Consider the following 72089-nt stretch of genomic DNA (forward strand, 5'->3'; position numbering starts at 1 on the left):
CCCTCGCCCACTGCCCCAGGTCTTCACCACCCTATTGTCTGTGTCCATGGGTTATGCACATATGCATACAAATTCTTTGGTTGATCTCCTCCCACCCACCCACCCCTGCCTTCCCTCTAAGTTTGTTCGTTAGATTCCACATATGAGTGAGATCATGTGATACTTACCTTTCTCTGACTGGCTTATTTTGCTTAGCATAATACTCTCCAGGTCAGCATTTAACTCGATCGAAGAGATGAAAATGTGAAAGCTAGCACTGAGCTCTAGAATTTTATTGTAGGCCAGGCCGAATGTGATTGTGATTTACAATCACAGATTGTAAAACACATCCTAACATCAAGATGTTAAACTGTGAAAAAAAAATGTGTCTTCAAATTGATGAAGTATGGTAATTTTGAATTAATAACTTTTAAGAGTGACCTGTCATTTTATCTGAATAATTTAGAGACATGTCGGTCTGTGATTTATAAATTAATAATAATTAATTAGTTAATATTTATTCCTAAGAGCAGCACTAAGCTTATTTAATGCATCTAAATTAAATTCGTTGAATTTAAGAGTAACTGTGTGGGGACTGAAGTATCCCATTGATTAATTCAACCAGGCTACTACTACAGAGTTTACTAATATCTAAGTGATTTAATCTATTGAACTACTTATTCCCAAGACAGAGTGTACCTAGCTCTCCATAACAAGCACTCAGCACTTTATCTTATGTAAGGCATTACTTATTCAGTGCAATGAATAATAGTTATTGCTAATAGTTACCTAACTTGCCTCTTAAGTTAAGTAACTATTAGCTTCCCCATTTATTACTAGACAACAAGGGCACAAAGAAGTTAGTGAATTGTGGGGCCAGGACTCAAACTCATGTGTCTGGCCCAAGAGTCCCAAGTCTGAGCTTTTAACGAATGTTATACTCCTTAAAAGTGAAGTTATTTTGGCTATAGTTCTGGTTCTCAAAAAAATCCCATAGCTGATTAAAAAAATAATCCCCTAAAAGTTTCCAGATCATAAAAGCACATAATGAGGATGGGGGGAAACCACAACTCTGAATTTAAACAAACAAACCAATTTTGTTGGTCAAGGTCTTGAGTATGAGTGAAACCAGCTGAAGAAAATGTGAGCCAATCAGTCTTTATCAAGCCTTACTAACAAATGCCCTTGGCAAACAAACATAATCAGAACAAAAATTACTTTCCAGTACCACTGAAAGGAAAAAATGTTGGCAGGGACTATGGAAATGTGGTGACTAGTAATTATTCAGTTGAAGGGGAAATATAAACTGGGACTCACATAGACTTCAGATGCCAAACAAAACTATTACAATGAAATTCTAGGAGACCAAATGTAAACCAAAACTGTCCAGTTTCCCCACTATTGTATATACACACAAAGGTGAAACTGAATCACCACTGAGCACAAAGCAAGTGATGACACCAGCTATTTCTCAGATTGAAATCTTAATAAAAATGAAACTGAGTTTGTTAAAGATCAATTGTCTAAAGTAGATGCATTTTTCTCTTGTTAGAGAATTTAAATAGTAGATTCTCCCTTTCCCAAAATTCAGAGCATAAAGGTATATGTTGGTTAAATATAAATGAATCTTAGACTTCTGAAGACTTTTACTAAGAAATGCAACGCATAAAATGCCAAACAGGCAATTTTACTTGTCATGAAAGGATGCAGTTATATTGCAGAGAGAATTTAGTTTCCCATGAGTTAAATGGCTTTCCACATCATTGTTTGAGTCATCAGGGGTCTAAGAAAATTGAAAGCAAAGTGCAGATAATGACCACCAAATAAACATGAAAAAATAAATGAATAGAAAAACAAAATTTGGAATGATGATATAAATAAAAAACCAAAGATCTTATTTTAACAAATTGTTTAAACTAAGACATACCTTATTCACATATATTGGTGGTGCTTTTGAAAAATTCCTGCATCATTAGGAAAAAAATTAAAACAAAAAATCATAAGATAGTGAAAGACAATCTATTCTGGTTGGAAGACAAAACTACAAATTTTATTTGTATTTCAAAAATATTTAATGCTCAAAAGGTACAAACTTTCAGTTATGAGTCCTGGGGATATAACGTACAGCATAATAACTATAGTTATCAATGCTGTGTTGTATATTTGAAGTTGCTAAGAGAGTAAATCTTAAAAGTTATCATCACTAGAAAAAATATTTTGTAACTATGCTTGTAATGGATGTTAACTAACCTTAATGGGGTAATCATTTTACAATATATACATATATCAAATAATCATCTTGTATACCTAAAACTAATATAATGTTATATGTCAATTATATCCCAATTAAAATAGTTTTTCTGAAAATTAGAACTTTAGTACTAAAATTAAAAAATATTATGTTATCATATGTATATACATACTAGAGGCCCAATGCACGAAATTCGTGCACGGGGAGGGGGGGGTGTCCCTCAGCCTGGCCTGCACCCTCTCATAATCCGGGACCCCTCAGGGGATGTCTGACTGCCGGTTTAGGCCCGCACAGGGATTGGGCCTAAACCGGCAGTCGGACATCCCTCTCGCAATCTGGGACCACTGGCTCCTAACTGCCTCTGCCTGCCTGCCTCATCGTCCCTAACCACTCGCCTGCCTGTCTGATCGCCCCTATTCACTTGCCTGCCTGCCTGATCGCCCCTAACCACTTTCCTGCCTGCCTGATCACCCTTAACTGCTTGCCTGCCTACCTGATCACCCCTAACTGCCTCTGCCTGCCTGCCTGATCACCCCTAACTGCCTCTCCCTGCCTGCCTGATTGCTCTTAACCACTTGTCTGCCTGCCTGATCGCCCCTAACCCCTCACAGGGGGGCAGGCCGGCCAGGGTGAGGGGCCCCGGTTGTTCCAGTCTCTGGTCATTCTGGTTGTTCCATCATTTCGGTCGCTGGGCTTTTATTATATAGTATTATGTATCCTATTCAAATCTAAAAAATTAAGACGTCCCTTATTAACTTTTGAACCCTGGATTGGCCCAGGAGCCCTCATTTTGTCAGCATGTCAGGGTTTTGGGCCCCCCTGCCAGAAAGATGAGTTCCAGTCTGTGATGGTTAATTTTAGTAGCAAGTTGGCTGGTCAAGATGCCAGATATTTGGTCAAACACTATTCTGCATGTTTCTGTGAAGATGTTTTTTTGCCAAGATTAACATTCAAATTTGTGTCCTTTCAGTAAAGTAGATTACCCTCCATAAAGTGAGTAGGCCTCATCCAATCCATCAAAATTCTTACTAGGAACAAATTAGTAAGGAACCTCTACCCATACAGAGCAAAAGGGAATTCTGCTAGCTGATGTCCTTTGGACTCAAACTGCATCATTTCCCTGGGTCTCTTGCCTGAAAGAACTACCTTGTGGAGTTTGGATATACCAAGCCTACACAATGGTGTGAGTTAAACCCACATATATTATATGTATTTTTCTTAGGTAAATCATTTTAAGCTGACAGTTGTTTTTTAAATTTCGATCTCTACTCTATAGTCTATGGTTGTTTTCTTAATTCTTACAATACCAAATCTAATGTCCTGTGCTTAATTTTTAAGGCTCCTTCTATCAATGTAATTGACTGTCCCACTACTCATTAAATTTATTCTCAACTCCAGGCATGTTCATCTCCTTCCTAGTTCTATGTTTGTTTTTCTTTTCCCTTTCTCTATAACTTTACCTACATGTTTAATTCCTGTGTCCCTCATCCTTCAAATTCCATCAAAAGTTTAAAGTCTACTTGTCATCTTATCTTCTCCAAGAGGCCTTTTCTTCCAAGTTGTTTTAGTTGCTCTTCATCACCTCTATTTTTATAGCTCTTGGATTATAATAATTTTCATTCTTTTCATTTTTAAAAAATATTTATTGTTGAAAGTATTACATATGTCCCCGTTTACCCCCATTGACTCCTTCTAGCCCTCTCCCTCGCCTTAGGCCTTCACCACCCTATTGTCTGTGTCCATGGCTTATGTCATTCTTAATTATAAATGGATTTTTTTTATTGTTGTTCCTGGTCTTATCTTGCATTTTTGATGAAAGCTCTTTGAGAAAAATGAAAAATGTATTCTGTTTATGCCCTATGCACTATCTCCTTCCTATAACTCCTTCTCCAATAAGTTTGTAGATGCTTTTTAATAACTTGATTAACAAGGGACTTGATAAATTACTGAACTAGGTAACTGTATATTATCAGTTAACTGTATATTACTAGGTAAGTATATATTACCTTTGGGAAGTAAAAGTAATTTTTTAACAGGGTCGGAAGTTGACAAAAAAGGCCAGTTTACCCAACTCTAACCTCAGCAAAAGATTTGCATTCCAAATAGAAACATTGAGCTTTAGCAAGGCCAGCGTAGCTCAGTGGTTGAGGTTCAATCTATGAACCAGGAGATTACAGTTTGATTCCCAGACAGGGCACATGCCCCAGGTTGCGGGCTCAATGCCCAGTGTGCAGGAGCCAGCTGATCATTGATTCTCTTTCATCATTGATGTTTCTATCTCTCTCTCTCCCTCCACCTTCCTCTATGAAATCAATAATTAAAAAAAAAGATAAGAAACAAGAAAAAAACATTGAGCTTAAAGAAAAAGATTGCTATTTCAAAAACTGTAGTATAGTTTTTGGTTTTCATGATTTTCATAATGGTCAAAGTGATCAAGTGATTGTGCCAGCAGGGATTGTGGCATTCTTCACTCAGGTTGTTTAATATTTATTATTCAGACCCCCTGGACATCACATAACTCAAACCCTATTCCTCTTACTTCTCAGTTTATAAGTTCAAATTACTCCAACATTTCCAATCACTAGTTCCTTGTAAACAATTAGCTTTTATTTTCTGGTGCTGATGTGACCTCCCCCACCCCATTTTCATATTTTGCTTTAATAGCGTTGGGGAAGGAAATGTTTCTTTTTCCTCTACTCATCTTAGATTCATTGACCAGGGCCCTGCAAACAAGACTGACAAAAAGCAGATTAACAAGGGAAAAACAAACAAGTTTATGAGCAGGTGCATTGCACATATATAGAAGTACTCAGAGACGAGGAACTCAAAGCAGTGGCTAGAAACTGGGCTTATCCATTTTTTGTAGAGAAGTGAGAAGACAAAGAAAAAAGACTGAGTTTCTAGGTTGGCAAATTGTGGGAAGATAAATGTATGGGGAACTTTATGGAAGAGAAGGGGTAGTTAGTAGAGTTTGTTAGGTGCTGCCTCTGGGTTGAGAAGGGTCTAAGTTATCTCCAGTGATTAACTTCATCAGTCTTTTCTGGGGAAGAGAGATGTGGGGATACCCTTAAAACCTATGTCCTGCTTTTAGGCAAATGGGGGAGGGCAAAGAGCTTTTCTCATATCTGCTTTATCTCAATTGCCTTCAGCTCAAAAGAATCCATATGCCAAAGTGGCATACTTTGGGGTGGCATAGTTTGCTATCCTTCATTAGGAAGTCACATCAGTTGGCGTCTTCAGCAAATTCTTTTTTTTTTTTCATGCAGCAGAAGGCCTCTGACTTCTAAGACCTTTACAAGAAAGCTAAAGTCAGATTTTTTTTCTCCACTGGTTTTCCCCTAAGAATTACATTTAAATATTTTGGGGGGTACTTTTTTCTGGCTCTGCTCAAATGTTTAGACCTTAGTGATCATTTTAAAATTGTATTTTGTTTTGTTAGGATGTCATGCTTGCTTCCTTTTGATTTTCTTTATCCTAGCACTGCTTATTGATTCTACCCGTTCTCATTGATACACCTGGTGAACCCATGCTGATTCAAGACATGTCCTGTTCTTATTCCACTTGGAGGTATCAGACCTGCATTTTGTGCTCTGGAACATGTAAAAGCACAATGAAAGGTCTTAAGAGAATATTAGCAGTACTCACAAGCCCAGCTCCGGAGCCTGAATCCCTGGGTTGAAATCGTTGTTCTCTGTGACTGTAAGCTGGTTTTTGTATTTGGGTTTTGACAACTGAAAAGTAAAACTCCGTTCATAGACTGCTTGAAAGGATTAAACAGGTTAAAATATAAGATGTGTGTCTGACACATAGTAAATGCTATGTAAATGCTTATTATTATACAGCTTTAAATTCAGTTCTATGTTTTTCCTTAATGTACTCTAAGTTTTTCCTGAATCTTGACCTGTATCTCGCACATTCTGTGTGCTGACAGTTAGTTAAATAAAAGCACAGCTTTATTAAGAAAGAGCAACATCTATGGCACTAATTGAAAGCATTTTAGAATCCTGCAATGTCAGTAGTTACTAGAGAAACTTTCTTTAATTACCACAAGTATTTTCTTTCTCATCCAAGTTTAGGAATGAAACCTCCAGTTGCAGAAATCTAACTTCCTTATACAGATGTGTTTCCCCCTAAACTGTTCCTTGTGAGTGAAGTTATGGGATCCTACCTTTCCCCACCTCTGCTTCAGGTCAGCACTTAGTTTATGTCTAGATGTCCAACATCAGGTTGCTAGACTAGCTGTACATTTCACTAACAGGGTGTATTCCAGAGACTTCCTACAGGGACACATTAGCTAATGAGTTTTCTGTGAGACCCTTTAATAACTCTGCTGCACCTCTGAGTGTCTTTAAATATATTTTCATTATGAAAAATACTTTCTGTGCATTCTCTCACAGGATATAGGCAAAAATAGGCCTTTGAAGAACAAAAGTCTAAGGGAGAAACTTTCAAAATAAAAACAAGTTCTTAAGGAATACTGGGGAGAGTTCAATTCCATTACTTAAGTGTTGTTGTTTTTTTGTAGGACATACCACCGCCAAGATATGAAATAACCAGGACTACTACAGAGGTGATGATAAACTTTTCCAGTAATAGCCACAAATAATATCATTTCCTTCCAAACCAAACTTTGCAATATTTTTAAAGGGAGGCCTGGTAACACTGCAATATCTAGAAGAAAATAAAAAGGGAGGGAGGCATCCTCCCTAGCGACTGATTACACCCTAGAGACCAGAAAAGAGTGAAAGCTATCAGCATAGGCAGTTCAAGGTGAGATGTTTCAGATGTGGAAGGAATGTTGGGGTGTCTGGTGAAGGAAACACACTAAAAGAGTGATATGTTATTGGACCTTTAAAAAGTAATGTATCTTCTTACGTTCTTTTGGCTAAAATAAGAAAGACAACGTATAAAAGAATAAAAAGATGTTAATTCAAGATGATAATCTGGGATTAGAATCACGAGACATTTTCAAGGTGAAAAGTATGAAAACAGTTGCTTTTACACTAAAACTAAACATTCTTGCAATGCAAGAGTGCACGTCAACAGAACTGATAACATTTATGTTCTTATATTAATTGGCATTTTTGAATTATTTTATGCTGATTTCTGCTTCCAAAGTGCAGTTAAAATAATGATATCGAACTCAGCTTTGAACATTTGAAGTCTTATCATCAATAAGTGATAGTTAAACTTTCCAAAGGCTTTGTATCCACGTTATTTGGGGGGGCGGGGGGGGGGGGGGATTTAGCTTTGACGACCAGGCAAAAAGGATTGTTCAGATGAGGTGAAATAGACTCTGAGGAATGATTCTTTTCCCCCAGTGTAATGACTGACTTCTGCTGCTGCTAAGATGATATAACATTGGTCCCGCTTCCTAATGTCCCCGCTGGGTGGGGCTGACGCAGTGGGATTCTTGGCTCCACATTCACTGCGGAGGGCGTTTTCATGCTCAGTGAGCAGGTGTCTCTTGATGGTCAGGACAATGGTGACAGCAATGGTGACAGTTATTGGAGGCACAGAGAGGCAGCCTGGGTTTCCTCTGTCAGCCCCCCACTCTCAGGCCACAAGACTCGCTAAGAAACCCCATGCAGATGACAGCAAAAAAAGGGGCAGAAATCTGAGCTTTGCCATTTTTTAATATTGAGAACTCTAATTGGCTTCATATGACTACAATAAGCTTTTGAATTTGTACCATTATTTTAATGTAACAAACACCACACACACACACACACACACACTCAAATTAGTGATTATATTGTAATGATATTATTAATTTATAAATAAAGGAATTAATTAAAATGAAGTAGGCCAAGACAAGACACTGCCAGATAAGAAAACAGAATAAAAAATAAATGAGATGGAGTGAAACTAAAGTTATAAAGAAAAGTTTTTAAGTAAATGAATTCAGTAGTAAACTGTTAGTTTCACTTATAAACAATATTCAGGTTAGCCTTAGGCTTCAAATGATCACAACTATGTAAATGCAGGCCTTGCTTTTTATATTCCTAGTAGTAAAATTTTTCTATGAATTTTCAGAAAAACTTCATAGAATTGTTTATAAATTCTGCCCAGTCGCTTCATGTAATTGTATTATCCTATAATGAGGGCTTGTTGAAATATATTTTAAATTTGCATTCATGCATTTAGTTTATTTATTTATTATTGATTTTTATTGAGATATAATTAACATATAACATTATAGTTTCAGATGTACATAAGCCTATATAATAAAGAGGTCCTATGCAAATTGATCATCACTCCAACACACAAATGGCCGCCCCCATGTGGACACAAGATGGCCGGCAGGGGAGGGCAGTTGTGGGGGACAAGCCCTGCAGGGGAGGGAAGTTGGGGGAAACCAGACCTGCAGGGGAGGGAAGTTGGGGGGGACCAGACCTGCAGGGGAGGGCAGTTGGGGGAAACCAGGCTTGCAGGGGAGGGCAGTTAGGGGCAACCAGGCTGGCAAGGGAGGGCAGTTAGGGGTGACTGGGTCAGCAGGGGAGGGCTGTTAGGGGTGACTAGGCTGGCAGGGAAGGGCAGTTAGGCATCGATCAGGCTGGCAGGGGAGTGGTTAGGGGGTGATCAGGCTGGCAGCTGGAAGCGGTTAGGGGCAATTAGGCAGGCAGGCAGGCAAGCAAGCGGTTGGGAGCCAGCAGTCCTGATTGTGAGAGGGATGTCTGGCTGCCCATTTAGGCCCAATCCCACTGGGCAGCCGGACATCCCTCTAGGGGTCCCAGATTGGAGAGGGTGCAGGCCTGGCTGAGGAACACACCGCCCTCTCCCCCTCCCCCCATGCATGAATTTCATGCACCAGGACTCTAGTAACTTAATATTTGTATATCTTGTGAAATGATCACCACAATGAGTCTAGTTAACATCTAACACCATACATAGTTACACAATTTTGTTTTCTTATGATGAGAATCATGTGTTTATTTTAGAACTGAAGGACCAATGCACAGGATCAAGAGGAAAACGAGAGGGTATCCTTTCCAGCTTTCAATAGACCAAACAGCTGACAAACAAATGGGAAAAAGAAGAATTTACCACAGAGTCACACATTCCTTCCAGCTGTGAAGTCACATAAGATGTAGCTTCTTCTAATTATAGTTGCATTTGTCCCTTCATAATCAAGTCTTCAACTTCTACGCACAACACAGGAGAACAAGTTTGTTCATGAGGCCATAGTGGAATTCACTGACATTAACAGAAGAAGATATGAACCAAGTCCAAAGAAAAGTACAAAAAAGAAGTAGAAATTACACATGAAGAACTGGAATATGGTTGGAATCCAATGAGAACTGGCTCAAAATTTTTACCCATCCATATACAATGATTTTTGCAGATGTTAGTTAATGGTTTCACTTCTGCATCTTTCACAAGTCCTGGAATTCATCAGATCTGGAAGCAAACATTTCAGCAGTTTCCAGAGAATTGCTGGCCTCCCATTTCCAGGAAGTTATGGAAGTCTCAGGAGGAATCCTGCCCTTGTAATAGTTACGGTCCACTATGCAAATTCTGAAGAGTTGTATTAGGGTTGACAGCAGTTATTAATTATTTGTCGCCCACCAAGTACTGGATGCTATTAAGCACTTTACATATGTCATGCCATGTATGTCTTACAATGACCTTTTTAAAAAGATGTAACTATCCCCATTTCAAATGAGAACTCTTAAGCTCAGTTAACTTATTTCAAGGTCACATGACCAGTAAGTGGCAGAGCTAGGGCTGAAATCCAGGTCTTAAAGACCATATTCTTTACTCTGAGAAGATCAGACATATAAAATTACCAAATGTTTTAAAATTAACCTTTAGTTGATTGAGAGGTAAGCAGATATCTGGAAAAAAACTCCTCGTTATCATTATTGTGACCAATGATTGGCATCATTTTAAATTAAGTGATTCATAGTACCATATTAAGATCTATGGGCAAGAACAACATAGAAACCATGTCTATCAACTGCTTCAAATCCTCACTCAGAAGTTATAAGAAGACAAATTTGGACGGGAAAAGGCACAGTGAAGATTCTCAGCAAAGATGCAGAGTTCTCTGTAGACTTTCATGTGGGTTGAAATCTTTTGCCCTATTTGTGAAGACACTTTTGTTTTAAAGTGATTTTTCCCCCTGCTTTTAGTTCATCATCACCAACATCATCATCATCTGCTGAATAGTCCCTTAGAGTAGACAAAATGCTTTAATATATATTATTCTACTTAATCCTCATAAGATCCCCATAAAAATTACTATTATATTTTTAGAGATGAAGAAACCAAAACTCAGAGATTAAAAATTTTTACAGCTGGCAAACAATATGCAACTCAAACTCACATTTTTTGACTGTTATTCAACCATTTGGTCCTATAATTGACATGCACTATCATGTCATTTGTCCCAAATGACAAAATCTTGGGACTGACTTTATTCACACTAAAGTGTGTTTCGAATTATCTAAAACTTCCTTTGAACACCTTAGTAGAAGAGTATATAACCAGATCAATGCCAGTAACACCTAAAAATCTAAGTAGAATAGAAATGGTTTTAATAGACGTTTATTGCTTGGGTTCAACATACTATTCTAATCTATTTGCACAATCCTAAAGTGGCAGACTGTTGACAATATTCTACTCTTAAGTTTTTCTTTATATATTTTTCATCAATACAGTTTTCCCAATTCTTCACCTTTGGTAATAAACGAAGAAAATATGTTCTTTTAGGCCCAGAAGCAAAGACTATAAAGGTTATGGGCAAAAAATTACATTGTCAGAGTGATCCAAACCTTACATAGGCCCAGTAAACATTTTCAGTTTCTGGGCCCATGTAGGCTTTTTTCAAAGAAAGTCAAACCCTGTTTATAACTCAAAAGGCTTCCTTTACTCTGATAATAACTTGGTGTCAGACTCATAAAACATAGAGCTGTCAAGTGTTAACATTTTGTGGAGAGGGGTCAAATTAGCATTTCCTCCTGAGAATTTTCCCTAGCTTTTCCTGTTACTGTCTCTGGCATTCAAAGAAAGGCAGGTCTGTTTGTTATTCCTCAGGCCTGGATGAGAAAAACTCAGCTCTGTTGCTCTCAAAAGATGGTAACATTTCTCAATGACAAAAGGAAAGGGAGATGAAAATTACCAACTTGGGCAAGATTTAATTTTTCCAGTCTGTGTTGGCCTATTACATACTTTACAACAAATCTTAGAAGGTTGTAAAACACCATTAGTAGAATTTATCAATTTCAGTTTCCATGAAATTCTATTTATAGTTATAGGATTTCATCGTTTTGATTCAAACATTTATTGAGCATTGACTCTGTAAAAGTCTCTGTGGGAGGTAAAAAGATGACATTCAATCATGTTCCTCTGGTAAAGTCTTCTCTACATGTACCTCAAGACCATGTGAGGTGATCAACCTATGTGTTTCAATGGTAGCCAATATTTACCTTGATTATAGCAGTCATTCCAAAAATATTCACTGAAGGTCTTCTAAGTACAGGTAACATGGTAGGTCTTGAGCTCTGAGCAAGGTAAGAGCTGAAATTTAAACAGAAAAGACATAAATTAAAATGATAATGGCCAACTCTACTGAACAAAAGGGGAAGGTATAAACTCAGGGAAAGATAGGAATTAGGAGTCCAAGTGGTAGGAAATTGTGGACAATCTCTTCTACCCTAAAATTGAATATCTCTAGGCCTTTGCATTTTGACTCAAGATTTAAAGACCTTCAAGGGAGAATCCAATTGGCTCAGCTTGAGTCATGGGCCTACCACCTGACTAGAGGCACTTGGATAGATGATCTTGGCGCACATCAATGAAATGAGAATGTGTCACCAAATCAAGAGGAACAAATGCAGATAACCATAGCCCAACAAATATACACTGTGCATGACAACACTACACAAAAATCTTTTATGTTGTAGAGGAGGAAAAATAACTTTACGTCTACCCTTCTAAGTTCTTCTGGCTGGTCTAATAATCAAATTGGCATGAGACAGATTAACAGGAGAAAAGAACCAATTTTTTTACATATGTACATATGAGAGTGCCCTAAGAATATGGATTCCAAAGACAATATGGGCAGTTGAGGTTTAAATGTTGTTCTGGACTAAGGAGAGGAGGGCAGAGGTGGGGCATTTCAAAGAGAAAGTAAAGGTAGGTGAGAAAGAGCAAACTTCTGTAAACAAATTCTTGATGGTACATCCAGAAACAATGACACACAGAGGGAAGTCTTAACAGACTTTGCAGGTTCCTCTCTGTCTGCCACACTCAGTTCACTTATGATACTACTAGCTCCCTTTCTTTAAGCAGGTTTTTCTCTTTAAATTCGTTTAGGCAGGTAAAGCGGGAGGTTCAAAGGTTCTTGAGTCTTTTGTTTTCTTAAAAAATAACCTGCTTAAAGTAATCAATATCTCTGGAACTTAAAAGGGAAATCTTACGTTGAATTTTCTCTAGAAGGAGTAACTCCTTCTGCTACCCAGTTCCTTTTATTTATCCCTGGCCTTCATTCAGGAAGAATCTGGAAATAAATGCTCACAATCCATTGCTGATATGTTGTAATAAATAAGGTAAACTAAGAATGGGTGAGCCACAGAATTCTTAAGCAAAAAAACACTTTGGCTCTGTGGTGATCTAAGGGTTCATTTGTTTTTATCTGTGCACCTGTGCTGAATTATGGATTTTTTCTAAGGAAATACTTTTCCTTATAATCCAGAAAAGTGAAGTCCTTGCCTTAGAGTTGTCATTCTTGTAGGCACAATGATAGCCACATTACTTAACAGCTTTAAGCCTCAATTTTCCCACTTATAAAACAGGAACTGGACCCATCTAAACTAAATGCTCTCTTCTGGACTAAGTACGTATGGCATTCAGATATATGGGTCCTTGCTTTTCCTTCAAAAGCCTTAACTTTTGGTCAGTTTAGCCCAAGGAAAAAAAAAATGAAAATAAGTCAATATAAACTCTGGTGTTACCTTCTTTTCCTTTCACTCTCTATTTTTGTTTTTTCCCCCCTTCTTGTTTCTATATGCCCATTTCCACATTTCCCTTCTTCCCCTTCGTGGGCTAAATAGTGTGAAAAGTGAACTGACAAATTTTTTCACTTGAGAATGTAAACATTGTATCCCTAGTCCCACTTTTATGCAAGTCACTCAAATTTCATTGTAAATGCAGCCATATTTTCCAGGGTCCGTAATGGTGATTTGGGTTTCTTTCTTTCTTTTTTTAAAATATATTTTTATTGATTTCAGAGAAGAAGGGAGAGGGAGAGAGAGATAGAAACATCACTGATGAGATAGAACCATTGATCAGCTGCCTCCTGCACGCCCCCTACTGGGGATTGAGCCTGCAATCCAGGCATGTGCCCTTGACCGGAATCAAACAGGGAACCCTTCAGTCTGCAGGCCAACGCTCTATCTACTGAGCCAAACCAGCTAGGGCGATTTGGATTTCAATTAAGAGAAAATGGACTCCTCAGTATAGGCTGGTGAATCTGATGATCTCAAGATTTGGATAGCTTGCCTCTCTCAGCTCTGAGGATTCAGCCATTAATTCCTCAGCGAGAAGGGATATTCCAGAACTGTTCACATCATGAAACACAAACCACATCTGATTAGGTGATGCACCATAAATTCTTGACTCCAGAGGCAAATCAAGATTTCAGACAGTATTTTAGTTATCATTTTATGACTCTTAGAAATTTTTCCTTTTTTTGTAAATTCATATGTAAGTGATTTTTTAAAATTCCTAAGTGGATTCTGGTTGTCCCTAGACATTTTCTATTCCTTATCTTTCTGTCTTGAGAAAGAATGGCAAATTCCTGCTCCTCTATCCTGAAAATACCCCTCAGGTCTTTATTTCTCACTTACTCTCCTATCACTGAGTAGCTGATTAGGTTTATACATTTAATACCATGAGCCTGACATCTACAGTAATACCACTTTCCAAGGGAGCTCTGGGAATCTCTGGTGATCAATAGAATTTTCCCAAATTGGTATTTTATAATATTTACGATACCTGATAACAAATTTTGATTGAATGGTATCTCTAGCTTCACTTAGTGAATTTTTAAAAAAATTGCCTGCTTAAATACACTGGCTCCCAATATCTGTACTAAATTGCCTTTGTTAGTAGCATAAGATTCTAACACATTTAGAAGGACCAAAAGCAATGCCATCATTAAAAAGTTCTCATGACCATCAATATTGTTCAGCCAGGCTTGGGAGAGGTATAAATGATAGTTACTGAGAAACTACGATTTTAAAAAAAGCTTCTTATATGGAAATGATTTCAAACTTTAAAAAGTAGAAAAACACTAAAATATTAAAAGGAAAGTGTATCCTTTTACCCAGATTCACCTATGGTTACCATTTTACCTCATTTAACTTATCATTTGTCATTTGTTCCCTCATTGAGTACCTATTCTTTTGCCATGGTCTTTACCTGCTTGCTATTTCTAATCCTCACCCTAACTTTATGCAATATTATTCATATTTTAGATACTGGAGAGCTAAGGCTTTTAGATATAAAGAGATAAAATGGTCATCTGTTATTTTTTGCCTCTTCTTCTCCTTGTATGTATATCCTAATTTTCCTTTGGAGAACTCTTTCTCTCCACCCATGTGGTTCAGATGGTTGGGCCCCCTCTGCTCTAGGGGTGGGTCCCTATTCCAGGCTTAGCATAGAGGGCAGTGGACCTCTGCCACAGAGTTCGGTTCAAGGATGGGAATATGACCCAACTCAGGCAAATTAAAACCAATGAGCATTAGCTTCAGAGCATTTTTCTGGAATAATTGGGAAAGCAATTCTCTTTCCCCGGTTAGGTTGTAGAATGTAACTTCGGAGTTGTTAGAGATCTTTTTTCCAAAGAGAGATGTTGTGAAATGGAGAATAAAGCCAACGGAGGCGAAAAGAGGACTGGCAGAAGGAGCCTTAGATTCCCAGAGTCAATATTTACCAGATAATGACTCAGTCATGTGAGCCAACAATTTCCTTTTTTGCTCAGACCAGGTTGATTTGGCATTCTGTCACTGTTACTATAAACATTCTGACTAATCAAGGAGTTATGCCCTTCTCCAAGTTTGCAAGACTAGTAAGTGTCAGGAGCTGGGATTTGAACTAAGTTTCATCTTACTTAGGTCAGACCCCTCTTTCAAGTAGAGAATATGCCCTTTTGTCCCTGAGAGGTGGAGAATAAGGAGGAGAGAATTGCATACACTCGACTTTTTAGAAAATCATATTTCAGTAAATCAGTTAGTTTTTTAACATGTCTGGCACTTATATCCTGGCAGAATACCACACTCAGTAATGTAGCAAGTGAAGAAGGAAGTAGAAATCATGGTTATAAATTAATGGAGAATAAAAGACATAAAAGTAATAAAAAGTAAAACAGGCCAGATGACAGATTGAGAAGTTTGATCATTTTGAAATGGATGAAAAATTTTGGTCTCAAAGAACAAGCAAAAGACCACATCATACCTGAAAATCATTATCCATTTCTGGTGTTTCCAACATTGTCCACAGGGTGACTGGACTCTCAGATCCTTTAGGCACATAACGCCAGAGTCATCTTCAGTTCTTTCTTGCCTCCGTCAGAAAGTCCATAAAAAAGTCCTGATGATTCTGTTTCTAGAACATTGTTGGTCTTTTATATTTCCACAAGCCTGGGGATTTTCAGATTAAGCCAAGACTCCTGTAATATAATTTGCTAAATTTCTTCTTTCAGGCAATGGAGACTTTGTCACTTAAGAGTGTACCAAACTGCCCTGACCGGTTTGGCTCAGTGGATAGAGCATCGGCCTGCAGACTGAAGGGCCCGAGGTTCAATTCTGATCAAGGGCAGGTACCTTGGCTGTGGGCACATCCCCAGTGGGGGTGGTTGGGTAGGGGAGGGGGAGTGGGGGGGGTGCAGGAGGTGGCTGGTTGATGTTTCTCACTCATCGATGTTTCTAACTCTATCGCTCTCCCTTCCACTCTGTAAAAAAAAATCAATAAAATATTAAAAAAAGAGTGTACCAAACTAGTAGTTTTTAAACTATGACCACCTATCCAGGAATAATAGAATTGATTTAGTAAGTCATTACCAGTATTTTTTTAAAAAAATGGAATAGAATAGAATAGTTACAAGAGTAGGTATTGTAATACACGATTTTCTTTTAGATAGCTATAGATAGGAGTTCTAATATAAATGTAGATATTAAAGTTGATGTGATGTGAATGGTGTGCACATGTGTATACTGAGTTGTCATTTAAAATATATTTCTTACAGTGGTTTATGAACAGAAAAGTATGAAAGCCAATGAACTAGACAGAATAGTAATCAGTAATCAATCAAAGAGAATAAATTAGCCAACTATGTAAATCATGCAAACATTTGCTACAAGGAATCACCATTATGAAATACAAACTTGCTTTTGCATTATCCTTGCTGGGAAAATTGTAGTGGATGCAAATTTTCGTAAGTTCTAACCACACAGATGGTATATCCGGTGAAATAATCCTTGTCACTGCTCTCTGAACATTGCTCCTCTTTTACTCACTTCCTCCAAGTGACAACACTACCTCCATTCAAAATCTTGTTCAGAACATACCTCCTCCACAAATCTGTGAGGAACTTGGCCTTGGAGAAAGTTAGCTAATACCACATTACAGTAAAATATTTTAAATTTATACTAGAAGAGTACATGCTTATTATGTAAAATTTAGAAAATTCAGAGAATAAAGAGGTGTAAGAAAAGAGAAAAAAAGGAAACCATTCATATTGATCCAGCAGTATCCATTAGTAACATTTGGTAGGTAGAAATCATTGCTAGGTGGCCACAGATAAATTTTCATTTCAAGATATTGAAAAGGAATGATAATTCCCCCCAAATTTTCCCTGTAAAAGCTTAAATAAACTATAACTAGTGTGGACACAAATCTTTTGTAGTTAAACAATAATTATTACTCCTGAGTTTTAAATATAAAAAGAACAGGAATTTAACCAAGATTACCCGTGATTAAAAGACATTTATGAGAATTGATGTGACTTACTAGTTTCATTAATAGTCTGTGCCAATTTTGTTTTGATTCAGAAAAGCTGATCAGAATGTCATAAAAATCTGATATACACAGTGGGTGAGCCTGATGAGAAAGGATTGAAAAACTGTGGAAACAAAACATGAGGGAAACATTAGACTGAATCCTTTAGAGGATTCCTGGATAAATCTGTAGCTCTAGTTTAAGTTTCTGTAGTCTTCCTCTCTCCATCTCTGACAATCATCTTTCTAAATAAATTAATGATAAAACTAGCAAAAATAAGAATGCTGCTGAAATCCTGATATATTTTCATTATTCTACTTGAACATCATGAGGAATAAATCTGAGGTTATGAATATGAAATTTCATGGCCTGGTTATGGTCTCATCTCCGTGCCTTGTCCCCACATTTCTGAGCCAGATTTGGAGTTCCCATTAATGTCAAATGGAGTTTTTGCCCTGAGGCAGGGAACTGATGGGTTTTAGGAACAGAATGAGGATTTGCTCCGCTGGGAAAGAGTAAAGGAAAAAAGAAGTTAGCTTTTGTTAAAGAAAGCAAAAAAGTCTGTCTAGAAGTTGGAGTAAAAAAAAACTTTTAAAGATATCTTTGTTACTTGATGTAGAAACCGAGGCAATGTTTGAAGTCAGCAGTTTTTATTCAGTTGCCTTTCAGAAACAGTAGTATCTGTGAACAGTCGGGTCCTGTGGTCTTTATGGTCTTTTCTGAAAGTCTTTTCTTATCAAGGGTGATGAAAACTTGTAATAGGAATTTAACAAAACACCCAGTGTTCAAGAAATTAGGATTCCGGCCTGGGCTTTCATAAGGGGGAAAAAGGAAAAAATGTTACTGCATATGTCAACAAATATAACCCTTAGAGAACTGGAAAATGACCAAAGAACCGGAAAGAAAATCACTTTATATTCCTCTAGGGAAGTTCTGTAGTAGATAAGGCAAAGCCAATTTTTGGTTGATTTTCTACCAAAACTAACAAAAGCCAAAAAAGACAAAAAAATCTTAGCCATCTTAGCCATAAAGGTTATTGCTCCCCTTGTTTTCTGTGGACTTGGAATGAGATGCATTGCATTTTATCTCAGGGAGGTCAATTGCCCTGGAAATCCCTGCTTGGCCAGCCTCTTCCATGGAAAGGGTGGAAGCAGCATCTGTTTAGCTGAACCATTTGAAATTGCTGGTAACAGGTAGTAGGCACCTTAGGTATGTCATTGTTTTGATCCCTCCAACTCTGTGTTGAGGTAGACACGACTATTCACAGGAAGCTGGTGAGAAAGGAGGTCAGAGGGGTCATAAAATTTGCCTAAAGTAGGGTCACTTGACTTGTCTATGTTGGAGTTGGTGTTCAAATGAGGTTTAACTCTGAAACCAGTGATGAGTTACGTTATCAGAAAACAAAGTTAGAAAGACATTTCTGAAATGTTTCTTGCAGGTCTAAAACTAACAGTGCTTCACTAAGTGTGTTAAGGTAGAAAGGGGATCTACTGTCTTTGGAAGCAAAATTGGGGGTCGGGGGGATGGCAGAAAGCTAAAAGTAGATCAAGATTAATTATTCCAATGAAGGACAGAGTCAGTTGTGTACAACAAGCCATGTCTCTGGGACAAAATAAAAGCAATAATTTTTATTCTTCATTAAGAATAAAGATATTCTTAATGAAGAATAGAAAGATGTAGTACATAAATGCAATGATACTTCAGAGTACAAAAGGAAATTTAGAAACTCAAGAGAATGCAGACTGTAGGTTTTTAAAATTTCAGAACCCTTTATTATAAACAGTGCTAAAACCTTTAACAGTGTCTACCAAATCATACACAAGTTATGATTCTAGAACGTTATTTTTGTTGGCTATATAAAATGAATGCATGAAATGAATATTCTGAGTTCACTGATCAATGTGCAGATGTACCCAATGTGCAGGTTATGCTTTTAGCAACTTCAAATGCCTGTTTGCTCTCTAAAGAACTAGAGGACTTCATTCAGTCAGTTGGTTTATCATGAGTGGTTGCTTCACTCTGAGATTTAGATAAATACACTGTAGAAAGACTTCATAAAAGGGTTTTAGGCTTGAGCTATAGGAGCTGAGCAGGTCTATTGAGGATAGGGCATTGTGGACATCACTCATTCATAGAGTTACCAGGCTGACTCAATGACATGTAACACACATACAAGATCAGTCTTAGTACTACTCTAAGCAAAAAGATGTATGTTGAATCCATACTATAGTGCCTGACATGGGTTAGTTGCTCAATACATGTTAGTTGTCTGATTTCTCAAGTTCCCACAGGTGGGAAAAAAAACACTGTTTTTTTTAATAAAGTAATCTATAATAATAAAAGCATAAAATGCTAATTAGACCGGACATCCTTCCCAACTACCTTCTGGAGGAAGCCTGGACTGCAAGGGAAGCCCAGGTTCTGGATGCCAGAAGGAAGCCGGTGCCGGCAGCTGGGGGAAGGAAGGCCTACTCTTGCACGAATTTCGTGCATCGGGCCTCTGGTAGTAATAATAAATTAAGTAGAAAGTAACAGTGATAATAAAGAGTAATAACTCAAATGTTAGGTAGAAAGTGATAATAATCATAAATAGTAATAACTCAAATTTGTTAAGAACACTTGACGGTCTTAAATTATTGCACTTGGTAAATGCCAAAAAATATTTTTTTTGCTGTTTTGTTTTTTTTTAATATTTTCTATCAAGGCTATGAAGACTGCCTCTCATCTCTTAAAGCCAAATTTAAGTGTAACCCATAATTCATTTCCCAGCTTCTTTCCCCATTGGCAAAAACAAAAAGTTGTGACATCTATATTTCTGCAAGATTCTGCCTTATTTCAATGAGTGAGGTCTGAGGTCACATTCAGTGTCTTCAACATGACAATATTTTGATAAATGCATATTAAGTTAAATGCTGTGAATCCAAATTGTAGTGACACCGTGACTACCACTTTTACCTTATCTTTGTCCAGGAGTCCAGGGAATGATGGCTTTCATCTGCTCGGCTAATTTCAGCCGGGAGCAGCACAGACTGCATTGAGGACAAGCAAAATAACCTGGAAAGAGCCAGTCCCAGAAACTCAGGCTGCACCAAGCTCTGTGGGATCTCAGGGAGAAGTTCCAAAGATTTCTAGGAAAATAAGATTATTTTCATTAAAACAGTTCAAAGTAGTCTGTATCCCTTTCCTACACTCGAGGATTTTCTTCCTGAATATATATATATATAAAAGCCTGAACGACCGAATGACCGGTCGACCAGTCACTATGACGTGTACTGACCACCACGGGGCAGGCACTCAATGCAGGAGCTGCCCACTGGTGGTCAGTGCGCTCCCACAGTGGGAGCACTGCTCAGCTGACCGTTGGGCGCCAGACACTGAGCTCATGGCTGGCGAGCCCAGCTGTGAGCCTCTCCTGCCTCTGCAGCAGTGCTACCAATTGGTAGCTGCAGGAGTAGCAGGGCCAGGATGAGCGGGAGCTGCGCGGCCCCTGGCCCAGGCTCAGGCTCCTCCTTGGCTGCCTGCTGCTTTGCACACTACTACATCCCTTGGGGGATGTCAGATTGCTGGTTTCGGCCCGTTTTCCACAGGCCAGGGGATAGGGCTGAAACCGGCAATCCAATATCCCCTGAGGGGTACCGGATTGTGAGAGGGTGCAAGCCAGACTGAGGGACCCCACTGGTGCATGAATCCATGCACCAGGCCTCTAGTAATATCATAATTAGAGAAAAATAGAAACTTGCATATTACAGAAAAACTCAGAAATAGAAGGTAACAGCAAGCTGTAATGCAATTCCACGAGTGGAAGATTAGAGAGGAATTTGCCAATCATATAGCTTGAAGACCTCCTACAAATGAATTCTAAGTTTCTGGTACTTCTTTTTTACCTTCAGTTTGTCAAATGTACTCATCCTGTGAAAACAATAACATAACCTACCCTTGCCAGTGTGGCTCAGTGGTTGAGCACTGACCTATGAACCAGGAGGTCATGGTTCGATTCCCGGTCAGGGCACATGCCTGGGTTGCTGGATTGATCCCCAGTGCGGGGCGTGCAAGAGGCAGCCAATCAATGATCTCTCATCATTGATGCTTCTCTTTCTCTCTCCCTCTCTGAAATTAATAAAAAACAAACAAACAACAAAAAAACCCACACACAAAACCTAAAATAATAACAATGGCAGGAATTTAAAATCTCATTATCAAGCTGGTAGGTCATAGATTGGAGGATAGGATAAAGCATTCCACATAAGTACCATCCTGAAGTAGGTATAGTCTTAGATACAAGTCAATAATACATAGATCAAGTAACTTAGAACGTTTTCATACAGTACATTTACCTATTGGTTTTAAGGGCAGCCCAAGGACATACATCTAAAGGAACTTGTTGAGGTTACACAATGATGGCTATGAATACAACCCCCTTCCCCAAATATGTAAATAGCCTCTGGAAAAAGAAAAGGCAACCATATGATGCTGCTTAAAACCTACTGAGATGTTATGTATATAGTAGGCATTTAATGCTTTTGAGCAAAGTTAGATGTGGGTGTTGATTATGCTTATATGCAAACCTCTTATAAGCAAAGTTATATGATTTTGAGTTTTGCTCAGTAGAGAATATATATACTTTTTCCAGATCAAAATATTTATTTCCATTTACTATATGGTCATTAATAATCCCACTACATTTAATGTTTATTTATTTATATTTTTGTTATTCCTCACCCAAAGATATTTTTCCATTGTTTTTTAGGGAGAATGGAAGAGAGAGGGAAACACAGAGGGAAACATCGATCGGTTGCCTCCTGCATGAGCCCTGACCAGGGCCCGGGCTGGGGAGGAGCCTGCAACCAAGGTACGTGCCCTTGACCAGAATGGAATCAGGGATCTTTGGTCTGTAGATGGATGCTCTATCCACTGAGCCGAACCGGCTAGGACCCCACTACATTTTAAACATATACATTGATTTACTAGGTGCAATATAAATAATGAGTTCCTTACTCTTATTTCCTTAAGGGATTCAAAATCTGAAATGCAATACTATTCTCTCTGCTCACCAAAAGAATAACTACATGCCCTCACTGGTTTGGCTCAGTGGAGAGAGCATCGGCCCACAGCCTGAAGGGTCTAGAGTTCTTTGATTCCGGTCAAGGGCACATACCTCGGTTGTGGGCTTGATTCCCACCCCAGTTGGGGCACGTGTGGGAGGCAACCAATTGATGTGTCTCTTTCACATTGTTTTTCTCTCTGTGTCTCTCATCCTCCCTTCCACTCTCTGTAAAAATCAGTGGGAAAATATCCTCGAGCAAGGATTAACAAACAAGCAAACAAGCAAACAAACAAACAAACAAACTCAAAAACCTTATAAAATAGTGTTAGTTATATAGGTTATAAACTTGGCCATGTATTATTGATTTTACAGAGTTAATCTTAAAGAACATAAAGCTAGCTTACAGTGTCCTAAAACATAAAGTTATTTGAGGAAATATTTTTGATGCCTTGAGTACAAATTGGCCCGAATTTTGAAATTCACAGAGCCCAGTTTAAAAGTGACAAATAGTGATGTGGCTGATTTTACTGTCACTCTAAAGGGAAAAAGAATTTTAGTAGCATTGTTCAGTGGAAATCATTGATTGAAATGGAAAAGGGTTGTGAGAGAGATTATAGTAGCTAGGGGTCAGTTGCATTTTCTCTCAGACTGAAAGAAAGAAAAATAGGCCCGAAACCTTTATGTTCAGCATTGGAAAAAGTCGCTAAACAGAAGAGAAATCCCAGGTTTTCCTATGTTATTAAATCAGTCTCTGTGAAAACACTGACATTTAGTTTGTGCTCAGCTGGATGTTGGGAAGTTTTCAACTCTCTAGATCCATTTGAGTCATGTTAAAAATACTTTGGTATGTGTGCTTGGTCAACTGCAGGTGTTTGGCTGTGAAAGTTGGGAAAGCACAAACATGCAGCTTGAACATTGTGGTGACATGAATTGGGTTACAATGACTTGAATGGAAGCTTAGAGCAAACACCATTTATTACCAATTGATTTATTTCCTTTTCGGAAGTGTTTCTGTGCGGCCAAACATCTGGGTGAAAAACAAAAAGCCTTAGAGAATCCTTTGCAAAAATTGTTTTCTTCATCCAGCCAATCATTCATTTATTCAACAAGTATTTATTGGGTGTTTATTATAGAAAAGGTCTTACTACCAAATGACTTAGAAGGGAGAAAGTTAGACACATATACTAATATTATTATAGAGTGTCACAAGAGAGGTGTAAAGAAGCTATTACACCTGAGCAGATTACTTAGACATAGCTGGGAGTGGCATTGATTTACTTGTCATTTCTGGACAAGATGGTACTGAACTGAGCTTTAAATGGAATGTTTTGTTCTAACTGGAGTTTAGCCTATGCCAGGGTTCTCAACCTGTGGATCACGACCATCGGAAAACACATATAGCATATCAGATATTTACATTATGATTCATAACAGTAGCAAAATTACAGTTATGAAGTAGCAACAAAAATAATTTTATGGTTGGGGGGTCACCACAACATGAGGAACTGTATTAAAGGGTCGCAGCATTAGGAAGGTTGAGAACCACTGGTCTATGCAATGGAGACACTTTGGGCTGCAAAAGGCAAACAAACAACAACAACACAGCTAAAACTTGAATTAGGAGACTGGGGAGGGCAAAGTCCCTTAGAGTATGATAATTCTCATTCAAACCACATGACCAGATAAAGTAGGAGCATTTTATGTAAGACTGGGAAGGGGAGTGTTGTGCTCACTCCAGTCCGTGAGAAGAGATTGGCTTCTAACGCCACTGTCCATTAAGCAATAGCCTAAGATGTAGGGCTGTAAAGGCAGATGTGATTGTAAATGTCAGATGAGAAATGTAACAGTACACAGAAGAAAAAAAGTGGGAAGTAGAAAGGGATTGCAGTAGTAAAGACATGAGGAGATGAGAAGGGCTTGGATTATGATGGTGAAAATGAAGTTAGAGGAGCGGGTGTGTATTCTAGCTCTGCCAGTTCCAGAATCAGTGCAATTTGACATCCAATTTGAATGTGAATATTGATCATTTTTATGGTGCCATAAACCAAAGTTTGAGTGGCTAAGAAAGTTTTCAGCCTAGGAACTGGGAGTTAGACTAAAGGTTTATTTTTAGTGAATTCCTTTATCCACGTAGATCTATGAAGCTTATTTGGGGATAATCTAGAATCTTTCATACCAGAAATGATCAAGAGCTAAAGCGATCTTATTTATGCAGAATGGAACTTAAATCAGCTTTTTGATAATTCATTGTCCTCTCAGTTTAATATGTTTCTATAAAAGACAAGTATAATTTTGCAGTTGTTATCAGTGGCTTATAAATGATAAAAGAAGCTTCAGTGCTACAATGATTGTGCTTTCTCATCTACATGTCCTCAGCTTAACTTCTAAATACAAAGGCATTTTCACAAAATACAAAAGAATACAAAAAAGTGTAAACATTGGGGAGGCTTAGTTAATGACAGTATAAAAACAAGTAAGTTTCCCCAAAAATTGCACAATAAATTTTTAATGACGCCAATCTCCCTGCTTCCATCTAACAGGGGCTTTTCTGTGTCCCTGTGGACAGCATTTTAAAGGCAAGCAGCTCTTCAGGAATGAGAGAACCCAGAACATGTACAATTCTCTTCCCTTTCTCTGCAGATAAATCCTAAGACAAACCATAATTCACTTTCAAAAGAACCAATTTTGGTTAAATATTTTAATTATCTTTTTATTTCTTGATGCATTTCACCCTTAAAAATTCAGAGAATTAACTCCATGTTTAGGAAATGTTTCTCCTTTAATCAAAAACAAAGGATCTGAGAGAAATTTTAAATGTACGTAGTTTTGGTTTACCTAATTCCTTACACACATGTTGTTTTGTAAAAACTCAAAAGAACTCTTTGAGCCTTTTGAGAATAGGAAGTTCTATTTTGCCAAGTGTAAGTGCGTGTAGGTGCCAAGAGTTTCAAGTTTAACTTGAAATTAAATCACAATTCATATTTGAGGAAACTTGGCAAAAACCTGACAACATGTTATCATTGGAAAACAAATGAATGGTTGACTTGTTGGTATGTAACAAAATAATTAAAAGAACCATAAAGTAAATATAGAGGGAGGTCAGGTTTTATATGACTGACAGCTAAGCCTTCAGGAATCTCTAAAAGCATCCTTGCAAATTGGAAAAAAATTTTAAATGTAACATTGCATACACTCATAACCACAATAGCTTACATTTCTTAAGTGCCAGGTGCTTGGATAAGGGCTTTGTAAACAGTGTTATCTCACCAGCAGGAGGAAGATGCTGTTGTTAGATTATTCCTTTCGCTGATGAAAAGATTGAGAAAGAGAGATGTTAGGTAACTTCTCCCAGTTTATACAACTGGGAAGAAGTGGGTCTGGGATTGGAACCTGAGGATCCAACATCAGGACCAGGCTCTTAGCCAGTTATTGTGATGCATTCCACTAGAACATGAATGTCTACTTTTTAGGAAAGAGCACCAGATCAGTTTAACCTCTTTGATGAAACACTTTTTGGTATTCCCTCAATTCAGTGTGGAAAGTTTAGTAAATTATGGAAATTTTCTTAATTCTAACTTACTATCTTTAATATATATATATATATATATATATATATATATATATATATAATTGATTTCGGAGAGGAAGGGAGAGGGAAAGAAAGATAGAAGCACTGGGGTTCATGCTCATATCCTGGGCATGTGCCCAGACTGGGAATCGAACTGTGACCTCCTGGTCATAGGTTGATGCTCAACCACTGAGACACGCTGGCTGGGCAAACTTATTATCTTATAGCTGTGATTCTGTACCTTTTCTTGGTTCTTGACTGCTTCTGCAATTAAACAAAAATAAGGACATTCTTTGCATAAACACACACACACACACACACACACACACACACACACCCCAAAAAACTCACATGCACATACACCATTGTTTAGAGTTCCAGAAGAGCCACTGGTTCCATGGAACTTAGGAGGTTAACTCCTCATATTTTTTTTAGTTGTTTTATTGCTTAAAGTATTACAAAGAGTATTACATATGTTAACTCCTCATCTTCCCCTCCTGCTGTGGCATCACCTTCCTAGAAAATTAAATTTTGGTTAATTACCAGGCTGGGGGAGTCCCCTTACCCTGTCCTGTACTTCACCTCTTTATGAGATGTTAATTACTACATTGGTAAAACTGTAATTCATTAATCACTCTGGCTCTTCTCTAGATGTAAAGAAAACTCATCGACTTGAGAAGGTGTTCATGGTAGATGGAATTATATTTGAATTGAATTGGATAATCTCATACATCACTTGAAAAATTGACCTGAATTTCAATGATGCATTAGAAATGTCACTGTATACAGCCGAGTAATTGCAAGTTCTTGAACTCCAAATGGGATTAAATGCATGACTTGAAGAAGTTTAAATTTGCTTGTGTCAGTCAGCACTTGGTTAGTCTAGTCCTGTCTCTGTGAGTTTTAAATTCATCCTGGCCCTCCCTAGACTGTGACGCCAAATCCTAGAAGTGAAAATCTGTCTACTTGACAAGATAGTGGTGATTTTCCCCCTCCATCAAGTAGGCTAGTTCCCAAAGGTTATAGAGCTCAGAGCATAATTATTAAGCCTGACAACCAGCTATACACAAAATCACGACCTTTCTAAATTGCTACCATTTTAATGGCACTATGGTTCCTTTGTAACACCAGGGGGGTTTTCTACAAAATTGGGGTAATAATAAAAGTAATCCATAGGATTATTAACGAGGAATAAACAAGTTAATGCATATGAAGAACCTGGAACAGTGTCTGGCACTATCAAATGTTGGCGGTGGTTGTTCTTATCAGTATTGGTAGTATTTTTATGCCCTGGCTTGAGCTCAGTCTGGAATGACATGTGGCCAGTTGTCGGCCACAGTTAATGATAGCCTATGATGTATTAGCCAGTTTGAGAGGACAAATTTAAATATAGTTATTCAACAATTTTTGTGATATCCACTATGTGCCAGGCACAGTGGGATTTGCTGACCACTTCCCATGACCTACTGAGGAGCTGTGTTCAGAAAATGACTGGAAATGTCACAAAGGTGAGTCCAAAATTTAATGGAAAGGATGCCTAGAAACCTGTCCTTGGACAGTGGAAGGAATGGCATTTCCTTGTGTACCACGGCTGAAGCAAGGGTCCCCATCCCTACTGATTCCCCCACCCCCCTTGTAACTGCCAACACTCTTTGTGCTCCGCTTGAGAGAAAGTCTCTCCTCAGTATACTGCTTCATCTTATTTCTTCTCTGGGCTTCCTTGGTCAACCACAATACCTCACTTGTTGAAGTCAGTTTAATAATTTCACAGGTATGGTGAATGGTTATACTATGCTCTCCTTACCTTCTTTATCGTGGTTCTTTTCAAAGAAATTTAAAATTTTTTCAATTACAGTTGACATTCACTATTTTATTGGTTTCAGGTGTACAGCACAGTGGTTAGACATTTATATAACTTACAAAATGATCCCCTCAAAAACTCTGCTACCTACCTGACACCACACTTAGTTATTACAATATTATTGGCTATATTTCCTATGCTGTACTTTATTTATATCCTATTTATCATTGTATTTGACATATCCTGTGGGTTCTGTACGTTGATTCAGCTTAATGGATTTCTTTGGTGTTTAAGTTGTGTCGGGAATTGAGGTAAAAAGGTGAATATGGAGCTGTTTTTTGTCCTTGAGGACATTTATAGTTTTGTATGGAGGAGGCAGACCCTAAAGCAGGGCATCTCAGTATGTCAGGGTGGGTCTGAGTTCACAGGATGTGATGGCACCCATCCACATTCCAGCTTTCCTGTCATTCCCCTAATTCTCTTGACAGCGCATACCATCCATTATGTGAAACCTGCTGTTCCTCATTCACAGTCTGTAGGAGTTATACTCTGAGTGGTACCCTCTGAATTTTTTCCAGTACTGGTCATGGGTTGTATTGAATCATTTATTTACACTTTCTTGGCCAGTTTATTTTTGACATATGACATGCATTTACTGATGGAGAAAACACATGGGTTTTGTGAGTGTGGTGCAATGATATTTCCCTTTGGACATAGAAGTAAGAGAGATCTCATTTAAGTTTTACTGGCTAAGTAGTTACCTGGATGTTCTTCACTGGGTCTAAAGTAGTACATTCTGTGTCATTCCTTGTGCACAAAGACTCATGTGTACATGTACATGTTGTGAAGGATGAGGAGGATATAGTAACATCCATACCATGTAGTGTTTGAGGCAAGAAGAACAAGTGGTGCATCACTAATTTAGATCTTTTGTTACATGTTTATTGCCAGATTTCTTTGTTTGGGCTGAGTATCAGTATCTTCATTAATCCTAATGCCTGCTATAAAATAAAATTTTTGTTCCATGCATTTTTTAAAAATCAATCTGGTTCTAGATTTAGTCAATATTTGACATTGTGTGGGAATTGCTTTCACTTTATTGATTTTGCATTGCTCATCTAGTTCTAGAATAACTTTTGTTTCCTTATAGTTATTGAGCCTGCAGTTTTGGTTATTTCCACAAGACTAGGGTTATCTACTTATGACTCTGTGGGACCACAGATTAGATATGCTCATGTTTGGATACATAACAGCAATAGAATAGCACACAATCCAATTTCTTACAGTTTGCCCACGGCTGCTCTAGACCCTTCACCTCTCCCCAAAGAGTCTCTACTCCCCTTTCCTCTTTGGTATTTTGTTGATGCTGTTTCTGTGTGGAATGTCCTCTCTCTTCCCTCTTCTCTGCCTAGAAAACTCCTCATCTTTCAGGCCCATTCAGATCCCTCCTGCTTGAGATGCCTTCTCCATCTTTCCTACGTAGTATGGGCTGTTACCTGCACTGTATTCTGTACTTGCCTTGGATGTGGGAAACACCTATCACTGGTGCTTTAATAATTTATTGTGTGTTTTTTTTTTTAACCCATAAAACTTTGAGTTCCATTTGGATAGGAAACTTCAAGTCATCCAATATTTTCTTATTACCCAACACAATGCCTGTTATATGCAAGACTCTCTCAACTATAAACTAAATGAATAAACTTCACAATAATATTTTTTAAATATATTTTTATTGATTTCAGAGAGGAAGGAAGAGGGAGAGATAGCAACATCAATGATGAGAGAGAATCATTGATTGGCTACCTCCTGTATGCCCCCTACTGGGGATTGAGCCCGCAACCTGGGCTTGTGCCCTTGCCTGGAATCTAACCCGGAACTCTTCAGTCGGCAGGCCAACACTCTATCTATTGAGCCAAACCAGCTAGGGCTACAATAATGTTTAAAGAAATATCAAGAAAAGTATCATGTGGCTCTTTTATCATGTCCATTCTCAACTATATCAAGCATTGATTTGGGCTTCCTTAAGACTGAGCTTCATTTTTCTTTCATATATTGACATTCACTTGTGCAGAGCGTTAGAACTTGGTGTGTTCACAGTTTCCTGATGGTTTGATGTGTTAATATTTTAAGTACTTTGAGTTTCTAATAGCTTATCTCTCTCTAAACTAGCCCATCAGTGAGACCGTGCTGAGGCTTCTCTGTGTCCCCAGCTCTGAAATACTCCATCTGTTCAATTCTTTTTGAAACCATTGTCTGGGCAAAGGTGGCTTTTTGTTACTCTAACTTTCCATTAATCTGGGGGATGACTTTGGGCCATGTTCACCTGCCTTAGTGGTTACTACATCTTCATTTTTTTGTGACCAAAATTCATAAATAAAGATCAGGACACCTACTTTTTCTCAAATCATCCTAAAGTGTCATCATCCTCTTTTTCCAGTCAGAACAAGATCTTCCTTGCCAGTGTGATTCTCACTCCACCAACTTCTCCTTTGTGATGGAAACTTCACATATATTAAAGGGGCTTCTGTCACTATTTTTAAAGCTGGATCCTGTTGGATACCTACTTTCTGTTCACAAAGAAGCATTGCTAGTTTCTTCAGAACAGAATGGGGGGGATACCCTTCCGAACAAAAACATAGAGCAATTTTACTAGTGTACATATGTTAATAAATAACATAGTCTCCAAGGGTATTTCTTTTTGTGATAAATCAAACTCTAATTAATCCATCTTAAAAATTATTCCTTCCTGCTGGGGACGTGGATTTCTAAAGTGTGTGTGTGTGTGTGTGTGTGTGTGTGTGTGTGTAGACACTATTTAACGACAGAGCAGGTTGTAGAACAAATCATGTCAAAAATTTCTTTTAATCATAATTTATATATTCATGTCTCCTTTCTTTTGCCTATCTTGTTTCCTTATTATTTTAATGGTTTCTATCTTTACAACTAATACATAAATGTGCCTTTTGCTAGATTATCATTTTACATGGAAAACAAAAGCTGTGAAATACAAACACACTTTCAAGTTAAAAATAATAAGTTAATATTTATTGAACATTTACCACATACCAGGCACTCTAGTAAGCATTTTAGATAGATTATCTCATTTTGGTCATTAATTATAATTAAAATGGAAACACTAAATGAAATACTTAAAAGCAAAATAGCAGCAATACATTTATAAACATAGAAATATATCAAATAATGTTTTTGTCCTTATATAAGTATGGCCCTAAATTTCAATTTGATCTTCAGTTATCACAGACAAATTAATCTCACTCTCTTTTATTGCTTTCATTGTAGTAAGAAAGAACTGAAGACATACTTAGTATTTCTGGGATATCAATCCACAATCAGACATTCTTGCTGTATCAGTGTGACACACACTCAGCAAAATTATAAAGAGTTACAGGAAACTAGATCTAGAGAAACAAGGACTCATTTACCCATGTTGTTAACTGTTTAATCCTGTAAAAGCAGTTGTATTAAATTAGCACTTTGCTATTTTCAGTCAGTCTACAGTAGCAAGTTCATTATAACAAAGAAGAAACAAGGAGATGCAAAAATCATTTTCTCAAAGAATTTGAAAAGTTGAAGTGATCTGACACCTCTGAGGCAAAAGTGATTCTACAGAGTTGGAAGCGAAATGCAGTGAGATTCAATATCCTGAAAGTCGCACAACCAGTTAGCAATGGGTGAGGCTGGGTCCTGGGTCTTCTATTTCCTGTGCAATTCTTCCTTAACCACAGAGAATACCCTTTACTAGAATTTCTCCCTTTCCTTTTGATTTCCACATGCTGTTTATTTTATTTTATTTTTCTTCTGCGGACCGGTGGTGCGGAGCGACTCCCACATGCTGTTTATTTTAATTTATTTATATATTTCTGTAACAGCATAATACCTTTTATTATTTTTCTCTCCTACTTTAAATTTGTCTTGTTGGTTTCTCTCTACCCTCTTGCCTTTTTGCCTCCTTTTCCTGGCTTATGAAAGATTTTATTTCTCCTCAGATTTTCTTTACTTTCATTATTTGAATATGTTTGAATCACTTCTTTCTTTTTCTGTTTCCACTCAGAGACTCTGAAAGGGGTTTAGAAATTTTAAGATATTGAATGTCAATTGTCCAAACCAAATTAGCCAAAATAACAACAACCAAAAGCCAACAATGAAGAAAAATGCTGTTTAGTGAAGTATGTTCATCGGAGGTTTGAATTTGCTATTTTTTTATTGTTACAGCTCTTGATGCTAAATCCTGTTGAAATTTGGATGGTTTTCATTTTGGAAGAAAGCAATAAATCTAAGAATTCAATAGTAATTCCAATGAAATTATTTTCAAAAAGTATTTACATAGGAGGGAAAACAATTACAATATTATTGTTTATTTATGCTTTCATTCACAACTTAGCAGTTAATTATCACACAATTCGTGTTTATTCTCTGGGTATTCTTTGCTGGTTGTTTTTTCCAACTAGAGTGCAATAGGGTACTACTGTACCCAGTTTATAGGCTAATGCTGAGTTTTAAATGTACTGTTATTATAGGTATGCATTAGAAAAGACATATCTACTCAAATAAATACCATCCTTGTCTTATCTAAATCACTTGTCAGAATCAAGTTCAAATAAAAGGACACAGACTGACCCATTTGCCTCTTGACTGAACGAGTGGGAAGGGTTTCCACACACAAGAGCTGAGAAATGGTAAGATTTCCTTCATCCTTCTCCTATTTCCCAGTGGTGATCTTCTTTGACCTACACCTGCGACCTGCACAAGGAGGCCTGAGCTGCAATACGGAAATGCAGAGGTATGAGAGGAATAAAGGCAGGCTTGGAGAGACCTGTTAGGAGCTCAGGCACCTCAGCATTTTAGTAACGACCACCACACCGTTACAATGGTGTGTTAAGCTGCCCTTGGAAAAACCACAAAAACTGCGGCATTTGAAAGCACTTCAGCTGTGTGTGCATGTGTGTTTGGTTATTTTGTTTGGCCCAAAGAGGATTAAAGGGACCAAGGGAATGTTCGCTCCTCCGATCCAACGTAGCCATTTTGCAGCAAAGTGTCACTTCTGATCACTGTTTTAGTCAATCATGCACAGAGCACATGATTGTTGTTTGGTTGATGGGAACAACACTTCCTCTCAGTTCTGGCAAGAGGTGTATAACCAGAACACAATATTCATGAACAATTAGCCTTGACCCCAAACACTCTCAGTGCCAAAAGGAATCCAGGCAATGGGTGTAGTGAGAATGAGGAAGTGGCTCTAAAAAAAAAGTCTTATATTCATCTCTCCCTTGTAGCCCTTTCAATGTTGATTTTTATGGGAGTTTTATTTTGTTTCCTATCTAGCTGCCTTCAATGATATCTTCACCTCCCTTAATTGTCCATTCAAAGCTACACTACAACTGTGTCAAGTAATGGCTATTGAAGCATCAATAGAACCTCTCTGGGAAAACAATTTAAAATGATAAATAAGGAACAATACATTGCAATTTAAGGAAACTTTCCCTACTACTCCAGGCCACATTGGCTTTGCTCTTCTTTGTCCTTTGTAACATTTCAATCTGACCAAATATATTAGTCCTGATTGCTCTTATGTACTAGTATTTATGCCAGTTCAAAAGAAAGAATCTATATTTACACTAATAAAATAGAAATATACAAATTGGTGTCATTCTGCTATGCCTACCAGCCAATCAGATGAGTATGCAAATTAACCCAACAAAGGTGGCAGTTAATTTGCATATGCAGGTGCAGAGCGAAGACTGAAGACAACATAGAAGGAAGCCAAGTGCTGCAGAAGGGAGCAAAGCTGTAGAGAAGCAAGCGGGACGGTGGAGACGGGTGGGAAGCAAGCAGGGCAGTGGAGGCAGGAGCGAAACCCACCTCAGTGGGTTTTGCTCCCTTCTCTGCTTTGTTCCAGCCACAGGAAGCCCTATTCTTGCAGGAATCTTCCTGCAACCAGCCTCTAGTCTACACTAATAAAAGAGAAACATGGTAATTAGCGTACGACCGCTACCCTTCCCATTGGCTAATCAGCATATCCATATGCAAATTAACTGTCAGCCAAGATGGTGGCCGGCAGCCAGGCAGCTGGAAGCGAACATGAGGCTTGCTTGCTTCAGTGAAGGAGGACTCCAACGTTCCCTGCCTGACTTGACGGCCTCTGAGCTGGCAGTTTGAAACATTCTAACAAATATAGAAGCTAAACAAAACCCCAGAAACCAGCTTTCAGCCGGCTGGGATCTCAGAGCTGGAGTTACACATTGTTTTGATTATAGAACGCAAACAAACCAGATACCTGTTTTCAGCAGAGAAGCCTCAGAGCTAGAGCCAGAGCTAAAGCTGGCCCAGAATAAAATAAAAAAAAGAGAAAAAAAAGGAGCAGTTGGGAGCTTCAGTCAACAACCGCTAGCCTGAAAGCAGCCTTCAGCCCCTCACCCAGACTGGCCAGGCACCCCAGTGGGGACCCCCACCCTGAAGGGTATGTGACCAGCTGCAAACAGCCATCATCCCCTCATCCAGGCTGGCCAGGCACCCCAGTGGGGACCCCCACCCTGATCCAGGACACCCTTCAGGGCAAACCAGCCAGCCCCCAGGACTCTATCCTATATAGTAAAAGGGTAATATGCCTCCCAGCACCAGGATCAGCAGAGCCACGAGGTCTCCTGGCACCAGATCAGCGTGACAAGGGGCAGCGCCCAAACCCCCTGATCGCCCTGCGGCTCTGTGTGTGACAGGGGGCGGGGCCACAACCTCCCTATCCGCCCTGCTCTGTTCGTGACAGGGGAAGGTGCCCCAACCCCCTGATCAGCCCTGCTCTGTGCCTGATAGGGGGGAGCTCCCCAATCCCCTGATCGCCCTGCGGCTCTGTGTGTGACAGGGTGCGGCGTCCCAACCCCCTGATCGGCCCTGCTCTGTGTGTGACAGGGTGCGGCGCCCCACTCCCCAACCCCCACGGGCCCTGCTCTGTGTGTGACGGGGTAGAGCCATAACCTCCCCATCAGCCCTGCCCTCAGTATGACAGTGGCGGTGCCCCAACCCCCTGATCAGCCCTGCTCTGTGGGTGATAGAGGGCGGAGACCCAACCCCCTGATCTGCCCTGCTCTGTGTGTGACAGGGGGCGGTGCCCTAACACCCTCTACTCCCCCACAGGCCCTGCTCTGTGTGTGACAGGGTAGAGCCATAACCTCTCCATCGGCCCTGCCCCGAGTGTGACAGTGGCGGCGCCCCAACCCCCTGATCGGCCCTGCTCTGTGGGTGATAGAGGGCGGAGACCCAACCCCCTGATCTGCCCTGCTCTGTGTGTGACAGGGGGCGGTGCCCTAACTCCCCTATCGGCCCTACTCTGTGCATGACAGGGGGGAGCTCTCCAACCGCCTGATGGGCCCTGCTCTGTGGGTGACAGAGGGGAGCTCCTCAACCCCCTGATCGGCCCTGCTCTGTGCATGACAGGGGGGAGCTCCCCAATCCCCTGATGGGCCCTGCTCTGTGCATGACAGGGGGCAGCGCCCAACCCCCTTATTGGCCCTGCTCTGTGCATGACAGGGGGTGGCGCAGCAACCTCCCCATCGACCCTGCCTTGAGTGTGACAGGGGGCGGTGCCCCAACCCCCCAATCGGCCCCACCCTGAGCGTGACTGAGGGTGGCATCACAACCTCCCAATTCGCCCTGCTCTGTGCATGACAGGGGGTGGCGCCCCAACTCCCCAATCAGCCCTGCTCTGAGCCCGACCAGGTGCTGCACCTAGGGATTGGGCCTGCCCTCTGCCACCCAGGAGCCAGCCTAAGCCAGCAGGTCGTTATCTTCTGAGGGGTCCCAGACTGCGAGAGGCCACAGGCCCGGCTGAGGGACCCCCCCTCCCCCCTGAGTGCACAAATTTTTGTGCACCGGGCCTCAAGTCTAATCTAATAAAAGACAAACATGCAAATTGACCATACCTCCATTATACCCACCAGCCACGCCCACCAGCCAATCAGGAGCCAGTATGCAAATTAACCCAACTAAGATGGCGGCGGCCATGGAACTGGAGCAAGTAGGAGGCTTGGGTTGCCCCCAGCAATGGAGGAAGCCAAGCTTCCCGCCTGCCCTGCCAGCCCTGAGCTCTGCTCAAGGCTACAAAGTTTCAATCATAGAAGATAAATAAATCCCATATACCTGCTTCCAGACCACGGCCGTGGCCAGCCTGAAAACGGCCCTCAGCCCCTCACCCAGGCTGGTCAGGCACCCCAGCAGAACCCCTACCCTGATCCAGGACACCCTTCAGGGCAAACCAGCCAGCCCCCACCCGTTGCACCAGGCCTCTATTCTATCTACACTAATCAAAGAGAAACATGGTAATTAGCGTACGACCGCTACCCTTCCCATTGGCTAATCAGTGAGTATATGCAAATTAACTGTCAGCCAAGATGGCGGCCAGCAGCCAGGCAGCTGGAAGCGAACATGAGGCTTGCTTGCTGCAGTGAAGGAGGACTCCAACGTTCCCCGCTTGCGCTGCCGGCCTCTGAGCTGGCAGTTTGAAACTTTGTAACAAATATAGAAGCTAAACAAAACTGCAGGGATCTCAGAGCTGAAGTTATACATTGTTTTGATTATAGAACGCAAACAAACCAGCAGCGGAAGCCTCAGAGCTAGAGCCAGAGCTAAAGCTGGCCCAGAATTAAAAAAAAGAAAAAGAAAAAAAGGAGCGGTTAGAAGCTTCAGTCAATCGCCAGTCTTAAGGCAGCCCTCAGCCTCTCACCCAGACTGGCCAGGCACCCCAGTGGGGACCCCCACCCTGATCCAGGACACCCTTCAGGGCAAACCAGCCGGCCCCCAGGCCTCTATCTTATATAGTAAAAGGGTAATATGCCTCCCAGCACCGGGATCAGCGGAGCAGCGAGGCCTCCTGGCACTGGGTCAGAGTGACAGGGGGCAGCGCCCAAACCCCCTGATCGCCCTGTGGCTCTGTGTGTGACAGGGTGCGGCGTCCCACCCCCTGATCGGCCCTGCTCTGTGTGTGACAGGGTGCGGCGCCCCAACACCCTCTACTCCCCCACAGGCCCTGCTCTGTGTGTGACAGGGTAGAGCCATAACCTCTCCATCGGCCCTGCCCCGAGTGTGACAGTGGCGGCGCCCCAACCCCCTGATCGGCCCTGCTCTGTGGGTGATAGAGGGCAGTGCCCTAACCCTCCCCCCGATGGGCCCTGCTCTGTGTGATGGGGCCCCAATTGGCCCCAATTGGGACTGGGCGAGATGACCCTGATCATTGGTCCAGCCGAGGGACTCCACCATGCACAAATTTGTGCACCAGGCCTCTAGTAGTATATACTATACTACCTTTTAATATAAGAAAATATTACCTAATAATTACCTTACATATAAGGTAATGTTCATAGCTATACTTTGCAAACTTTTAAGTATTTTGTAGTGTATTTAAAATTATTTTCTATGTTACTTCTGGTTCCCAATTATGCTATAATTACTTTAACAAATTCTCTTCATTCTAGCACCATATTGGACAAAAACAGAGTCTATATTGTTAATTCACTTAATAATAAATCAGTACTTAAAATTGTTTAAAAATTATTCTCTCTCATAGAAGGACATACTGACTCTAGCCTAATATTCAGCAAGAATGACAATTAAAGCCAGATATTGCTTTTGAGAAAAAAGTATTTAATTTGAAAGGCAAGAGTTTAGTTTCCCTGATTCTTAAATTTATGCTTCTTTCCCCCTTTAAATTAGATTTTTCCCCATTTGAAAGTGGTGGTTATTTCTATGCCACTGCATAGCTTTAGATGAACCAAAATACTTTAATGACTGTTAATAATCCCTCAATAGTAATCTCCTTGAAGACAGAGACTCTTGATATTATCTTTGAATGTTTTCAGCACCCAGCAAACTATGTTATAGGGGCTTAATTAAGGTCAGTTGAATAAATGAGTAAAAGTCTAAGAGTAGGGGAGTCCATCTGTGTCCAGCAAACCTTGGCTGTAGCTGCTTCCACCAGTGGAGTATTAACAGCATGACAGGTATCTAGTCATCAAGTGATAAATGGCATGAAAATGCTTTTTAATTTAGGACTGAGACTCCTGCACTAAACGCTGAGCATAAATTTGTCTGTAATAAAAGAACATTTTCTATGACAATGATTTGTCAACCTTGACCCCCTGATGGAGGTTTTATATTACACAATTCTTAGGTAGCTCTGATAGGGAGACCCATTTGGAATTGTCACCTATTAATATGGTGTCTTGATAATAGAAAGGTAAAGCACATACAAAGTAGAAAATGAAGAAATATGAGTGATAGCAGCAAAGATCTATAATTGAGATAAGTAATTTCTTAATTTAATCAATAAAAGTACTTCAAAAGAAACAGTATTGTGCAACATTCCATCAGTTGTATTTCTATCTCCTCTGCTGTGTCCAGATCCTCTTCCTCCTCTGTAATTATTTCTTAAAATTTCCTACTCCACCCTCAGTTTTCTCTGTTTATCCAATTTCTCATGGAAGCCAACCGTGGAGCTTGAATGCAAGTCCATTTTTGCAGGTGTACGGCAGGAAATTTCTATTTCAATATCTTATTTTCATCTCAAACTCACTAACAGAAAATTTGAACCCATTCATTTAAAAATAACTCTTGTGCCCAGCCGGTGTGAAGCAGGAGGACACGGTTCAATTCCCAGACAGGGCATATACCTGGGTTGCAGGGTCGATCCCCAATGGGGAGCATGCAGGAGGCAGACAATTTATGGTTCCCTTTCATCATTGATGTTTCTATCTCTCTCTTCCTCTCCCTGAAATCAATAAAATGTACTTTTTAAAAAGACAGAGGTAATAGTAATATCTATTATTAAAAAACTAGAGGTCTAGTGCACAAAATTTGTGCACTGGTGGGGAGGTCCCTCAGCCCAGCCTGCACCCTCTTGCAGTCTGGGACCCTTCAGGGGATGTCCACTTGCTGGTGTAGGCCTTGTCCCCCTGGGGATTGGACCTAAGCTGGCAGTTAGACATCCCTCTCACAGTCTGGGGCTCTTGTAGTCTGGGACCCCTCGCTCCTTACTGCCTGCCTGCAGCAAAGGTGGTAGAGGCTCCCGCCACCACTGCTGTGCTCATCAGCTGTGAGCCTGGCTTCTGGCTGAGCAGCACTTCCCCTGTGGGAGTGCACTGACCACCAGGGGCAGTTCCTGTATTGAGCGTCTGCCCCCTGGTGGTCAGTGCATGTCATAGTGACTGGTCATTCCACTAGTCATTCTGCCGTTCGGTTGATTTGCATATTAGGGTTTTATTATATAGGATAGCTTTTGTGCTTAACTTTCTTTTTTTCCTCTTTATTTAGTCACATAATAGGGGAACATGGTCTCATTCTTTTTCTTTATTTACTATTGCCAAATTCTCTCCAAAATATTTATTCTTTCAAACACATGTAAGAAATTTGTAGGCATAAGGTCATATTTACAAGAGTTCTCCTCCCTGTTATCAGTAAAGTTAGCCAAAAGAACTAAAATAAAAATAACGATAAAAAAATCAACAGCAACAGAAACACTCTATGCTGACCTTTAGAAAGGCCTTAACCTCACATTACAAATCCAATGATTATGAAAACACAAGTTTAATCTAATTTATATAGCACACTAATTTCTCAACACAGTGCAACAAATGTCATTAGTAATTAAAGGAAAGAAAGACATTGCAGAAACAAACAAATAAGAAGCTTATGATGTGCCTAATGTCATGTTTTTCACATTTCTTCTGTTGGTTCATTGAGATTCTTGAATCATAGGTTTGCAGTTTTCATCAAATTTCAAAAATTGGGCTATTATTTTACCAAATGTTTTTATCTTATTCCCAGGACTAAAAATACACATATGCTAGGCTGTATAATATTGACCTACAGATCATTGAGGCACTCATTTTTGTTGAGTCCTTTTTCTCTGTTTCATTTTGATAGTTTCTATTACCGAGTCTTCAAGTTCCCCAGTTTTCCTTCTGCAGTGTCTAATCTCTAATCTGTATTTTCATCTTTACAGTTTTTAATTGGGTCTTTTTTATTCTCCACTTAATCATGTTCATGTTTTTCTCTACCTTCTTGAACATATGGAAAATTTTAAAAATATCTGCTTTATGCTCTTATTTTATCATTTGTGTCATTTTGGGTCTGTTTCTATTTTTTTCCCCTCTCCTGATTATGGGGCACATGTTTTTGCCTCTTTCCATGCCTGTTAAGTTTTTATTGGATGCTGGATATTGTATCCTTTCAATTTTCTGTGCTCAATCTTATTTTTAACATCATTAAAAAAATTTTGCATTCCTTTAAATATTTTTCTTTGGGGCTCAGTAAGTTACTTGAGAACAATTTTATCCTTTCAAATCTTGTAGGTACTGGACAGGTCTAGGGCTAATTTGGCCTCACCATTGAGAGAATGCTCTCATGAACTGACAAATTCTCTGTGTATTAGGAGGTGCTTCCACTCTGGCTGGTTGGACCACAACTAAGCTTACCCCTGTGTGCTCTCTGGGATTGTTCTGCTTATTATTTCCCAGTGGTTCATTCCTAACCCTTGGGCTCTTTCCTTATACATGAGGGCAAATCAACAATGAGCCAAAACAAAAACTTGAGGGGACCCTTCAGCAGATCTCCCAGACTCTCTCTTTGTTGCATTGTGTTGAGAAACTAGTGTGCTATATAAATTAGATTGAACTTGTGTGTTGATAATCATTGGGTTTGTAGTACGAAGTTAAGGCCTTTCTAAAGGTCAGCATAGATAGTTTTTGTTGCTTTTTTTTTTAGTCATTATTTTGATTTTAGTTCTTTTGGCTAAATTTACTGATAACAGGGAGGAGAACTCATATAAATATAACCTTATGCCTATAAATTTCCCAAGCGTGTTTAAAATCTGTGCATGTCTTTTCTCCCTGCAAATTCTATTTATCTTGGCTTTCCTGGACTTCAAACTCTTTTGCTTTAACTCAGCAAGACAGCTGGGCACTGGGTCATCTTTTTGTTACTGTCCAGAAACTTGCTCCAAGCTGGAGTACTTACAGGTCAAATTTACTTGTTTTCCTTTTTCTCTTACTAATCATTGTCTTGTCTTGTGTTGTCTGTTGTTCATTGTTTGAAAACTATTGGTTCATATATTTAAATGGCTTTCTAATTGCATAATGTGGGAGATAAATCCCCATTCCTTTTATTGTATTCTGTGCAGAAGCTGATGTCCTTATGATAAAATCAGATAAACTTGAATTCAAGGCAAAAAGCATTAAAATGTAGAGTTACCTTTATTGATTATTATTAAACTCCAAAATAAAAATGTAATTGTCATTTATTTTTTGCACTAAATTTATTTTTTTTTATCCATTCCACAAATTTAGCACTTTTCTGTTACTGGACAATTTTTAAAAAGAGCCAATATTTCTGCTCTCAAAAAGCTCCTAATAGAATTCAGAAAGATATTAATAAAATAACCAATATAGAGAGAAGTAAAATAGGGTGTATAATAAGTGTCTATCAGATCAAAGATTTTTTGGGACATTGCTATTTCAGCTAAGATCTGAATAACAAAAAGGAAACCTCAAAATGCACAAAACAGGAAGAAAATCATTTTGGAAAGTTGGGAATGACTAGCACAGATACACTCTATTATGTGAATAAGCTTATCTTGTAAGAGGATGAGAGAGAAAGCCAGTGGCTCAAGGAAAGGGAAGGAGCAAGACCAGTCATATACTCTGAAAGCAGAGTTAAAAGTATAGATTTATTTCAAGTGAGGTTGGAATGGAAAGCTGTTGGGAGATTTTAAGCAGAGGAACAGGGGAATTCATTCTGACTTCTATGTAAGAATAAAGAATGGAATGCGATGACTTCTGAATTGATTTCAGTAATTCAGGCAAGACATAACTGGCTTGGACTAGGTCCGTATTTGTGGAAAGAGTGGGAGGTGGATAGATTTGAAAATTGTGTGGAGGTAGTTAACAAGACTTATTATTGGACTGGATGAGGAAACCACTGATTTTTGATTTGAGTAACTAGGTTTGTGATCTTACCATTTATTAAGAGAGAAAATAATGGAATAAAATCTAATTGAGGGATATAAAATAAAAAATAAATGACAATATAAAATATAATGAAGAATAAAGATTTACACATCAAAGGAAGAAGTTTAAAACACATCACAATTTTTCACAGACCAAGAAAAAAATAAATGAAAATATAAAAAAGATAAGGTTATGACTAATATAGGTATTTAACTCTATATCACTTCATAAAAGAATATATTTTTCCCCAAAGGCTCATGAAACATCTATATAAGTTATCTATGTATTAGGAATAAAAAAATGTTAACAAATTCTAACATGTAAAATAGTAGAGACAAGATTTTTTAGTATATAGTACAATAAAATTAGAAATAAAATTGAAAATTAAAAAAAATAACACCACTCTTGGAATTTTAAAAGTACTTTCTAAAGAAGTCTTAGATAAAAAATAAAAATAAAAAAAGGATAAAAAGAGAAAAATATTGTTAACAACCTACATACTACATATAATGAATCAAAAATACATATAGGAAAATCATAGCCTTAAAATTTTTATTACTAAATAAGAACAAATAAACCAACTACTCAACTCAAATATAGAAAATGATTAATAAAATTGATATAAGAAAAGCACTATAAGAATCCAGTACCAAAAAAGAAAGGTTAAAGTGGATGAAATGATAAATCTGAAAGTAGTTTGTTGGAAATGCCAGTAAACACATAAATTATGAGCTAACCAAAAATAAGTAAACAAAGTTATAACATAATAGAAAGATATTAAAAAATGAAAACAATACACTTTATACAACATGTAAATGAGAAAAGTTAACCTAAGAATACAAATTTCTAGGAAAATGTGAAACTTGACTCAAGGAGAAAAAGTGTTATCCTTCCTACCTTCCTATATAATAAAAGGCTAATATGCAAATCAACTGGACAGCAGAATGACTAGTTGCTGTGACATGCACTGATCACCAGGGGGCAGACACTCAATGCAGGAGCTGCCCCCTGGTGGTAAGTACGCTCCCACAAGGGGAGTGGTGCTCAGCCAGAAGCGGGTCTCACAGCTGGCAAGCGCAGTGGTGGTGGCGGGACCCTCTCCTGCCTCCACAGCAGTGCTAAGGATGTCTGACTGCTGGTTGTAAGCCAGCAGTCAGACATCCCACGAGGGCTCCTGGACTATAAGAGGGTGCAGGCTGGGCTGAGGGACCCGCCCCCAAGTGCATAAATTTTGTGCACCGGGCCTCTAGTATAGTAATAACCCTCTAAATTCTGTCCTTGAATTTCTTTCACAGCTCCAAGCAACAGATAACTTCTACATGACTTTAACTGTGCCAGAGCATAAGGAAAGAAAGCAATCTTCATGTGTTTTAAATGAAGTCAGCAAAGCTAAAAAACAGTGTTTCAATGAGAATAAAAAAGGGTCAAAAATAGTCCAGCACCACTAATAAATATTCAAATAAGTATCCTAAATAAAATGTTAGCAATTAGAATCTAGGAAAACATGGAAAGTCTTATAAATTCATGATCAACTAAGACTAATTTAAAAAATGCTAAGCAACTCATTATTAGACATCTGTTGCTTTAAATGACTGTTATTATAATGAGCAAAAGAGGAAACATAATTGTCCCTATAGATTTCCCAAGAAATCTATAAACTCACTGCTCATTTCTGATTTTTTAGAAAAGATTATATTGATTGTAATACACACACACACACACACACACACACACAAATGGTATATATTCTTTACATAAAACTAAAAATCTGTGTTGGGCTTAACTGTATTTCAGAAGGCCAACTTTGGGAAATGGTAAAATAAACTTAGGAATTTCTCCATTAAAAATGTCCTTAAAAGTTCATAAAATGTAAAAAAACAATAAAAGCTCTGAGACACTATATGAAATAACACTATGTAATGAACAATCTAATAAATCTGAGACCTTTTTTCTCTGCACACCTATTATTAGTTTTCCCTCATTGTTAGTTTTAAATTTCTGTGCTAGAAAAGTTCCATTAAAGTAAAAAGCATCATTGTCATGCTAGTCACTGCAATTAGATAATAGAACAAAATACAATACTTGATATTAAAAATTAAAGAGGTAAAAATTACTATTTTTAAAAATATATTTTTTAAATTTATTTCAGAGAGGAAGGGAGAAGGAGAGAAAGATAGAAGCATCAATGATGAGAAAGAACAATTAATTGGCTGCCTCCTGCATGTACCCCACTGGGGACTCAGCCCACAACCTGGGCAAGTGCCCTGACTGGGAATCAAACCATAACCTCCTGGTTCATAGGTTGATGCTCAACCACAGAGCCACACCAGCTGAACAAAATTATAATTTTTGTGGATAATATCATCTGTGTGGAGTTTTCAGGAAAACATCGAAAACTATGAAGTAAAATAAGAGTTTATAAAGGTGGCCAATGAAAAAATTAACATACAAAAATATAGCTTTCTTTATAAACTAGAGGCCCAGTGCACAAAATTTGTGCACAGGTAGGGTCCCTAGGCCTGGCCGGTGATCAGGGTCTATCTATGGTGCAACTGGCGGGGTGATCAGGGGGCCTCTGCTGGCACCTGCCTTGGCTGGCCTGGACTTGCAGGCTGGGGACAGCTCCTTCATTAAGCATCTGCCCCCTGGTGGTCAGTGCATGTCATAGTGAACGGTTGTTCTGCTGGTCATTCTGCCATTTGGTCAATTTGCATATTAGCCTTTTATTATATAGGATAATAATTAGAAAATATAATACAGATAAGGATATAATTTATAATATTGAAAAACCAAAATATTAAATTATCTTGATAATAATAAATTTAAAAAGAAATTTGTAAGACTATGGGGAAAACTCAAAAACTACCAAGGACCATGACAGAAGACTTATATCAATGAAAAGGCAATTCTTTGCCTTACATTTAATACTAAATATTTTTAAATGTCAATTTCCCTAAAATAATGTATATATGTATTAAATCCCAATTGAAACACCAACAGGATTTTTTTCTTAATTTGATAAAAAAAAAAAAATGGTTCTAAATTTTAATTGGAAGTATAAAAGTAAAAAATAACCAGGGAATTCTAGTGAAAAAAGAGAAGTAATAGGATATATGCTTTCATATAGTAAAATATATTACAAAACAGCAGTTGTAAAAATAACTGTATGGTGTAAGAATAGACTGGCATTAATGGAAAAGACCAGCGATACCATGAAATAAACCCACATCCATGAGAATTTAGTGTGATAAATATGACATCTAAAGTCAGGTGCAGGGGGAGGACTTTTTTTTTTTTTTTCAAAAACAACAACAACAATGATGATATGATAACTGAGTAGCCGTTTAGAAAAATAAAATATCCAAAACAAATTTTTGTAGGAAATTAAATCCTTAAGTTATCAGAATGATCTGTAAATCAAAATTTATGTAGTATCTAGTTGAGGAAGTTCCTTCTAAGTTTCCAAGCATATTGCACACACACACACACACACACACACACACACAAAAGAGAGAGAGAGAGAGAGAGAGAGAGAGAAGAAAAACATAAAGGAAACGATGAATAGATTGTGACTAAATAATAACAGAGAACTTTTGACTTGCAGAAATACAATAAATGAGTTTGATGATGATAACATCAAGAACTAGGAAGAACTAGGAATAACATTTGCATCATATATAACAGATGCAGTGCTAATTTCACACATTTTAATAGAGTAAAATTAAATTTTAAAATATACATATCATAATAGGAAAAGGGGCAATGGAGTTGAAAGGTGTTTCAGATGGGAAAAATAAAAATGGCCAGTGAACACTTGAAAGGATATTCCACTTTATCAGTCAGTCTTCAAAGAAATGAAAATAGCAACGAGTATTTTGAAGAGTGAAACACATGGCAAAATTGTATTTATAAGATTGTGGTAAACATTTTAGTTGAAATACCCATTTGAGCAACTTTTCTAACAGCATTTATAATATTTATTGAAATGTAAAGCACATCTTTTTAGTATATTGATTGAACTAGTATGGATAAAACCAAGAAAATAATCGTGCAAGTACATCAACACTCATAAATGAGGAGGGTGTGATTTTACTTTGGTGTGCTCTGCTGGTTTTGACATCAGTATTCTGATAGCTTCAAAGAATTCGGATTTCCCCCTTCATGTTCTAAAACATTTTAGTAAAAAAGAAGTAAACAAAATGTTTATCAAGAGAAGGAAATGAAAGTCACACTATCATTAAAGTCAATGATGTAAATCTGTATTGACATAATTGAGTGAAAAAAAGCAGGTTAGAAAAAACAGAATGTACTGTGCATTTATATAAAACTGCATATACTTCTCAATGTGTAAGTGCATATCCATGAGAGGAAAAAACATTGGGAAGCACGTTCATCCCATAGTTTGCAGTGTTTGCTTGTTTGTTTGTTTGCCCTGAACTGTGAACTTTGGAGTGATTTTTATTTCCTCTTTGTATTATTTGATTTTTTTCATAATCATAAATATATGATTTTTTTCATAAATACTATGTATTACTTTTATAACCATTAAAATAGTGAAGCATTTAAATTTAGGGGAAAAAGAGATACATCTATATAATTACATTTTAAAATGGAAAAGACAGAAAATAATTAGAAAAAAGCTTTTCTATTAAGAAATTAAGAGGTCACCAGAGTAGAAACTAGTTTCAGAAGAATGGAGAGAAGCAGCCAAATCGTAGGATTCTACGTAAAGAATAATCAATGAAGCGGTAGAAGAGATAAATTTGGAAATTGTCAGATTTTTACTTTCCTCCTAGTTCATTATCGCCTTTGTATTGCTTCTGTTTTCTCATCTCTTGCCTACATTTTCTGCATTTTAATATTAGTCTCCTCTCTTTCCTCACCTTAGAGGTGGCATCTTGTGGTATGATATCCAATTCCCTGTTTCCTTGCTCACATTGCACTAAAATGGCACCACTTCCTCACAAAGAGGTGCTCAGGCATAGGAAATGCTTCTTATGTAAGTTAAAAATGCACACACAGGGTCTTGACTAGGGCATTGGTGCATGAAATGTACTCATTTAAATTTGGCCTTGCTCCCCTTTTCAAAACTGAGCCCTACCTCTTGAACACTCTAGGTCAGTGGTTCTCAACCTCCCTAATGCCACGACCCTTTAATACAGTTCCTCATGTTGTGGTGACCCCCAACCATAAAATTATTTTCGTTGCTACTTCATAACTGTAATTTTGCTACTGTTATGAATTGTCATGTAAATATCTGATATGCAGGATGTATTTTCATTGTTACAAATTGAACATAATTAAAGCATAGTGATTAATCACAAGAACAATATGTAATTATATATGTGTTTTCAGGTGGTTTTAGGTGACCCCTGTGAAAGGGTCCTTCGATTCCCAAAGGGGTCGTGACCCACAGGTTGAGAACCGCTGCTCTAGGTGATCTTTCTCATCTGTTTTCTGTTGATTTCCCCAGTTCCCTGTTTTCTCTACGACCTGAAGTCTTTCCTCCATCTTTCACACTTACCCCAGCTGTTTTCATTCTTTCTATCGTTTCTCCCTTCTTTTTTTAGCACCTGCATAGAATCATAAAACTGGAGGCCTAGAGTAGTTCTGAGTGCAAAGGTTATTACGTAGAATATAGTAATTAATTTTTGTTTGTAGTAAACACACACATATAGAAAACAACACCACCACAAAGGGTGAACTAAATGAAAGACCATACAGAGTTGATAACAACTGATAAACGAATGGCATACACTGAAAATCTAGCCAAGTAATGAATGAATGAGTTGTGTTTATACTTTCATTCTTTTTTAGGAATGCTGATATAAAAATTACCATTTTGGGGAGAGAGGAATGCTTTTCTATTGTGTAGCAGTAACTCTTCATTTTTATGTCTAGTAAATCCTAGCACAGTGGTCGGCAAACTGCGGCTCGCGAGCCACATGCAGCTCTTTGGCCCCTTGAATGTGGCTCTTCCACAAAATACCGACTTCTGCACATGGGCCACGAAATTTCAATCGCACTGTATGTGCGCACCCACACATGGTATTTTGTGGAAGAGCCACACTCAAGGGGCCAAAGAGCCGCATGTGGCTCTCGAGCCGCAGTTTGCCGACCACTGCCCTAGCACATTGCATGATTCCTCCCTTATTTCCTCCAAGTCCCGTTGATTCTCTCCTCTTGGAGGTGAAGCTTTGAATCATTTCACTTACTTCTGTCTCTATCATCACCATTTCTGGGTTTACAGCAGAAGCCCCCCAACAGCCCTCTCATCTTTAATCTTGATCCCCTGTAGAACCTACTCTACACACAGCTGCCAGTTAGCTTTAAAAATATAACATAATCACAGTAATCCTCAGCTAAAACCTTTAAATAGCTTTCAATGTGACTTAGGAGAAAATGAAAATTGTTAAATTTATATTTTACATTATTAAAATAGTTAGCATGGCCTGTGATGTCCTGCATGACCTGGCCTGGGTCAGCCTCCATGACTTCCTCTTAACACCACATCCCTCACTCACTGATCTCCAGACTCATTGGCTCTTCTTTTTTTAATCCTCACCTGAGGACATTTTTTAGAGAGAGAGGAAGGGAGAAAGAGAGAGAGAAACATACATGCCAGAGAGAAACATTGATTGGTTGCCTCCTGTAAGTGCCCTGACCTAGAGCCCAGGAACTTGCAACCTGGATATGTGCCCTAATGGGGACTAGAACCTGCAACCCTTTGGTGCATGGGAGGATGTTCCAACCAACTGAACCACCAGGCCAGGACTCACTGGCTTCGTTTAAGGTCCAGCTGGGTCAAGTATGACCTACCTCTTGGCCTGCATGAATGCTGACCTCTCTATCTGTGATTTTTTTCTTCCTTCTCTTCATCTGGCCAAGCACTCTTCCCTCAAGTCTCACTCCTTTCCTCAGGAAGGCCTTCCCTTATACCTGTGGCAGATACTGTGGTTCCCTAGTTCATTGCCTCTTCCAACCTTCTTTGGTGTGGCCTCCTGAACTGAGGGACTGAGAAGTGCAAAATTGTATTACCCACAACCCCTTGCTGTCCGCGTTCTGAATGTGATTTGTGTTTACCAAGTAGAAGCTCTGGTGCAAGGCTTCAGAACTGAGTTGGCTGGAGAGAAAAGCAAAGTGAGAGGCCGTCATCTCAAAGGTGCAGATCTTAGTAGAGGGGATGTGGCTCTGAGGTCAGCAGCAAGAGTAGCAGCTCTGTTATTCTGGCAGCAGGAATGGCTCCTCCTGTGGTCCAGTTCTGTGGTATGGTGGCTTGAGGAATTGCTCGTGGCAGTTTATTCTAGGACCTGTGGCTTTTCCACTCATTCTGAAAGCCACTTAATACTCTGCAATGAATACCTTTCAGTTTCAGCTGCCTAACATAGATTGTGCTGTTTGCAGCGAAACCCTCGTGGTTACATGGCCCCTCCTCAATCTAAATCAGGCCCCTCTCTTACAGTCTTTTATTACACTTGACATTTCTTTCAGACAACTTGTTCTAATTTGTAATTACATATTTATCCATGTGTTTGTCTGTCTGAGTTGCTACAGTCTCAGTTTTATGAGAATAGAATAGGTGCTTAACACGTAGTTGTTGAAGAAATTAGCAAAAAAGCAAAATATATGAAAATTCCTCTTTATTTGCTTGATTATCTGCTTTCCTTAGGTCCCAAAATGTCGATATACTAGTTCTTTGGCTTAACTACTATTAGTTAGTGACCATCCTTATTATTCATTTTGTGCCCATACAAACTAATCTTGTCTGGTTCTTCCTTAGCAATACAGACTCCACAAGAAGTTTCTTTTTAAATCTGATCTCATTACAATCACTAGGGTTAAGCTAACTCTCCCTAACAAGCACTCAAATATAGAAGAATGTATGTTTCAGAGAAAGTGAGTAAATATTAAGCAGAAGATGTGGTATGAGGTTTGTACAATTAGACTAATGTGTCCCTGCTATACAAAGTCTTCTTTGGGTTTTCTGATCTCCAACTAGAAGATAGAAAAAAGGTTAGGGTCAAGGATGAGCATATTGTTATTGAAACATGTGTTTTCCTCAATTGTATCATATGCCTTTCATTCTGGACAAATTTGGACATATGCTTTATGTTAAAGGATGAAACGTATTTAGATTTAGAGAATCATCCATTATGCTCTATACCATATGAAGATCAGTGGATAGACACTGCAAAATGGGATGAAATAAGAGGAAATAAGCTAAATCATTGGAAGAATGAGCTAGCAGGCTCAGAAGGCTTACCTTTTATGATTGGCATTTACAAGCGGTCCCATATGCAGATCTAAGTCAACTTTTGGTGACCTTTGAAGGCAGCAAGCCTGCTCCTCTTCCTGGTTTCTTTGTATATCAGCAAATGAAATTATCCACCCAGGGGACCAGACATCAACATGGATTCTTCCCTCTTCCTCACAGACTCCTCTTCTCCATCTAATCTGATCAATAGCTACATTCCAAAAATTTCCCTGCTTACATTTCTTTTTGCTCTACCTTGGGTCAGTATTATTGTAACAGCCTCCTAATTGGTTTTCCATCACTTCAATTTAGAATGATGTCTAAATCCAAATATTATCATGTTACTCCCCTGCTTAAAATCCTGTAGTGGCCTTCCTTTTCAGCCAAACAAGATACATTATGATCCCGTCTCATGTCTTACCACTCTTCCACCTATGCACTCCTTGCTCCACCTTCACTAAAATACTTTAAATTCCCAGAATACACTGGGTCATCTCTCTATACCCACCCCCATAGGCTTCTGCACACACTGCTCCACATCTAATACCTCAGGCCCACACTCTTTGCTTGGTTAGCTCCAACTCATTTTACAAGGTCAGTTTAGTCATTACATCTGAGAAACCTTTTCCAAACCCAAGTGCCTGGGTTTCTTGAGCCTCGTACTTCCCTAACAAATTCTATCGCCACCCTAACTTTTTATCCTCCTAAATTTGCTCTTTACCTGTCTGTATTCATTAGGACTAGGTTTGGCCTAATATTTTAAAAAATAATATTAACAGAAGATTAAATGAGATAGAGGTTTATTTTTACCTTATGTAAAGGGAATTCAGAAGTGAGCAATCCTGGTCTGGAGTGGCCATTTTAAGATCATCAAGTTCCTAGAAACCTTCTGTTTTTCTGAAATGGTGTAGTTAGAACATGGTTCCATCCCTACGGTGGCCACATATCCAGAATAATCCCAGCAATTAGATGTGCATATAAAACAGCAAGAACAAGGAGACTGAAATAGTTTTAGGGTGCATTTTCTGCCTATTCCCCTTCTAAGGCACTTTCCTAGAAGTTTCACCCAATGTTTTAGCTTACTTTTTATTGGCTACCCCTAATGACTGGAAAATGTTATCTTTTTTTTTTTTTTTAATTTTCATTTTTTTAAAAAAATTTATCTTTATTGTTGAAAGTATTATAGATGTCCCCTTTTCTTCCCTATTAACCCTCTCCACCGTGCCCTTGTCCCCCCCAGGTCTTCACTGCACTATAGTCTGTGTCCGTGGGTTATGCATATATACATATACATTCTTTGGTTAATCTCTTCCTGCCCCCTCTCCTCTTCCCTCTGAGATTTGTCAGTCTGTTCCATGCTTCTATGTCTCTGGATCTAGTTTGTGCATTATTTTACTTTGTTCACTAGATTCCATATATGAATGAGATCATGTGATACTTGTCTTTCTTTGACTGGCTTATTTCAGGTTATCTTTTAACCAGTCACATTGACTCTTGCCTTTAAATTGTGCTTCTGCTAGAAAGGAAGAAGGAAGGGAGGACTATTGAGCATACAGCCAGCAGTCACTGCTATCCTGCATGGTCCTCTCTTCAGGGGAGGAACTGTCCCCTTGTATCATCCTCAGGTCTGAGGATCTTATCACACACTGAGGAGACAGTTACTAAGTATTTCCTGAGCTAAATACTCAAATGGTTAATGATTTTTTAAAAGTACAATATTGAGCATGCTAATGGACTAGATTGTGGTTCCTCATATGTGAAATAGTCTCCAAGGTTTTTGTGTTTGGTTTGTTTTCAAACTGCAATTATTTTTTATTTTGTAAATAAAAATCTTATCTAGGACTGAGTATGAAGCAAGAGAAGTGGAATGCTCAGGTTACAGCCAAGCAGCATGCATCCAGACTTGGCCTCACCTTCTAGAATCACTGGGAAGAGTCCTGGGATAGCTTCTCGGAACTCTGATCTTCACAAATCACAATTTGAAAAGAACTCTACTCATGATTTTACCAGCACAGGAGTCTCTGAATCTGACAATAAAATTAAGGTGTTGTCATTTCATCAAGAAATAATCAATCCAGCCAGTTATCAATAAAAATTGTCAACTCCTTTTATCCCTGAAAATGACATCATTTATTCTTAGAACATTGAAATGCTGTGTCAAAATGTTAAAGTAAGAAAGAATGGCATTGTAACAGCAAATGCAAAATAGAATTGGTGGTCTCTATGGAATTCTGAAAAACAAACCTATGGTCCTTTTTAATTTCAACTGTGCCTGTACTTAAAGGTGTAGTCTAGTTCATCCATAAACTCTTCACTGATATATCCTAACTGCCCAATTCTAAACTAGATGTAGGAATTGGGTAGGGTTGGCCATTGGATGTAGATCATGGAATCAGGGAGAGTTATATAGCCTTGAGAAGTGAAGCTGAGTGAAAAAAAAATCAATAGAGCCCAATTATTCTTCAGATGTTCAGAGAGGTAAAAAATTAAATACAAAAAATTAAATACAAAATGGCAATAATATAAACTGAAATATTGTATAGAGCCTACACATTTAGAACGAGATGTAGGAGGATAGAAGAAAGACAGCTGGAATGTAGTGTCTTTTTATGTTATCATTATAGTAGCTACAGTTTATTGTAACTCTAATAAGTGCTAGTACTTTGATATGAATTTTATGTATTAGTATTCTTAATCCTCATAGCAACTTTGAAAGAGTGCTATTATTATCCCCATTTTATCAAATCAGAAGCTGGCTTAATACAGGCCAGTGAATTCCTCCCATCTTCGGTAAGAAAGGAAGAACTATGCAATTGTATGTAGTACAGCGTGCTCCAGTGCTACCCCATGGTCCTTTATAACACCAAGATGATGCTGTGATTGCTGAATTATAGTGATTTCAGATAGAATTATCCTCTTTGGTCAGTTTGGTTAATGGTCCTTTAGAGAGGTGCTTAGGACTGTTTCTGTAAGTATAGTCATCAGGGTGAGGACTGCAAAACTTGACATTTAATGCTAATTATTTCTATTTACTCTCAACCTATAAACTCAGAAGACTGAACAAACATTGACTCATAAACTGAAGTGATGGGGCTAAACAATATGGGAATTTATTACTTTCATAGTAAAATCTGTCTCTTTCCTTCATCATCTCCAAAATATACGATCACTCCTGTTGGAAGACTCTCCTTTCATTGCTCAGGAAGGGTCCTGCCTCAGTGGGCAAGGACTCTCTACTGGGATCACCTATCGGGGATTAAATTAAGAATTTAAAATAGGAGTTAATCAAGGAAAAGTGATGCTATAGAAGTTCTTTTAAGCCCCTGAGTTGATGTAGTTATTAGTTATTTCTTTTTCAACTGAAAATTTCCCGTTTCCTCACCGCCTAGATCTCCACTCCCATCCATCACTGGGAACCAGGTTGAATCCAGTAGTGACTAAGTCATGGAACCCTTTCTACTCCAATTTATTGGCTGCTGATGAACTGAAAGGCCAACTTCTTCCTTTCAGACTATTTCTGTAAAGTTCGCCAATGAGTCACGCATCATCGAACAAATGGCCATTGGTTCTCCTTACCAATGAGTCTCATATGACCAGCGCAGAAGCGGTTGTGCTTTTTCCTGGCGACGTTGGTAGGAAGTTGCACAGAGCTTTCTGTAGACGTGCAGGGGGTGCTCCCGGAATGGTCCAAGGCTCTAGGTTACCAAACTGTCTGAAATATTCTTCTGGTTTGACCTCCCTCCTAAAGGAGAAATGCCTTGGGTTCCTCCCTTGCAGCATCGCCTTCTTTCCTTCCTGATGAGCACCACCCCCAGCCTTCCAGGCACCAAGGCCTCCAAGAGCAAAACCGCACGTGGAAAAAGAAATAACTACCTTGAGATTATATAATTAAATAATTAGATCAGTTATTCATGTGCTTTAAAATGAGCAATTTACTTTCATCTGCATTACCTAAATGCTTGAAATGCGTTTTTTGTAACTTTATATAAATCACTGGCTCCAGTTACATTGGGTGAGTAGAGAGTGTCTAAAATTTTAAAATATAATAGGACCAACAATAATAATTTAATTTGGAATCCTATGCTAAGTGAACTTCAAGCCCCCGTCAGGAATAGGCGGAACAAGGAAAAAGAAGGGCTCATTGTGGTTTTGAATAGTCCAGCCAGTCCTCACTGGATTGTGTTAGCACTTCTTTTTTTTTTTTTTTTTGCATGTGATTAGTTATATCTTCTGTGCCTGTAATGATTTCTAAAAATGACAATTTCTTTGATTATCCATATACTCTTAGTACCAAAATGGGCATCTCCATGGCACTCAGTAAAAATGTACTTTGAGATTGCTTTTTCAAATATGTTATTCTAGTGGTTGGATTAAATAAACACCAACTTCTCTGACTATTCTTAATAATAGAACATTATACTTTCATGGAGCATTAATACTAGACTTTATAATATGATGGATTTTCTCAAATATAAGCAAATAATGGGCTATTTAAAAAGCTTCAAAGTTTAAATACATCTGTTTCTAAATGTCCTGAAAATCCTTCTCAGCCTGGGAGTTGTAAGTGGGACTTCCCTTAAAAAAAAAAAAAAGTTCAAAATTGGCCACAAATAAGACAAAACAGAATAAATTAGAAATGTGGCTCCCTGCCATCTTGCAATGTTCTTACAGTAAATGGAGAGTGCTGTATCCCCTCCCTTCACCATTCCATGGCTAATGGCTTTTCTAGGAGACATATTTTCCTAGAGAAATCCTAAGAGCATTTGTTTCCTTGGAAGGATGTGTGCTTTTGCTGGTGGATGTTGATTTAGGAAGAAGATCAAAGAAATGTGAAGGACCCTGCGTTAGTGTAGGGGAAGGGGGCAGGGCGGGATTGGTTTTGGTTGATTAAATCCTTATTTTTGGCTAAGTGTTAATATCTAACATAACTTTTATCCATTAGATGATATTATTGCCCATTTAATAGATGAGGAACTCACTGAAAGCTTACCAGTATTTACATTTCCTGAATTCTTTTTTTTTAAGCAAAAAAAGTATATAATTCAGTGGCTTGAAGTGCATTTACATTGTTGTGCAACTATCGCCACAATCTAATTCCAGAACAGTTTCATCTCCCAAATAGTTTCATCAACTACTGCCCCCTGAAAACCACTAGTCTTTCTGTCTCTATAGATTTGCCTATTATGGACATTTTACATGGAATCATACCACATTTAGCCTTTTGTGTCTGGTTTGTTGAACTTGTATAATGTTTCCAGTTTATTGACATTGTAGCATGTCTCAAGTTTATTCTTTCTGAGTAGGAATCCATTGTATCAATAGTTCTATAGATATCTTGTTTATTCATTATATTTTAGTGGTCTCTTAGATTTTTCTAGATTTTATTTCTGTTTGTGGCTAAATAATATTTTATTGTATGGATATAACACATTTTTTAAATATATGTACTAATTGATGGGCATTTGTGTTTCCAATTATTGCATATTATAAATAGCACTCTTATGAATATCGATATACAAGTTTTTTGTGAGCATATCTTTTCAGTTCTCTTGGATATATACTGAGGAGTGGAATATTTTTTTTTTATGGTCAACTTAAACTTTTTGAGGAACTGTCAAACTGTTTTCTGTAGTAGCTATACAATTTTACATCCCAAACAGCAATGAATGACAGTTCATTCTCCACATTTGCATAAATATTCGTTTTCCTTTTTAAAAAATTATGATAGCCACCCTAATGTGTGTGAAGTGGCATCTCACTGTGGTTTTGATTTGCATTTTCCTAATGATTAATGAAGTTGAGCATCATGTGCTTCTATCTAGGCCATATGTATATGTTCTTTGTAGAAAAGTCTATTAAAATTCCTTGCCCATCTTCAAATGTGTTTCTTTGTCTTTATATTATTGAGTTGTAAGATTTCCTCATATATACTAGATTAGAGGCCTGGTGCATGAAATTTGTGCACCGGGCCGGGGGGATGTCCCTCAGCCCAGCCTGCACCGTCTCCAATCTGGGACCCCTTGGGAGATGTCTGACTGCTCTGTGGGATCGGGCCTAAACTGGCAGTCAGACAACCCTCTCACAATCTGGGATCGCTGGCTCCCAACCGCTCGCCTGCCTGATTGCCTGCCTGCCTGATTGCCCCTAACTGCTTCTGCCTACCAGCCTGATCACCCCCTAACTACTCCCCTGCCAGCTTGAGCAACATCTAACTGCTACCCTGCTGGCCCGGTTGCCCCCAACTGCCCTCCCCTGCTGGCCTGATCGCCCACAACTGCCCTCTGCTGTCGGCCATCTTGTGGTGGCCATCTTGTGACCACATGGGGGTGGCCATCTTGTGCGAGGGTGTGATGGTCAATTTGCATGTTACCCCCTTATTATATAGGACTAGAGGCCTGGTGCACGAAATCCATGCACTCAGAGGGTGACGGGGTCCCTCAGTCCGACCTGTGCCCTCTCACAGTCCGGGAGCCCCATGATCAATCGCCCCAAAGCGATAGGCCCTGCCTACCTGGCCGGGGCTCCTCAATGGATTGCCCCAAAGAGGTAGGCCCTGCTCACTCAGCTGGGGCTCTGTGATGGATCGCCCCCTTAGAGGGAGCCCCAGCTGGGTGTGCAGGGTCTACCTCTTTGGGGTGATTGATGGTGGAACCCCAGGATCGATTGCCCCAAAGAGGGAGGCCCAGGTTACCCGGTGGTGGCACTATTGCAGATGGGCGGGGTCTCCCTCTGAGGGGGCAATCTATCCCAGGGCTCCGCCATCAATCGTCCCAAAGAGGTAGGCCTTGTCCACCCAGCAGGGACTCTGTGATGGATCATCCTGCAGAGGGAGGCCTCACCCACCCACCACAGCACCACCACTGGGTAGCCTAGGCCTCCCTCTTTGGGGTGATTGCGGAGCCCCCCAATTGATCGATCGCCCTGCTGGCCAGTGGCCTGGGCCTCCCTCTGCAGGGCGATCATGGGGCAATGGCCGGCCCCTGACCAATCACATCGTACGCACCTTGGCTGGCCTGGCGCCAGTGGGTGTCATAGTGTGGTCATCCAGAAGGTCGTCTGGATGGTCATTTTGCTGTTTGGTCATTCAGTCAATTTGTATATTATGCTTTTATTATTATAGATACTATACCCTTATCAAATATATTTATAAATATTTTCTCCCATTGTATAGGTTATCTTTTCACTTTTTTGATGGTGGGTTTTGATGCACAAGTCTTAAATTCTGATGACAACTAATCAAGCTTTTATTTTAGATTAAATTAAATATCAAAAAAACATTTTATATCTACCCACATATTAAGCATTACAGTTCTATTCATTTCTGTGAATAGAATTAAATTTCTATCTGTTAACATTTCCCTCCAACTTTAAAATCTTACTTTAATATTTTTAACTGAGTAGGTCAGCTAGAGACAAAGTCCTTTAGGTTTTGTTTATCTGATAATGTAATAGAGGGGCGTGAGATAATTAGCTTTGCTATTTAAAATCTTTGCACTGTATTGATTCACTTTTTATAACAAGCATGTTTTAACATTATTATCAGACATCAAGAATTTTTTTAAAAAACCAATACAATGCTGGGGAGAACACAAGACTTGGTTGGAAATTTTATAAGGAGGACATTCTGAGAAAAGAGAAGTGTGTGGAAGGCCGTCTGCCCTGTTTATTGGAATTCTGACTTAGGGGGTGTTGAAGGCAGCACCTCTAATTATTTCTTGACCTTTCTAAACAAGTCTGTGTACGTGCAGACCCCCAGGTGTTTACTGGAATCCTTATGCTTAATCCCTGGATGCCCTGGCCTAGAGGATAATGTAAGCACATGTGTCCTCCCAAGAGTACTCACCCTACTGATTGTCTCTCTAACGATAAAAATTCCAATAAAGGCCTAACAAGGCAGGCAATCGAGGCTGCCTGGCCACTTCGGCCAGGCCGTCCCTTAGCCCTCTCCCCAACAGTGAAACTGTGTCAGAGTAATCTGTTCATCCATCGTTCAGGAGCTGCTGATCAGCACCGGCAATACAAATTCTTACCTTGTGGTTCCACAGGCCATAAATCATATATGGTTCTCACCACACTAAAATTAAAATGTTGGCAGGGCTCTAGTCATTTCTGAAGGCTCTGAGGAATAATCTGTTTCCTCACCTATTCAGTTTGTTGGCGTAATTTAACTACTTGAGTCTGTAAGACTGAGGTTTGAGTTTCCTTGCTGGCTGTCACTGAGGATTTTCCCCAGTTTTTAGAGGCTGTTTGCATTCTTTGTCTAAGGCCTCTTCCTCCATCTTTAAAGCTAGCAGTGGGGTATCAAGTTTCTCTCTTACTTGAATGTCTCCTGACTCTTCTATCTACATCTCTACCTCTTCTGCCAGTCTCTTCCACTTTTAGGTCCTATGTGATTACCTTGGACCTACTAAGGAAATCTGGGGAAATTGCCCTTTTTTAAGGTCTATCACCTTAATTCCATCTGCAAAGAGACAATAAGAATTTTAAAAGAAAAAAACAATATTCAACTTCAACAGGGGTTGAATTTACTCTTTCAGACAATCTTGCCCTTTTATTAGCATGCCACTCATTACAAAGAAACGCAATAACAAAATGTTGTTTGATATATTATTTTTTTCTAGATTAGAGATATTTTTTTTGTTTTCCTGTGCACTAAATATTAGCTATTCCTTGGAAACCCACTGATTGAATATATCCTGAATAAGAAACTCACTGAGATATTTCTGAGAGGTGCAAATAAAGTCAAAAGAGAGAAAAAAAAGATCCAAAGAAAACTAGGTCAAGAATTCCATTTATTATGACTACATGTGTGGAAAGGTTTCAAAATAATACATATTTCTTACTTAATGTTCTTCATTGTCAAAATTGTCTTCCATATATTCAGTGAGAATTATAAAATTATGAAATGATATTGATAATATAAAGTTGCTTTTTGTTCACAAATGTGTAACTTCAAAGAGTAAGAGAAGTAATACAGAGGAATATATTAAACGCAGTATAAATATATTATAGGCTCCCCAGACACCGAGAATTATTCATGATGCTATTTAACTCTATTAGCATATCACAGGCAGTGCCTCTCTGTATCCACTGTGGAGGAAGAACCAGGAAAGCAGTTCAGTATTTATCATTTGAGCTATGTACAGTCTTAGGTGAACAACCGGTATTTCACAGAATGAACTGTGTTTGGACTGACTGAAGTTTTTCATATAGGTGGTGGGAAAAGAAGGTAATTTTTAAAAGTGAATTTAATCCATAGAGCAATCCATCCATACATCACAATTTAGAGGAATGAATTACATTTATTGTGAGGTGGAGGGTATGTTTTTTCCATTCTTGGTAATGATCGGATGATGTATTTTGTGTGTTTGTGTTTTACCTGTACTGTACCAGCACTGGACATGGAATCAGAACACATAATTTTAAGTCCTGCATTTGTCATTAACTAGTGAGATAATCTTGAGTAAATCACTTAAAAATTTCTAAACCTGAGATTACTCACATCTAAAATGGTGACACAGTTAAGAATCTACTTATCACGTAAGATTGAGAGAGATGAAAATAAGGTAATGTTGGTAAAAACGATTGTCGTAAACTCTAAAGGTCCGTACAAATGTATTATTATCACCACAATCATCATTGCACCATTCTCCACTCCCACACTTAGAGAAAAACTACCTTCTCTCCCATAGGAGGCTTTCTATTATGTGGGAATGAGCCACATTGCCATCCCCTTCCATAAAAATAGAAGGGGGGAGGAATGGAAGGGAGTCTGGTTTAATATATTTAACCAATCAATAGATGAGGACATTTAGGTTTTTCATAAAAAGGACAATGGCTTGACAACTCAGCTTCCTCTTACTTTCTTAAAACCTAGCTCAGACCCTTGTCTTTTTCCTCAAGTGCTGTCCAGTAGGCATATCTGATCATTTCATCTCAAGTCTTTGCAACTTCTAGTCTCTTCTTCACTCTGCCACTAGATATTAGTATATCTTCCTAAATGTGATCAGATTATCCCATGTTTGTAGATGTCTGTTAATTTCCATTTGCATATAATATGAAATCCACACTCTTCACCTTGTTTTAGAGGTCTCATCCTAACTTGCCTCTCCAACTTTTGAAACCTTCAGAGTGAGACTTACTCAGAGTCAAAATATCCAGGATTTATGTAAGAGGTCATATATAAAACTTCTGTTTATAATATGAAAAAATAAAGAATACTATAAACGATTCGTTAATTGCTGCCACTTTTAAACTCTTACTCTTCTTTTAAAAAGATTTTAAATTAATTTTTAGTACTACTCAAAAGTGTAGCAGCCTACAGATGGTTACCTATCTGCAACAAAATAAGAAGCCTGTGGAAGAATAAATTGACCATATTACTTACCACATGGTTTAGTTCAGCTGATGTTTATTCATAGTAAGACTTTCTCAATGAAGAAGGTGCCTACCATAGAGCCTTTGAGTCCTCTGCCATCCGTATTCTCTGCATCTCATTGAAAGACTAGAGAAAAGAGTCAGAGAATTGTCAGGAGGCTTCTTTTAAGTAGTAACCAAGTCACATGTATCATTCTACCCATATTTCATCAGTCAGAATTCACATGACCTAATGCAACTCAAAGGGACGGTGGGGAAATACAGGATAGCTGAGTGCGCAAGACGAAAAAATGAATTTTTGTGAACTTAGTAGTCTCTGTCACCACTTTTCCTTCTATTCCCCATGCTCATAATAGGAATATCTGCAGCACTTCTTATTCTCAATCACATTATTAGTAATATATATGTGTGATTTATTCATACCCAACCAATAAAAGTGACTTTCAGTTAATATTTATTTTAAGGCACATTATTGGGCTTTGTTCTCTCTGTTTTCTTCATCTGACCCATAAATAAGTAATTTTCAAAAGACATTGTTAAATTGGTTCCTGCCAACTGTAAATAAGACTACTAGCCATGTCTACTTTGCCTTGGAGACTGGTTCCCATTCTGATCATATGTAACACTGTTGCTATTGGTACATTTCAGAATACAATGAACATAAAAACTGATGCTTGGCTAATATTATTTTCTCAAAGTCTTCAATTTGTCAAAAGCTTCTGAATAGAAGCTTTTTTTAACTTATAATTTCATCCTGATTTGTGTATTTAGTCCTACTCTACATAAAATTGTGCAGTTTACTCTACACTTACGAGTTTGGGGGTTAAAAATAAGATTTCTTTATTTTTTCATCATTTGGCTATTTTTCTTTCTCATTCAAACAAATGATATAATTATTTTTCCCTTTTAATGACCCAATGTAGACTTGCACAGCAACTTGAAAAATACATTTTCAAATTTGTGATTCTTAAAGACCCAACCAAATATCTCTAAGCACATAAATAAACCTACCTTGCAAAATATCTTTACTAACTCACTTAGAGTCAGAAATCTATACTAATAAAAGAGTAATATGCTAATTAGACCGGCAGACCTTCTGGAGACCTTCTGGATGTCCTTCTGGAAAAAGCTGGGGACTTGGCTGGCCTGCAAACCGCCCCCAAACGACCCTCATCCAGATGGGGGAGTGGCCAGCCTGCAAACGGCCATCAGCCCCTCGCCCAGGCCCACCACATCCCCAGTGGGGACCCTCACCCCAATGGGGGCATGTCCAGCCTGCAAAGGGCCCTCAGCCCCTTGCCCAGGCCCACCCTGCCCCCAGGAGGACTCTCACCCCAATGGAAGCATGGCCAGCCTGCAAATGGCCATCAGCCCCTCTCCCAGGCCAGCCATTCCCCCTCAGTGGGGACCCCCACCCCAATGGGGGTGTGGCCAGCCTGCAAACAGCCCTCAGCTCCTCACCCAGGCTGGCCATGCCCCCCAGCAGGGACTCCCACCCCGATGGGGGCATGGCCATCCTGCAAACTGCCCCAGGCCCCTTTCCCAGGCCAGCCCTGCCCCCAAAGGGGACCCCCACCCTGATCCGGGACCCCCTTCATGGCAGACCAGCCAGCCCCCACGTGTGCACCAGGCCTCTATCTACACTAATAAAAGGGTAATATGCTAATTAGACCAGGAGGCCTTCCGGGAAACCTTCTGGACATCCTTCTGGACAAAGCCATGGTGGCAGGGTTGAGGTAGAGGCAGTTAGGGGCTATCAGGCCAGGAGGGGAGGGCAGTTGGGGGTGATCAGTCTGGCAGGAGGTGGCAGTTGGGGGGAGCAGGCCGGCAGGGGGGTAGTTGGGGGTGATCAGGCCAGCATGGGGGGGGGCAGTTGGGGGCGAGCAGGTCAGCAGGCAGAGTGGTTAGGGGTGATCAGACAGGCAGGTGAGCGGTTAGGAGCCAGTGGTTCTGGATTGCAAGAGGAATGTCTGACTGCCGGCAGTTGGACATCCCCTGAGGGGTCCCAGATTGGAGAGGGTGCAGGCCGGACTGAGGGTCACCCCCCACATGTGCACAAATTTCATGCACTGAGCCACTAGTCTCTATATATAAAAGCCCAGCGACAGTTAAGGCGGAATGACTGGAATGACCAGACCAACCAGTCACTATGACACACACTGACCACCAGGGGGCAGACGCTTAATGCAGGAGCTTCCCCCTGGTGGTCAGTGTGTTCCCACAGTGGGAGCACTGCTTAGCCAGAAGCTAGGCTCACAGCTGGCAAGAGCAGTGGTGGTGGCAGGAGCCTCTCCTGCCTCCGTGGCAGCGCTAAAGAGCTGCAAGCCAAGCAGTAAGGAGTGAGCAGGCAATTGGTTGGGAGTGAGCAAGTGGGTGGCTAAGAGCGAGGGGTCCTGGATTGTGAGAGGGCACAGGCTGGGTTGAGGGGGACGCCCCCCCCCCCCCCCACCATGCACAAATTTCATGCATCAGGCCTCTAGTATAAACATAAAAATTAGTGGGTCATAAAGATCTATAAAAACAAGTTTATTGCATATGTATGTTACATATATACTTATTGCATATCAGCCTTGCAAGGGTGAGTAATTCTATTTCTAAGTTCAGTTCAAGCAATTGCACATTGAACTTATGCTTGTTTTTGTATTTTAAAAAATAATTATAATCATTTGTCTAATGTGCTTTTTTGCATGTAGTATGTTTTGTTTTGTGTTGTTATTTTTTTTGTTAATCCTCACCCAAGGATATTTTTTCATTGACTTTTAGAGAAAGTGGAAGGGAGGGGAAGAGAGAGAGAAAAACACTGATGTGAGAAAGATACATCCATTGGTCACCGCCTGCACCCACCTAGACAGGGGCAGGGATTGAACCTGCAACCGAGGTACATGCCATTGCCCAGAATTGAACCCAAGACCCTTTAATCCATGGGCCAACGCTCTAACCACTGAGAAAACCAGCTACAGCACAATGTACGTTTTAAATTAATTTGTATGTTTTAAATTGGTTTGCTAAATTTGTGGAGCTTTGCCAAAGATGCAAATTTCTGATTTGTGGCAGAAGAATGTGTGTGGTAGAGTCAAAATCCATAGTTGGCTTCTAGAAGATGGAGTGAAATCACATAGCTATATATTTGAAAACCACCAGAAAGATAAAGTAACTACCCCATGGCATATATTGGACATTTTAAAGATGGGATCATTTATTTTATTTTTTCTAAAAAACTTGACTAGGATATTTATATTTGGGTGCCAATTACTGGCTCTTTGATGTTATTACTTATTAATCCTAATATCAGGAATATTCAGGTTATTTTATTTTTTTGTTAATCCTCATCCAAAGATATTTTTCCATTGATTTTTTAGGTAGAGTAGAAGAGAGAGGGAAAGGCAGAGATAAACTTCTTAGAATCGAATGTGATTTGGTTTTCTTTCTCCCTCTCTTTATAAGGAAAGAAAATGCATTTTTCCGTTTATTATTGTATCTCCAATGCCTAGGACATAAATCTTTTCTTAAGTTAACAACAATTGCTATATATGTAAACGATAACTGAAAAGTAAAATTTTTACAAGTTGAGTCTGGTCAAGAGCAAATACCTCAGTTGTAGGCTCTATATAGACCCCAGTCCTGGTTGGGGCACACACAGGAGGCAACCAATCTATGTATCTCTCTCACAGCCATGTTTTTCTCTGACTCTCCCCCTCTTTTCCACTCTCTCTAAGAAACAGTGGGAAAATATCCTCAGCAAGGATTAACACAACAACAAAAACCACAGATAACAGAACTTTCTAAAAGTAGTTATATAAATCAGAAATTCCTCACTATCCTATCTAATAAAGAGGGAATATGCTAATTGACTGCCCTGCCCTCAAAGATGGCAGCGCCCACAGCCACAAGATGGCAGTGCCCAGTCCCCTCAGCCCCGCTGGGGTGGCAGGCATGCAGCAAGGCCGGGCCCCCAGTTCTCTCAGCCCCCCAGCTGCCCAGGGCTGCCCGAGGCTCAGGTAACCAGGGTCGGCCGAGGCTTGCACTGCTGGCAGTGGCAGCAGCAGAGGTGTGATAGGGGCGTTGCCTTCCCCTGATGGCCAGGTCACCTCCCACCCATGAGGGCTCCCAGACTGTGAGAGGGGGCAGGCCGGGCTGAGGGACCTCCCCCCTCCAGTGCATGAATTTTCATGCACCAGGCCTCTAGTTATCAGTAAAATAGCACAGAGTAACCCTAATCTTGGTAGAACTAAGTCACCATGGGTCTTCCTAAAGAACGTCCACCTCACTGATTTCAGAAGGCTTTGTCATGAGCTTTCACTCTCTTCCCAAAAGCCTTTGATTAGCTAAAAGTGCTCTTTCACTGCCCTAACTCTACTGTAAAGAGAAGCCACATTCTTACTCACAAGGCTGACTAGATCATAGTTGTATTGTGTATCCACTCACAAGCAATATGAATATTTATAATTCTGTGCCTTTTAGTAAGAGTAGAGTTTAAGTCAATCTGGATACTTCTCTGTCTTTACTTTCTGAAGAAAACTATCTTCAGAAAGCCTTTTCTGCCGTCTTAGAATTGCTAGCTTGGCTGAGAGTCATATAAAATAACTTTATGTTGTCTGTTTCCTCAGCAACCATCATTAGCAGAACCATGTGCTTTTCTTTCTTTTGATACAAAACTTTGAGGACTGGCAAATACATATCCAAGCTACCTCAGAGCAATAATTTTGAAAACATAGCAAAAGAGCAAAAATATTTCTTAATGACATAAATATAAAAGCCTTTTATTAAGTAATCATTCCAGAATCTCAGTTCTCAGCAAGGTAGATTTCCACCCTGAAAAATACTCCACATTAACCCTGGTTGAGCGATTCAGTTGGTTGGAGTGTCATCCTGTACACCAAGAGGTTGTGGTCAGGACACATACCTAGGTTGAGGGTTGGGTGAGTACAGGAAGCAATTGATGTTTCTCTTTCACATCGATGTTTCTCTCTCTCTCTCTCTTTCTCTCTCTCTCTCTCTTTCTCTCTCTCTCTCCCCCTTTCTCTTTCAAATCAATAAAAACATATCTTCATTGAGGATTTAAAAAATGCTCCACTTTAAATATGAATAAACACCCAAATATGAAAGACACCCAAACATAAGATTTGATAAAGAACTGTGACCTCCATTACCTTAGAAATCCTGTCATAACCATTGTGGCCCTATGGGACTCACAGTAATGGACCCTCTTCATAAAAAAGTCTTGAATAACTAAAATGTTATCAGTATAAATACCACTATCTGGAAATACATATCCAGTTATTTTTAAATGAATCCATAGTTTGTGTTTTTTTAATTTTAGAAATATGAGTCTCATCCTCCAGAAAAAGAAAAAAAGAATGGAAAATAAAAGGAGGAAAGGAAGCCTAAATAAGCGAGCCACAGGGATGCTCCAGTTCAATAAGGGAAGAGTAGAGTTGAAAGGAGGCAATGACCAGGAGACCCCCATTTAGAAGAAAGTAAACTGCAGAGGAGCCAGCCAGAAAGAGACTCTAAGAGGAGGGAGGGAGACAGAACTACGGGATGATTCATGAGAGCAGGTACTGCTTGCCAGGCCCACTGCTTTTGTTCTTTTTCAGCCCCTTTCCTACTCTGCCTTCTGCCCTCTGGTTTCTATTTAAATTCAGTTACTTCCTTTATTCGCAGTTTTCATCCTGGATGCAACTATTTCTCCATTATCAACATCTGTGTTGCTTCAGATGGTGCTTCCTCGTGTCCTTGAAGCATTTCCTGAGGTATGACTCCAACTGTTTGGATTCCAGGTGTTGTCGGTGCCAACCATTAATCAAACATGTACATCCTCGTCTCCCACAGAGGACTAGGCTGTTTATGGTCGTGTCTGGGATTCACTGTGATAAGGAAAGGAAGAGCTTTAATTGTCCCAAAATCATACCTTGCACATTCCACAGAACAGAAAATCATTTCTAAATCAAAGAGAATGATGAAATACTACCACAAATTCATTCATCTATGTAAATAACCTGTATAAAAGCCCTAGAGTATTTGGAAATCTTCAAAAAGATTGATTGATTTACCTTAGAAATTTGGCATGTTTTCAAAGCCCTTCTATTAACCTCCCATTTTCATAATTGATTTTCTATTGCTTAGCAATTTATAGTTTACGATTTTCTTGTTCTGCATATACCTGGGTATATGTCTCTTCATATATTAGCAACAATTTAAAGAGTAAGCTTTCTTGCCTTGGCCAGGTAGCGCAGCTGATTGGATTATCATCCTGTACACCAAAAGTTTATGGGTTCGATTCCCAGTCAGAGCACATACCTAGGTTGTGGGTTTGATCCCTGGTTGGGGCGAGTATGGGAAAAAACATATTAATGTTTTTCTCTCACATTGATCTCTCCATCTCTCTCTCAAAATCAATAAAAACATATCCTCTGATAAGGATTTTAAAAAAAAAGCTTTCTTATCATCACCTATATAATGACGAAGCTATGAAGGACACATTTAAACAACAGCTGCTCAATCATTGAACAGCAGGACCAAAATATCCAGCGAACCAATCATGTAGAAACAGTATAGAAATAGGTGTTTTTTAAAATAATATTTTAAGTGCTAGGTCTGCTTATTTTAAAATCATATTGGATGTTTTGATTGCTGTACCTACTAGAGCTAACCATTTTCAAAACAAGGACCATCCCTGATCCTTCTTAGTATCCCATATGCCTATTACAACATAGGGCTTTACATCTAATTGGTGAGTAATTACAATCTGTCAAATGGAAATGCATTTTACTAAGAAAAAGAAAACGGAAAATTAATGAGACTGAAACCCCTTTACCTTTCTATATTAAATGCTTGCTTTAGTAATTGGCCCCTAATAGTTTTTCACAAATAGAGCAATTCATAAATTGAGAACAAACTAATAATATTTAAAACATTAAATAAAAAATTCCCCTACAAAAGAAAATATGCTATTGATTTTTCTCTACTTGTTAAAAACACAAGTCTGCACCAAACAGCTTTTGAGATATGAGTGCACTGGGTTTCCTTTGGAGCACAAAAAGGTACTAGACATTTCTATTCAGGAGTTTTTAAAATGGTATTGCACAGTTCCTGTTCTAAAATTAGTATTTATCACCCATAAATTGTTTATTTTTTATAGGTGGAAAAAGTAAAATAAACATAAATCACATATACAAATGACTGATAAGGTTCTCCAATACCAAATGGTTTGAGAAATCCAGAGATAAATGCCTCCTTAGCCTTGTTCTACTGCATAGCAACATAATAGTTCTCTCCTACTATGAACATAGGAACATTCTGTTAATGTAAAAAGGAACTTCTTACTTAGAATTGAGAATACTTAAACCAGTAAGTTTTTTTGGCTTCTGAATCACTAATTTGTCAGTATATCAGCACCATATATGAGGAGGGAGAATTTCAGAAAAGGCGAGGTAGCAACTTGGACTGGGTTACTTTCCAATTGGTCACCTGCGTTCAGTTAGTAAAGATTTATTAGTAGTGTGTCTTTTATTTTCACAATTATGAATCAGCTACAAATCACATTTTCTATTTGTTTAGTTCATGTTAAATGAATGCATGGGCTCTGCCAACTAATCATGGTGTTTTTGAAAGTATCTGTTGTTTTCATTTCCCTAGATAAAAAGACTTTCTCTGATATTTACAAAGGCAATACTTCTTCATAGCATCTGATTTTCATCACTGTCCATCAGTACTTTGAATATTGATTTGATACTTGCTAGATGACTTGGTAGCTGCTAGAAGTTTGTTCTGACTAGAATGGAATTATTAAGAAACTTCTTTTGGTTGCAAATGGGTATATATAGTAAGATGGTATAAGCGTGAACACAACAATGAGTTGCATGTAAAGAGTAAGTTGGGTTAGATTGAAGATTGTTTTTCATTGTGATTTAAAACTCTGACTCTTCTGGAACTTGCCCAGATAGGAATACTTTTAAATAGATTTTTAAAAAATTTTAAATGTATTTTAAATACATTCTTCTAATTTTGTAATTGAAACTTTTAAGTTTAGCCCATTTTAGTGAGAATGTTCTTGTCTATTAGATAGATCTAAATTGACATTAAAAAACCTGGTTGTTTCTGCCCTAACCAATTTGGGTCAGTGGATAGAGAGTTGGCCTGCAGACCAAAAGGTCCGAGGTTCATTTCCGGTCAAGGGCATGTACTTTGGTTGTAGGCTCCTCCCTGGCCCCAGCCTTGGTCAGGGCTCATGCAGAATGCTTTCAAACTAGCTTTTCACTTTTGTTGGTTTCCAAGAAAATATTTCATACCAGAATTAATTAATTATAGAAATTGATTAAAAATTAAATTATTTAAAAGTAATTATAAAATCATGAAATCTATTAACTATATTGTGTGTATACCCTAAGTGAGAATATAAATCATGTAAAAAAACATCCTTTTTCCATTTTTTATTTATTTAAACATAACATTTGAAAACAAATATTGTCAATCTTGGATAATTTAATCATTTGGGAATTCTAAATAAGAAAATCCCAAGTGTTCATACTAAAACCACATATAGTCTCCAATAATTTAGGCCCAAGAGGGTTCCTTAAAAACCAAGTATTAGCAGTTCTTTTGGTTCACTGAAGACAATTATGACATAGCTATTTTAACTTTCCCTGATTGAAAACTTGACTGGGCAAGTGATGAGCAAGTTATAGTTGATGAACTTTCAAATAAGGCAACTGAATTAATTTAATTTTATTTTATTTACAATAAGCCCTTTCCTAACATTTCACTGTAATTCATCTTCAGTTTGCTTATGACTTCCCAGTGTTTATCTTGGACGATATTTATCTTCAGAACTCTAGACAAATTAGGTAGGGTGATATTTTGAGATATGATTTAAAGTTTTTTTCCTAACATTTTCTTATAATGTTTGCTCTGCTACTAATTCAGTCATAATAATTCATTACCTCAGGGGAGGAATGATGCAATGGAAAGCCGAAGTAAATCTTGGGGCTTTCTGATTACAACAATCTCTCTCTCAAGAGAGAGAGTATAAAGAAGAACTCAGGACATTAAAAAATGGATTTGGAAGGATATATAATTAGTCAAAGGGCACCGGTTTTCCTTCTGAAGACTAAATTGAGGGTTTCTTGGTCAGGAAAGAAAATGAGTCAGAAGAGAAGCAAAGAAAGCTAAGATATTGATGCATCTCTGAGAAAGATCCCTGTGCTCTCCTCTTTCCCAATCACACACCACACCCCAACCAAGACCAAGTCCCCAAATAGGGTCTGGGTTCCTGGAGCAGAGAGAGTCTGTTCTCCAGAACATTTCCAGACTTATATTACTGTGCATCAACTTACTAACAAACAAACAAACAAAAACTATATAATTTTATGAACATCACCCCCAAAATTTCAATTAAAAAAGATTTAACAATGCTCCAAACAGAAAAAATAATAAAAAGCAACAATTAAAATAATGAGGTACTGATTCAAGGATTGACATACACCAATGATTAGACTAAGAAGCCCCAAAAGCACCAATGCATATACAGACACTTGATAAGTGACAACACTGACACTGAACCAATGAGAAAAGGACCGTCTTTGCAATAAAAATACCAATATTGGAAAAATGGAGACTTTACACCTACCTTAAACCACAATATCAATTCTGGGTGAGTTATTGACCTAGATGTGAAAGTTACAACAATAAAGCTTTTAGAAGATAATATAGGAGAATACCTTCATTACCTTAAACGCACAGTAAGAAAGGGTGTCTTAAACAACATATAAGAAACACTAGCCCTAGCCAGTTTGGCTCAGTGGATAGAGCATTCGCCTGTGGACTGAAGGGTCCCGGGTTTGATTCCGGTCAAGGGCACATGTCCGGGTTGCAGCTCGATCCTCAGTAGGGGGCATACAGGAGGCAGTCTATCAATGATTCTCATCATTGATGTTTCTATCTCTCTCTCCCTCTTCCTTCCTCTCTGAATTCAATAAAAAGAAAATAAAAGAAAGAAAGAAAGAAGAAGAAGGAAGGAAGGAAGGAAGGAAGGAAGGAAGGAAGGAAGGAAGGAAGGAAGAAGGAAGGGGAGAGAGAGAGAGAGAGAAGAAAGAAAGAAAGAAAGAAAGAAAGAAAGAAAGAAAGAAAGAAAGAAAGAAAGAAAGAAAGAAAGAGAGAAAGAAGAGAAAGAGAGAAAGAGAGAGAGAAAGAGAGAAAGAGAGAAAGAGAGAAAGAGAGAAAGAGAGAAAGAGAGAAAGAGAGAAAGAGAGAAAGAGAGAAAGAGAGAAAGAGAGAAAGAGAAGAAAGAGAGAAAAGAGAGACAAGACATGAAGTAAGGGTGCAGCCCTGATTATGAAAATGGCCTTGGCATCCTCCACAAAAGGCCTGTAGCTGCTTCCCAGGTTTTTCTAACCCACTGGGCACACGCACAGCAATCACTGTGGGAAGGATGCCTTCCAGAAACAACACCGCAGCGGTACTGAACAGGGATTCTTTGAGGACCTCCTGATTGATTTCTTCGTTCTCAGTAGTGAAGGCTGACTCTGCAGGTTCAGGGAAAGAGGTAACTATTTCAAAACTTTAAGGGGAAAAATCTTAAAGCCACATGGAAAGAGAATTTGGGAAAGGGATGCCTACTTTTCTAAGATCTAGGGATACCGTGTTTTATGCTGCCTCTGCTAATAGCTTAGACAATGTCAGTGTTTCTAGTCTTCATATTTATTCCCAAATGGAAGATAATATGTCAATTTATACTTGACTACTTAAAGGATGTGATAATGATTAAATCCAGGATTAAAGCTCTGAATTTCTTCATAAGAAAAGGCAATGTAAACCCAGCAATGCATGATGCAAATGTGCTCTATCTCCTGTATATTTCTAGACATAAAGGTTATTGACATAATCCTTCATCACCTAGTGGAGTTTATGCCTGGATCATTTTACTTAAATGGGTTGCTGTATGGAACCCCTTCCCACAAAACCTGCAGTGATTTATTGAGTAACAGACTCACTATAGCTCAACCATAATTTTAAAAAACAAAAAGAATTTAAAAATAGCATCTTTCTCAAATGGGCTAAATTTGAAGTCCAGTGAATAAAATTTGACAAAAATAAATTAAATTAAGTCAGGGGTAATTCATTGTTGTATTGGAAGTCCTCAGCAGATAAAGTAAAATAAATAAATAAAGATAAAATGTTTAGAATTTCAGATGGCGTGATTTTATCTAAATAAAATCCAAACTAATCTATAACTAAATGACTAAAATTGATAAGAGGGTTTTGCAAGATTGGTGGATACAAAGCAATATTGGCACACAAAAAAAATTATATTCCTAATACCAACAGTAAACAGTTAAGTTTGGAAAACTTTCCCAAAAGCATAAAACCATGATTATTTATAAGTAAATCTCAGAATTCTATCCGGAAAACTATAATCATCACTGAAATAAATTAACAAAGGTTTAAATAAATGAGGAAATATATGTGTGAAGAAAATGAAAACAAAATCTCAAAAAAATATCTGCATCCCCATGTCCATTGCAGCATTGCTTACATTAAGCAAGACACTGAAACAATATAAGAGTTTGTTGACAGATGAGTGGATAAAGAGGTTGTGATACATTTATATGAATATTATTCCACCATAAAGGAAGAAATCCTTCCATTGTGACAACATGGATGAAACTTAAGGTCGTTTATACCAAGTGAAACAAGTGAGACAGAAGACGACAAATACTGTATGACCTCTCTTATATGTGGAATCTGAAGAAACTGAACTCATAGAAAGAGAGAATAGATTGCTGGTTGCCAGCGCAGAAGTGGG

The 72089-nt window shown here is 38.8% G+C and overlaps 1 long non-coding RNA gene across 2 annotated transcripts; it reads right to left on the reverse strand.

The window, feature by feature from the left end:
- Positions 1–9163: 9163 nt before the first annotated feature.
- On the reverse strand, positions 9164–60430 carry LOC139002288 (uncharacterized). Of its 2 annotated transcripts, none has more exons than XR_011470137.1 (6): positions 60297–60430; positions 20189–20361; positions 17246–17357; positions 15692–16187; positions 11662–11752; positions 9164–9375 (listed from the first exon to the last, which is right to left on the reverse strand). It is a non-coding gene; the product is annotated as an uncharacterized lncRNA (long non-coding RNA). The 2 variants fall into 2 exon arrangements; XR_011470136.1 differs by having other exon boundaries at positions 9164–9427.
- Positions 60431–72089: the final 11659 nt, after the last annotated feature.

Source organism: Myotis yumanensis, unplaced genomic scaffold (genome assembly GCF_028538775.1).
Source record: "Myotis yumanensis isolate MYYU_CA2020_CCGP unplaced genomic scaffold, mMyoYum1.0.hap1 SCAF_2, whole genome shotgun sequence".
NCBI classification, from domain to species: domain Eukaryota; kingdom Metazoa; phylum Chordata; class Mammalia; order Chiroptera; family Vespertilionidae; genus Myotis; species Myotis yumanensis.